The 72,089-nt window shown below is 38.1% G+C and overlaps 1 protein-coding gene across 1 annotated transcript; it reads right to left on the bottom strand.

Moving 5' to 3' along the window:
* Positions 1-10,851: 10,851 nt before the first annotated feature.
* On the bottom strand, positions 10,852-38,170 carry LOC104513244 (semaphorin-5A-like; the record flags this gene model as incomplete). Its single annotated transcript, XM_010156534.1, has 6 exons — positions 10,852-11,056; positions 14,358-14,493; positions 17,942-18,227; positions 30,416-30,629; positions 31,856-31,954; positions 38,108-38,170. Coding segments are annotated over 6 exons (1,003 nt in total), but the record flags the coding sequence as incomplete, so codon positions are not given.
* Positions 38,171-72,089: the final 33,919 nt, after the last annotated feature.

Below are 72,089 nucleotides of genomic sequence, written 5' to 3' on the forward strand. Positions count from 1 at the left end.
AAAGCAGTGTGGTTGGTAGGACAAAGAACATACAAATTAATGACACTGTCCAAGAATTATTGAAGATTTAACCCACCCCTCAAGAAGAAAGACATTCAGTTTCAGTTTTCAAATACAACAAATTTGGAATTTAACTATCAATGGAAATCAGTCCAACTATCATCTCAATTGCCTTTTTATTGATTTCCAGAGAAAGCTTTTAAAACATAATGTATTCTATAAAGCACTTCTATTTTCTGTAGACTTAATTCTCATGTATTACAAAGTCTCAAAAGCATCGAGTACATATTCAATTTGCAGTTAACTCAGCAAAGGCTTCTTCAAGTAATTACCATGCAAAGAGTTAAAAACCTGCTTTAATACAGAAAATATTTACTGCTCCTTGAAATAGAACAGATTGTAAGTTGGTACAACTGAGGTTTCCACTAGCAGTGTTACCTATGAATCAAAAATGTATTGTAGTTTAGAAAACAGTGTAATTTGTGTATCATTCCCCAGGGGCCATTTCATGCCCCCTATCTCAAACTGGAACTTAAAGCCAGCTCCAATGAGATTTATTCAAAAATCTTTCAAATAAATAGAGAATTCAAGTTATAAAGGGTAATTCAGATTTATTTGAGACTAAAATGCAAAGAAACTAACAGCTAAATCAAAGCAGCACGATTTTTTTTTTTTTTTAAGGACTATGTCTACAAACTAGAAACTGCTAACTCCTAAAAACGAAATCTCTTTCTTCTGCTTTCCCCTTGGTCTTTTCTATAAGTTTAAGCAAAACCCCATGCTAAACAACAAAACTCATGTTGAATTACATGTCTTAGCCTCCACACCAATTAGATCTGTTTTCTCCAAAAAACAAGAATATCAAACCAAATACCCCGTTTCCTCAATCTGTTAGACTGAAGCTCATATACACTCGTGGCAAATTTTAACCTACCTTGTATCTAAACCAGGTGTTTCTTCCTGACTGACAAACGAAACACTACTTTCTACAGTCTCAAAATGTATGCATTTTTCATGAACCACGGTCAGTGTTCACACCTTTATTAACTACTTCTCTTTCATTTTCAATATTGTAAGAGAATTTCAGCTTGCCAAAGATGTGACAGAGAGATAAGACACAAATTCATATTTTTTTCTTTTTTTTTTTTTTCTGATTTGGAGGAATTGAATATATCCATAACAGTTCATGCAGTCAAGTTACTCAGAAGTATAAAAAGAAAAAGCTATAGCAGCTACAGTTCCTTAACAGGCTATAGTCAATAAAACCCCATTTCTTAACGTTTCAAACTGTGGTACATTACTTTTATTTATATGACATAAAGCATTAGTTATTTTATGACTCTATGAAGTGGTATATTTTCATGATTTTTTATTTGCAATCTCATTTAATTATTTTTCAATGATAAAATATTTAATAAAGAAATCGGTCTTATGGATCAATTTGGAGACTTATGACACCTGGGCTTGATTGTCAGCGTTTTCTTTCTTAAGAATCTGTGTGTGAAACTGCTATTCAGAACAGTAATACCATCTAAGAGGAAAACATTCAAAACTTGAAATTTCACTTTTCGTAAAACTATTTTACGTAACTATAAGAATATGTTAGCATAGATACTTTAAAAGGTACCTTCTCCTACTGAAGATTTAAAACTTCTGCTGTTTTCTTGCACACTGCCCTGATTTGTTAAAGGGGCAGGAAGTTACCTTAGTCTACTTCAATGTATAGGAGACAGCTGAATTAAGGACAAAAAAGTCTTAGATGCGGTCAAGAAAAATCATTAAGTCTGTGAGAGTCGTGTTAATATACACCAGTGGGGAACAGTATCAAAGGTCTGGGAACAGGGAAGAGAGAGATAAGCATATATACTTAGCCTGTGAAAAACACATCTTCCTTACTCCCAGCAGCTTTTGATGTGGTTTTATGTCCTGCAAGCAATAGGTGCCTTCCATGTCCTTAAGGAATTTCAGGGAGCAGTTACTGCTTATTTAAAAAGGCATTGGAAAAACATTTTAACAGTCCTTGTGGCAGGGAGCAAGCCTTCATCTCTCTAGCCGAATTGTCTGCCTGCTTGGCTCATGAGCTGCTGTGCTCCTGCATCTGCAGGCCAGATGAACCGTGTGCTCTGCATGCAGATTAAACCACTGCCAGTGAGTAGATCCGGGAGGGCTCCTCCCCATCCACAGCAGCCCCTTCTCTCCTGGATCAAGCATTCTACAAGGAAGTACAAGAGCTGGCTTTGAACTTTGAAGCCCAAGAGAAATTAAACCTCAGCTCTACATATCCCACATGAGTGCTGCTACCATGCACATCACTCTGTGAACAGGCTGACCTTTCCCTCTCGTGTTGCTGTGTTCACTGCAGAGGATAATCCTATGGAAGCATATCAGGTTTGCTCAAGGCACAGCTACTTGATTATATCCCCATACAAAGTATACCCCACGCTCGTTCTCTTTTTCTTCATTGGGGAGGTATCAGGAAATCTCAGGTAGGCGATAGAACACAAAGGCATGATTCATAACACCATCAAACAGAAGTCCTTGATACTACCAAGCAATAAACTAATTTTGAATTTGTATATAACGTACCCAAGCTCTGTCTATGAAGTTACTCAGCAATAAAAATATTTACAAGGATCATGACAATTGAAGCCATCAACCTTAAAGAGGGCCAGCATAAGATTTTTTTTTTGTCTTGCATCATACTGAAATAACTTGGCATGTAAAAAGACACATTCTTCCAGCTCAGTAAAAGAATGCGCTTCAGTAAGGTTGGGTTCAAAATGAAATAGAGTATCGAGATCATGTCGGTGCATCAAACCTAAAGACCAAACAAAATGTACATATTTATTGCCTTTGGTCATAGTTACTCTATTTCAATAAACAGATCCTGCCAATATATACATTAATCTGTGACCATGAGCTATGAGACTACCTTTACCAAGAGTCCCATAGATGTTTTTAAAAGTGAGCCATCCAGTTTAAGCTTACAGACATAAATCAGGACAAATCAGGCTGCAGTTCAGACAAGGTGGTTGAGAAGAGTGTGAGTGGCAATGGTCTTTTGTTCCCAAACGTGAAAAAAATTTTATCCCTAAGGCCAGTTAGATGATAAACGAAATTCAACATCAAGAGCTACATGTGCGTAACACCTATTCTAGGCAATGCACATATTGTATTTACAGCCACTCTTGTTGGCAACATCCAGCTTTTACTGTACTTAAAATCACACATACATACACAAAACCTGAAGCCCTGAGGCAAAGCAGACACAAGAATTCTTATGGTTCTGAATGGGAAACATTACACCTGTCGAGAGATGCATAATTTCAAAATCCTGGATTCAGAAAAGAGAAAGAAACAAAACTCTAAGGTTGATATTGAGTAAGACAATTCACAATGAAACAAAAAACCTTTACATTAATTCCTCAGAAGCTTCTTCTCATTAAGAAAAAACATTCCAATTTTGGAGAGACCTGCTAAAATATTTAATCAATAGGTAGGACTGGACTTCTCCGATAGTGGAGAAGAGCATCTCTAAAGGAATGTGTAACCTGTAACTAAAGTAGTAGCGTAGGTGATAAACATAGATATTAATCGCAAGATGAAATGGTTCTTATGATTTAAGGCTTGCTATCTGACACACAGCAGCAGTGAAGAATGCCACATTATACAGAAAGGACAAAATTACTATCAAATACAGGCCCTGGATCACTGCCAGCCTTCCAAAGTTGAGATGTATTAACTCTGATTGGATCTGACTGGACGGGGAGTGCTTACTGCTCCTATTATTTTTTATTGCCTTCCTTCATGCCACCACAATAATAAATACCTTGTACTACCTAACGCATGCTATGAATATGTTAGTGTTTTCCCACTGAATAAATTTTCCAGTGCTCAGATCAAAGAAGCAGTTACATGCACAAGTGGAGAAAACTACTTCTCAGATAATAACCCACAATAAACCTTGCCTGATTTCTTAAACGAGTCATATGTGGCTATTTTCATTGGAAGTGTCAGACAGACAACTGACTACTCTATGGATCCAGAAGTACATCAACTTGGCTGACTAGAATGTTTCAGGGACTATCTTCTACTCAAACTCATCTGTTGTTTGCAATACATGCCCTTATGCCTCAGTCCCCAGATGAACAAAATCCGGTACATATATCCAGTCCAAATTCAGTATGATGTGCATGGGACTTCAGCAGAAATTCCATTACAAAGCAAAGCTTTTTTTTCAGAAATACAGAAGGAGAGAATGATTTTCTTTCTAACCTAATGTAAATTAGGAAGTAAATGGACAAGAGACAGAAGAAAAGTTGGGAAAACATGAACCTAAAAAAAAATCTCACCAGAAGATGTTCATCTCACTACTCTAGGACACTGAAGCAGTAGTAGCCATAGTATATAATATATATAATAGTTCTACATTATATTATTCATGTAATAGTCTAGAAATCAGGACATCTGGCAATAACCAGGAAATCTCACACATTTTATTATTTAAATATCAGCTCTTTTCTCCTCGGTAAGTGATTTAACCACTATGATAGTTGCAATCATGCCTATTCCTCCTGAAGGTGTGCAGCTGTAGAAACAAATTTCCAAGATCCATGAGATAAGAAAGAAAATAAAAATAAATAAAAAATAGAAGAATGAATCTGTACACAAGTGAGTCTCTGCTACAAATATTATGACTCACTCAGTGACTTGATATAGTAAAATGCATATGAAATGATCTTTTTTGTGAGTTTGCCTGCTGGTTACATGACTCTTCACAGAAAGGCCTCAAAAAGGTTATTTGTAATAACACATCTTCACATTTTGATGTCTCTGAGAAGTCACAGAACAAAGTAAATAAGGCAACTCTTTATTGAGAAATTCTTTAGCTTATGAAGATTTACCAAGTCTTATGACCAGAGCTAGGTAAACACAAGGAAAAAAAAAAAACACCCACAACCCACAAATACTATTGAAGAAAACCCCTGCTGATTACTGGTGGCATTGCTTGTATTTGCTTAGTTGTAATCATTTTTATTTATGGGGTTTTATTAGGAAAAATACTGCATAACTAAGAAACTCATGAACATTAACAAAAACAGTTCAGTAGAAAATTCTATGTAATGATTCCTTTACTGACAGCTCACACTCAATATCACACATATTATGTCATCATTCTTGTGATCCAACATCTCAGGGTTTCTTTAGAGTTAAAGATGAATTCCATGTATGCTTTGAACTCCCCCTCCCCCCCCCAGTAATTAACCATTCTAATTTCTTTTTGGTTGGCAAGGATTCATTGAGTCACTCATGCATGTCCACCTTAAATGAAAGGCTTTTTAAAAGGCCTTCTAGAATATTTTAAAGATGTTCACAATGCTCAGCAATTTGCCAAGTTGACTAATCTTTTCTGAAAAGTTCTGATACAGCCAAGTCTCTCCAAAGCGAAGGCTCCCTCCCATCACCTCTGTGGAGCAGTCCTGAACACTGTCTACTCATGCAAGAGTTACACAGTTGGTCCAAAGCTATAACTTTAACCCAAGATAAGGCTAATTTTAATAGCTGTTTTCAAAATTAGGACCGAGGCTGTTAACCAACACTGCACACTGCTGGGGCAAAGCAAGAGATGTGCTATAGGCTTAGATGCTAACAGATACCTTAGTTTCGTAGAGAGCAGAACAACACTGAGTACCTTTTATCATATCTCTTTCACTCACAGCTTCTCATTCTGTGCATTAGAATCATCTAATAACAAATGAATGTAGGGGTTATCAAGTCTATTTTCCCAGCCAGGAAGGAGAGGTGATAGTCCCAAAAAAAATTAAAAAGAAAAAAAGAAGGAAAGGCTAGTTGTGCATTCTAAGCTTATAAAGTAACCAAACAGGATTTGAAAGCTCAGCGTCACTGCGATAAAGAGGAGCTGGTCTCTTTTTAATGGAAGTTTGAGACTGTCTCCAGCTCTCTGCAATCTTTCCCTCCCTGGCCTATGCATTAGTCTCGCTCCCATGCAGAGCCAGCTGTTCTTTCAGCCAGTAGCTGCTTCTTGCAGCAATTCTGACTTCCAGTGGCGGCACAGAAGTGCACACACCATATGTTCTTTGGACATTTATTTATAGTCCTTATCAGATAGAGCTGGGCAATTATAAAGACATAATGATAATTTGTGATCAGAAAAAAAAAAAGGGCTTCTCATACTTAAATTTCTCCCAAGAGAGAACAGAATACAAATTCCATCTACTTGCAGCAGGCAATTCATGAACATGTTATCTAAAATATGAACAAACTGTATGAGCAAAGATCAGCAACAAACTAATCAAAATCATGACCTATTTATGGGTTGATTATAATAACAAAAAATGTCTACAAACAAGTGGTGGGTAATTTGTGAACCAAATAAAGAGCTACGGTTTTCACATATAAATTGCTGTTAATGAATAATTTAACCAGCTCTAGTTAGAGCCATCTATTTATTAAGAAACCTCTTTAGCACTCTCCAACTGGAGCTGGCAGAATGATTTATCTCTACACACAGTGATAAAGCCAAGGGAAATCAGTACTGCTGGACATTTAATATGCTGGGTTTGATTCTCTAGAGCCCTACAGTATCATTTATAACTCTGTAGCCTGGACTTCAGACGTGACCATTCTCATTTGGTAACATTTTAAAGCCACTTTGCCCAGTACAGATGACACAATACACAAGGCAGTGGCAAATCAACATTTTGGTGTTTAAATTACATAGTAAACCCACTATAGTTTACACCATCCTTCTTTGCCTTTAAAGACATTCTACATGGAAAACAACATAAATATTCTAGCAGGAATCTATAGCAAGCATTCTGAGTAACATTAGTATAAATCCCAGAGTGAACATTAGACTCTTGAAGACAAAGACATGCAATCTTTTAAATCTTTTTATTAAACTCTGCAGGAAAATGTTTCTTGGAAAGATTAATAATAAAGACAAAGTATTTATTCAGCCTTCGTTTTCCTTTATCAGAGCCAGTGGTCACTGCAAAAGGAGCATAGAATAAGGTTAATAAGTTAATAATCTTTTTATTTCTGCCTTTTTTTTTTTTTAACAAATATTAAGATCATCATGTTGCTGTTAGGACTAGTGTCTTCCAACAGGCACCAGTTTTAGACAGCAGAGTCACTGACGACTGTCCTTGCTTCAAGCCTCTTAAAATGACATTGCATAAGGCCAGCAGTGTAAGAAATTGCAGGGAAGTAGTTTTAAAACTATTGCAGGGGTGCTTTACAACTGTGTAAAAGCACACTATGCCTTTGTCAAGGAAAGGCATAAGAAACAAAGCAACCGTGTTTTCTGTTAGAACAGAAAAGACATAGTTTTAAAAGGTGATGACTGCCTGTCCCATTATCCATCTGCACTTTGATTCTAATGTTTCTTTGGTTTTGAACTAGAAAGTATTAATACATAAAAATAGACTACCTACCCCTTTCACACCTGATTTGTGACTCAAAATGACTACTTTAATTATTATTATGATTGCATTTATGCTGTAGTTTCTAGATTAAAAAGGTGCTTCTCAAAATGAGAGGGTAGGTATATAGCTCCTTTCTACAAAAATTATCTGCAGATTACTTCCAATAACCTCAACAAACTTGAGATAATACAACGCGCCAAATGTTACCAAATGAGAATGGTCATGTCTGAAGTCAACAGCAGCAGTCAAGTGCAACAAAACTAAGACATAAATAGCACCATTTTGCTTTGATTTTTTTCTAAGGAAGAAGGAAGTAAAGTCTTTTAAACATGAAAAGTTGTCAGAATATTGGGTTGTTCTCTAGCTTGCTCTACTTTTAACTTATTATTATAGATTATTTTTAGCTCAGAACTTCTGTGAATGCTTTCATTCACTTCCCTTTCTGAATCACTGAAAATTGTTCCAGGGATTTCTGCCTGTCTAAAGCCAGCAGCATTGCTAATCGTAAGCAAGACAAAATGTGCAGGAATTGATATATCCCTTCATTCTGTCTTAGAAGTTAGTGCAGTGAAAGATTAAGACATGTTTCCACAGTACTAAAGTATATTTTTGATACGAGCAGTAGCTGTTAAATCCCAGCACATCAGAGCCTCTTAGCAAAATGATGACTTGGCAAAGGTTTAGGAAATGAAGACTGTTGACACAGCAGATTAATGCATTTGTTTGCTTACTCCCAGTCTCTCCTCAAGTAATATTATCTCTATTTAAGGTTTAATGAAATTAGATTACACATTTATCCTGTCAGGGTTATTCTCCTCTGCAATATTTGTATTCTAATAACAGGTGGATACATAAGTGAATGTGGGGGAGGGGAAAAGAATTTTCTCTTAACTACTGCCCATCTGCTCAAAGAATGAGATTTTTGCTCTAAGTAACAAAGACAGAAGAGCATTCATTTGTATTCAATCCAATCTACATGTCTACCTTTCCACTGAATCAGTATTGTGCATTTTAAAAGACTATTTTTGTAAGAATATTTTAATGAATTATAACTACAAAAGTTATGCAGACTGCATCTCACCCAGTGTGGGTTGGATCCATCCTGCTTTACACCAGTAGGCGTAAATTGTTTACTACCAATACTACTATTAGAGTTGAATGCACGTCCCTTTTGGCAGCAGAAAGTACAGTGATATCTGTTATTATGGTGTTGACTAAAAACGTAATTTAGCCCAACCAATTCGCACATTGTACTGGCATACGACAGACAGAGGACAATTTAGGTTGGAAGGGACATCAGGAGGTCTCAAGTCCAACCATCTGCTGAAAAGGCAGCTAGCTATAACATATACTGGGTTGATGTCTGGTCTTGAAAACCTCCAGGGATGGAGACCGCACAACCTCTCCAGGAAATCCAATCCACTGCTTGACTGTCCTTGGAGTGAAAAAGTTTTTCTTTTGTTTTTTTCTGATAAGCCTGACTCCCTTCTTCATGTAAACTCCTTGTAGGTATTTCCAGGCTGTTACTGCCTCCCCCTGAAGCCTTCTCTCCTCCTGAAGGAAGACCAGTTCCCTCAGCTTCTTCTCCTAGGGCATGGAGCTCCAGCCTCCAACAAGAGGTGGCCCACCACAGGATTTCCTCTAGTTTATTGACGTCCTTCTTGTATTTTGGGCAGGCCAAAACTGGATGTGGTCTAAAGTGTGTTGAGTATAAGGGGATAACTTTTTCCCTTGATTTACTGGCTATGTTCCTGTTCATACTGCCCGAAACACTGTCGTCCTTCTTTGCCGTGAGGACAGAGTCTTGGCTCATGTTTACTTTTCTATGAACCATGTAACTTTAAGTTTTAGATCCTCACTTTCAGAATTAAACATAAAAGGAAACACAGTAAGGGAAATTGAAAACTGAAGACAATCAGAATTATGACAAATGACATCATGCTTGATGCCAACATTCTAATTTAAATATCCCACAATTCAGTGACAGTTTCTTCATATAAAACCATTACGTGTTGCTTTAATTCAGATTGTCAGGAGACTTCGACAACACAAACAGTATTTAGTGTTGGCATGATTTCACTTAAAATTCTATGATTTACCAACCAGTGGGCTGTTTTGACTTTAATTGGTCAAATCCAAGCACAGTTACAACCTATTAAAAGCTTCTGTATTACTGCGTATTTTTCAAGGAGCACAATGAGAAACGCACAAGGATAATATTGAAAGAAATACTGTTTCATTGAAATGCATCAAATTACTATAAAATTTCCTCCATCTCAACAGGCTTGCCTCAAAAGAGGCAATCTTTGAAAAATAGTACAATGTTTTCAAGGGAAAATGAAATCATATATTGAACCACAATACACATTTTTCTTGGGCTGTTGATAAATGATAAACTACAAAATATACAATTTTCTTTAGTAAATAATAATTTTAGTAATTAAAATGATTGTTCTTCTGAATCAATGACAATTTTGGAATTTACATCATTGATTGCAAGATCAAATAAATAGGAATAGGATTTTTTTCCTCTGGTTGATTGACAGATTCTTTTCCTAAATATATGGTATTTGGAGCCTACTCACTGTGAGGCAAACTATGCACATTAGCAAATCATTGCTTTGATGAACTATCCCTTACTAAACTGCATGGGAGTAAGTATTTGAGAATTGCCCTTAATTTTTATGCCATGAGGCTCTAAGCATGTTAGTCCAATCTAGTATTTCAGTCTCAGCTGGGGACATCCTTGTTCTGCAAAAACATTTCTCTGATACCCTCACTATTTTTATGAACTTAAAATTTTGAACCAAGAAAGCAATACTTCTAACCAAGACAATTTTAGGTGGAGGATTATTCTTCTTTCATTGCTAAGCTCACATATAAATGGAAAAATAATATGGCAGAGTGTAAAGCTGCATAATGAATGACTTTAAAATTAGACAAAATGAAAAGTAATAAAATGTGTGTGAGCAGAAGTCAGAAATAGCAATAGCAGTAATTGTATTTGCTATTTGCAGAGTTACTTCTATCTCAGAGGACCTTAAACCATCTTATCTTTGTTGAGATTGTCTCTGAACTACATAAAAAGACTAAAAGACAGAGAAACTTGTGAAGTCCTGATTGTAGAATTTCCAACTGTTCGCTCCTTCAGGAGCATGTAGCCTTCATACTTTTAAAGGAGAAGAGGAAACAGACACCAAAATCTGAGTTCACAATAAACCAAGACATTGCAAACTGCTGAATTCATCTACTCAGAAAAGGTAGAAGGTAGAGTTCATGCTGCCAAAGAGGAAAAGCTGTTGTTCAAGATGCACTGTACATATTCCATAACTGATATACAGAACATTAAAATTCATGCACCTCATAAACTTTTGCAGTTACCACTGTAATGAAGAGTTCATACCTGTGGCAAGATAGATGATATGGAAAAGCATGTCCTTCCCCTGCACAACATCCACAACCACATGGGAAAATCGGCTGTTGTCTTCCATGAAATAAGGAATTGGAATAACTGGTTGAACGACCTCATGCATTAAGAAGAATTTTTGAGCATCTTGAAGATTTCTCTCAGTCAGATTTACATACAACCCCTGGTCCATGGTGCCACACTGTGAACACATAAAAGTAACATTATGGTATGTGTCAATAAAAACAACAAATTTAGTCTCTGATTTAGCACAAGAAAATAAAACCAAAGAGTATATCTTGTAGTGATACTGTGGAATTTCACTTTCAGGACTCATTTTGGTGTTGACCTGACTGCCCACACAGTGATTTGAAGGAGCTCCATTTTCCCAAGGCAGTAATACAGGGGGTCCCTAACTCTAAACAATATGGAAGGGCCCCAGACTGACCACCATGAGTGGGCTATAGCAATATTTTGCTATATTCTATGTTCAAAGGGCAGGAAGGAAAAAACCTACCATTCAACAACACACAGAATTTTCTGACTGGTTTTCTTTGTGATTTACACAGACACAGTGTGACAAACAGAACAAATTTTCAAAGGAAATCCTGTGCCCCACCACAGCCAGGGTCTGACAGAGATCCCAGATCACACCACCATGCACAGTTCTATCAACTTCTTCAGACATGGCGTTTCCCAGCCACGAATGGACAGCGTGGAGCTCTAACTGTGAAGCGTTACCCTGAGCAAAGACATTTTTGCTTCGGAACTGACTGTATTTTATACCTAAAACTGTACTTTTTTTCTTACAGGAGGAAAGCATTCACTAATTGCAGGAACAAATTTCAAGCACAAATAACCAAAGCAAAATAATTGGCAGTTAATTTAGCATCTTTGTGTTTAAGTCTTCAACTAACCAAGGACACAAAAGAGAAAGCTGCTTAGCACAAGTGAATATGTAAACATCCACATGTTTACTCACGTGTAATTGCAGAGAAGCAAAGCAGTACTTCACAACATTTATCAAATGTCAGTTATGCAAAAGACATACCTAAGTCATACTTTTTTATTCTGTTCTACTGTGTCATAAACTGTGCTACAGATTATAGCATGAACAAAATAAAACAGTGTGCAAAACTCTACTAGTTATTTTTTCATTATTGCCATATTTTCAATCGGAAAGTAAGTGATCGCTCCAAATCCACAAATGTTAAGAAAAACTCAAATAAATAATTTCATAATGAGAGATCATATAATGATGCAAGACAGTTAACCAACTGGTAGGAAATAACTACTTGCTCTGTGAGCACCCTGCATGTCAGGACAGTGAAAAAAATACACCATGCCAAATAAGCATTTATCTGAATCTATCAAACAGGAAAGATTCCAGCTGGAATGCTCATATTACGCTGAAATCCACATGGTCCTCAGTCTTACAATGGAGATTGTCCTGTGCAAAGATAAAAGCAACAATCTCTGGAGAATAACAGTGTTCTTCAAAACTGGGACTCCAGTAGTATTCTAATTTGGAAAATATTTCATTAATATAATCCAGTCTTGGAAATATAATGTCCGACGTAACTATCACTACACAGCAGTAGTCTTCCTTGAAATGACATACTTCTGTCTGCTATTGCTGAGTAGGACAATTACTCTGAGGGTAAATCTACTTCTGAGGCTACACAAACAGAACTTCCGATATTTTATCATAAGCACTCTACAAAGGTCCTTCTTTCTGGGAAAATCAGTGACTCAGCCAATGAATATATCCCATCTATGTGCAGTATGTACTCTAAAGCACCATCAGGTCACAAAAAATGGTTACACCTAGCTCTAAGCGTTAGACTAGCTTCTGGCATACACCAGTGCTGCAGTTATGGAGCCAGAAATCTAACAGAAAGATCAACGGAATAAAAGATAGCACCTGCAAAAGAACGGAAGTTTGACATCACCAATGATACCTAGAGATCAGTTAATGTCAATTTGCTTTAATACTGTGCAGTAAAAGGCCATGTTACAGCTTTTAATATGAGCGCTGGTCTGCAAAGCTGTTGTTCAATGAGATATAACCATTGCCACTGTTCTTGTAAATTTGATGAAGTATCAGCTGCATTAAAATCAGCCACGCTATCCAAGCCACAAACTTCTTCCACACCTCAGTTTTGACTGGGATTTAGAGATGAGGACCAACAGTACAACAGAGACTTAAACCATCTATACACAGCTATCAAGCTGTCATCTTTGTCTGTAGGTACCATTCTTCAGACATGGGGTGCTCTCACAATAATTATCAACACATTAATACAAGGTTTAATAACTTTCATTGGACTTGCTCATCTAGTCAGAAAGAAGATAAGATTTTTATATAAAGGCCTTTCTTCAGGCTTTCTCCTTCAAATATTTAGACCCTCTTTCTATCACCATTTTGACAATACAAGTATTTCTGCAATATGTAAAAAGCTACATACAAATATAGCCTACTTCTGCAATACGGTTTACCTAAGTGGTGTCTTGTCACCTGGGGCTAATGCCAAACATACTATTTAGAACAGATAACGTGGCTCTGGCCTGTAAGTCACAGAAAATTCAGTGCCTTATTTTCCTTTGTTTGCATGAATCAGGAAGTAGAACTACCTACAATCACCAGCGGGTGATTCTGTTCCATACTTGCATAGGAAAGGCTGTTACAGGAACAGCACTGAACTCGTGAAGCTGCATTGAGATTAAGGGGGGGTGAAAGATAGCTAAAGATGAATACACTTAAGTATCTTGGTGAAAAGCCGTTGTTATTAATCACTAAGTTAATGATATTCTGCCTTCCATTTCCCTTGCCAGAATCACACTCACTAAAACAGTCTAGTAGAGTGGTGATTATGCAGAAGAAGAAAACAATGCATATATGCTTACCTGAAATACCCTTTTCTTTTTGGAGAAACTTCCTCTGAGTGACCCACCTTGGACTAATTAGTTTTATGCTGTCAGCCAACTGCAGATCGTTACACCCTCAAAGGCTGACAAGTTCAAACAAGGGACACACCATGTCACAAATTCTTTTAATAGGACTCTTTAGGGAGGGTTGTCTGCCTCACACAGGAAAATATACAAAATCCTGACCACTCCTCCTTTATGCCCCTTCCCAGTCCCCTTTCTTTTTCCTGTCAAACTATGTTCCTTTTTCATGTTCTAATACTACAAATACAACGCAAGAGAGAATTGCAGTTTGATCATACTTCAGTCAGGAATTAATATTACCACCGCAGGTAACTATAGTGTTTCTTTCTGACAGAAGATTGAATTTAAGGCTTTGTTCTCCTACCCTTCAAAGCACATCTGCTTTTCAACCCAAATTATTTTTTGGACTGATAAAAATATGTTGAAATAAGAGGACCTCTTAAGTTTTTAAGGTCTTGGGCTATGACAAACCTGGATTTATCAACTATGAACCATTCAGCACTTTGAAAACACCTCATGTAAACTATTTTCCCTCTCCCACACATCTGTACCTGAAAATTCGGGTTAGGATTGGGATATGGAAGCCAAGCAGAGCGAGAGTTTTCCTGGTATTTGAAGGGTCCATTAAAAGCCTGAGTTATGGCACTCAGGTTGAAAACACAAACTGCTGAGGCTGCTATGCTGTTCCTGCAAAAGAAATATAAACATTAACCTAAGTAACAACATTAAGAAGTCCATTTGCTGAAAAATAAATTAAAAAGGCAGTAACTCTCCAATCCTTCAAATAACAAAGCAGATATGATCAGCTAGGAGATGATATCTCAAGATTATGACATATGATGTGCGGATTTGTGCACAGACTTTTTTTTTAATTTTTTTTGTCAGCCTTGCCAAGTAGCTGGTGTGGGAGAAACTCAGAACTTCTTACCTTCTCCTGCTGCTATAATACCACAAGGCCATACTTCTGCACATAATCAGGTGCATCAGGGACACCTTTCTTCTAGTTAAAAAATCCAGGATAAGATTATTCTCAGGGTTCATTAATGTTTCTTCTATACAACAAATGGCATCACGATAAAAGTAAGGATTTTCGACATATGCTGTGTTTCTAGACCCTATAGAAGCCCTGGGTAAAACATCTCCACAAAAATCCTGTCATCCGAGAGATGTTTTACAACAATAAGAATGTAAGTTCCAGAAACATGTCAAGAGAAAACAACTTGGATGGCATATTTTACAGGGTAGCCCGTTAGAAGAATAAACAGGAATAAACAGCACCCAGGCGATACACAGAATTTCCTCTTCTTGTCTTGAATATGTAATATACATGACAATAAAGTAATTCTGCACAGTGTAAACAGTATAACCCAGTCACTATGAGAGCTCGTAATACAGAAAACTGCCTTGTTCTTTTCCACAATTTGAGATAAAGGGAATAGATAATGAAGGTGGCAGTTGCACGAATTTCCATTGTAGGTTAAACTGCTGAAAATGGATCCACACAGCATTCTTTTTTCTTTCCTTTTTTTTTTTTAAACAGCCTGTAATTTACACAAAGCTTAAGAAAGTCTACTATAGAAACTCCAGAATGATGGAAACAAAAAATAACCCTAGAAGATCAACTCTACGAACAACTGAAAAAAAGAGTTAGGATGTATGGATTTATTAGCAGGACAGAAAAGCAATTTGCTTTCTTATTCTTGACACTCTTATTTCAAAGAAACCCCAAAACTTGAAGTTTCATGTAAACAATTTCTGCAGAATCAATTATCACTGGATTTGATAATTTCTTGCCCATATAAACTATTACTAAATGCAGCTCACTAATATTATTAACCAAGGCAACATCTTCTTGAATTCCTTGAAGTCATTAAAGGACATTAGATTCATGCTTATAGATTTTCAGATGGCCTGAAAGAAACAAAATCAGCTTCATTATGAAGCAGTGGCTATTGTGGATTTAACAGTCAACAACACAAAGTGTGCAGGTTTTGTGATTACTCAATCTTTGTTGACTGAAATGCTTCAGGTTTTTCCCCACAAAAAGATTCACAGTATATTAGAAAAAGCAATTCTGTAGATATTGAGACCGAAAATGCTGAATGTGGTTTAGTGATATCTGATTCTTTTACACCAACAGAAAGGAATATGTTGCTCGCCATCATGGGAAACCCTGGTGCTTCTCCACAGTCAGGTTGCAGGGCTGAAAGGTGGCATCATATGGGTTGTGCAGGTATCTATGAACAGGTATTCCACATGGGGAAGTAATCCTAAGTCTAGACCACTTCAGCAACATCCAAAAATTTAGTTGCAATATTTGTTGGAAGGAAAAAATATTATTTCAATGGAGGTTTCAAAAAACCCCACCCCCAAAGCATTGTAATTAATTCCTCTTTCAATGGTCCATCTCTGCTGGACAAGGCAGAATGCTGAGCTACTGAGGAAGAGGGAAGCAGCAGCAAGGTTTCAAATACTGCCTACTTTCATGTGGCATTTTCAGAAGAGCCCAGGTATGCTGATGGCAGCCCTGGTATCCTTACACAACCTCAGAAGCTGTGGAATTGTTAGCACAGGAAGCTCCATTATTGCCCAGATTGTCAGGACAGCTCCTCTGAGAATAGAATATCATTCCCCTTCCATAGTCAAAGCCCTGTGGAATTTATGGAGAATTCCTGCAATTGGGCTTTCTGTGGCAGAAGCATGTCACAGCTATTTTGACTTCTCATGAAGGATCATGTTGAACAGTGTGTGAGTGTGCCACCTGACAAACATCTGTCTTCTAAGACTCAAACTAGCTAGTAAAGCAGATCAATGAAATTGAAATTACTGTTGAAAACAGCATCAAATTTTCTTATCTCCAGTAGCCCCAAAGTCTCTACTATTCTCTTTAAAAAAATCAGCATTCAGATTCACTGAATTACTCCATTGCATGAACAGGGTTAAGCTCACCATCCATTGTCACAAGTCAGGAATCTCACAGCCCGGTGCAAGCAACCCCTCACTAGTCATGCTCACAGCCAGAGCTGTCAGCCCAGGAGCAAGCCTGAGTCTGGAAGATGACTAGATGTGTCAATAAAGGGCTGTACCAAAAGCATGAGAAACTAGCTTAAGCTCAAATTCATGCTCACTGCCTAAAGTACTTAGAGATCATAATTTATTGGCATTAATTTGTGACTGTTTCCACCCGGTTAATGGATGCTGACAGGTATCCAGATGTTTAAGCAGTACTATGGGGCACTGAACTACCTTTCAGGTGCCAAATACCTTGAAAATTCTCGTCAAAACAGGCTTACTAGAGCAAGACACTACAAGCAGAAAAGAGAACCAGAACCCAAAATCTGAAGCTCTGTTCCAGTGGACTGACTGCTGGGCTGCACAGCCATAACGAATGGGCTGCTCCCACCCAGCAACATATGAGCTCCAGTTATCACGTTTAGAGAAAGAAAGGACATTTCTGAGATCAATGTCTCTTTTTTCCTAAGAATTAAGCAACTCTTGGTATCAAGCTCAGAGTCTATGGGGTTTTTATGTCCATCCAATATTTAACAATATTTGACAAATTTGAATTTTTAAGACCAAACTGTAAATTTTTTAATTACACCTTGTTGATATAATAGGTTCAGTTTTAGAATAAATTCTTGGCTTGACCCTCAAACTCACATGAGTATATGTCCGGACTAACAGAAAATATGTAAGAACACCTCTTGTGATCTTTTGGGTAAAGGGAGCCCTTCCTGACATGGTCAAATTACATCATGTCAAATTCATGATCATGTCACACTACAAATATAAAATGTTTACTTCATAAATACATAATGCATTTATGTATTACAACAGTGTGCAAAAAAGGAAATAATAGTTTTATAAAAATGTCTGAAAAAGATGACTGCATAGTCATAAACACAAGTGATTCCCTTCTGTAAGGAAATATTAAGAATTCTTCCTTCTTTCATATTCCTTCAACAATTCATGTGGGAAGCATTTGGAACAGACACTTGTTCAAAGGAGATTGGGCAAAACACAGTTTTAATTTATGATGTTTACTTGGGATATGCAGAAGAGAGCCATTCAGAAGCTTTTATTTTTTACTGACACAAACAGCACTAAAATAAAATATATAATGGAATTTACTTACACATTAGTGGTAAAAATCCCATAGATCAAGTCCAGTTCTGGCAGGAAGAAAGTGCTCTGTAGTTCATTATAGTAAAACGGAATTTCTCCAGGGCGAGAGCAGTTGAGCCGAGCCTTCATGAAGGTAGTCCAGGTATCCTCCAGCACAAACTTGCCACCAATGTCATTCTTGCACACCCGAGCAGCACGAGAGAAGACTGTTTTCCCACAGTCATGTTCCACCGCATTCTCCCGGAAGAAGAAGTAGGTAAAGTTCCCGATGTCATAAGATGATACAAAATTTGGCTCTGAAAATAACAGAAGAAAAGATTGTTTATCACTTTCTTGTGATAGATGCACTCATATTAACATGGAAGTCGGATTTATCTTCAAGCATTAGGTTTAGAAAAACACACCTTTTACTATCCTTGCAGGGCATTGGGCCCATGACATCTGAGGAGGCCAGCTCACGTCCAGCAGGGATTATGAGCTGCATGAACATGACTAGCCAGACAGGCTCTGCTCTGGGTGTCCAGCGCTCATGACTGTGCCGGGCAGCCCCGGTCCAGCTCGCTGTATTCTACCATCAAAAGCATCACGGAGTTTTTCTTCTCCGCATATGGGCACAGTGTACTCTTACAAGGTCATTGCTTTATCCTTTGTGTTAACTCTGTTTGTGCTTTGCCACGGTGCCATTACTACAGATTAGCAGAATAAGGGCTGGTAACCGAGTGTGACTAAATGTGTGCTCAGAGGCTGTTACAAAAAGAAAGAGGACTCTACAAAAGAGCATTTGATGGCAAGATAACTGCCTTTCAGCCCTGTCTCATTCAAAGTTTTTGATAGTATTACAGGGTTTTTTGTTTGGTTTTGATTGTTTGTTTGATTGTTTGTCATTTGGGTTTTTTATGACTAAAAACTGATCAAAGGAACAGACAGTGATGCAGGAGAAATTACAGAATATATCTTTTAAAAAATACACAACAGATGGCAATATTTCTTAAAAGAAGGAAAAAAAAGAGGAAACAGTGGATGCCAAAGACAATAAACATGTGACCCACTTCCCACAAGGATTACTAAAACTGAGGAGAGTCCATGACCATAAGAGAGATTGACAGCCTGATGAGTTCTTAAAGGAAAGACGAATTTGAATCACAGATTTGTGGAGAAGAGCCGCCCTGGTGTTTGGAACCGTTATTGATCACTAGTACCCCTGAGAAACAAGCAAGAACTTTCTTTTCATTCACAAATTTTATTCTAAAGTGGGGAAACAAAGAAACAAACGAAACTGGTTTAAAAACATCCATTGTGAGGAAACACTCTGGAGAAATTTAATAGGTAAACATTTACTGACAGCACTATTGTATTGAAAAAAGCTGCTGCAATTGAATCTAAGCCTTTTGCAGGAACATCTCAAACCTCTCAAAACTTTTGGGGGGAACTAGAAAAGCAGGCAAGCTGGCATTTGTATGCAGCAGTCCAAACTCGTCAGATAGTTCTTCTCAAAGGCAGCTCAGGTCCCAGTTTACACGGCCTCTCACGCTGCTTCCCTTTCTATCTGCTGTGCTGAGAGTCTCCAGGGCTGGTATTTTGGCAGCAATGATCATCAGCTGCCTAGGATATTTGAAGCTGAGCAGATATGATAGCTCTCACTCCTCCCTGTAACTTTCACTATCGTTTTAAGCACTTCCTTGAGATTAGTCTGTAACACACCACATTTTCCTCACACTCAGATCTGCACAGGTGTTTCACTGGAAGATGGCAACCAAACACTCGAGGAGAACTTACTGGTACCCTGAGCTCTCACATATGACACAGTACCAGTGTCAAAAAAAAAAAAAAAAAAAAAAAAAAAAAAAAAGAAAAAGAAAAATAAAGTAGTTTGACAGGACTTGTGATAGCAATAAATGTAAAATTGAATTGACAATATACAAAGAGATAAATTATTAGTAATTCCCTATCAGAACCTCATATCTTCATTTCAGATGTGTGTAAAATGTCCATTACAATAGGGGTTTTGCTCCAAAGGTTTCAAAATCCTTTAAACATCGTTACTAGATTTTACAGATTTGCAGAAATAATTCTTAGTTGCTCATGAGCTCTCACTCTTAAAATGACCTGTAATACTGTTAAACATTTACACATTAAACACTGAACTTGGAGAAAGCTGAAAAAAAAACCCCACCCTTACTTTTTAAATTTGTTAACCTACTTTTGTCTAAAAAAAATGTGCACATTTGCTAAATAGGTAACAGGGTAGAGTGAAATATAAGATTTAATTACAAGTATTAAAGCTAAGATCACAAAGAAGTGTGGCTAAGAATCACAACATTTTATGCTATCGCAATCTAGAGAGGTTAGACAGTTTTGGCAGACATCAGATGTTAAACATATATCCAAAGATACTTGAATGCAAAGGGGTTGTTTTCTTAATATAAAGCCCAATTATGTTGCATTCATGCTCAGTATACATCAATGTTTTCAACTGTATGGAACAAACATATTTATTTAACTAAAGCATACTAGAAAACAAGTTTATAGGAATACCAGGCTAATTAAAAACAGAAGAACCCACTGTCCCTTATTACCCAGCTTTAATTTATATCCATGCCACACACACAGTATCCTTTCAGATTGTTCTTATAGAAGAAACTACCATCTGTGAAGAAAATAAAAGCTTTCACTAGTCTGGAGTGTACCTTGGGCTACTTGCCCACTGTACAAAGGTGAAGTCTTAAAGCAATATCCACTAAAGGCAGATATTAAGAAAACCAATCCACTGAAACAGCATGAAAGTAAAATTTTCCAACTATGCATTTGACTTTTTGTAGCCTATAACCCTACTTGTTCTTTGAACTTATCTCAAAAATATCTCAACTGATGTAAAAAGATACTGGTGTGCAAATACTCAACATCAATTTGATACAGCCACAAAAACATCCTGTACAACCATTAAACACGGAGTCCTTTGCAATAAGGCCTGATGATGCTTTTTCTCACTGGAGGCCCACTGACCTAAAAAGGTACCTACACCAGCACAACAGGATCACACTGCAGAGCCAAAACCACCACTGGAAGTACTCCAAGTGTGGAGAATAATGAATTACAAATACAATCTTCACAAACTAAGAATAAAGAATAAAATACATATGAAATGCATTCAGAATGCTTTTAGGGTTCTTGAAAAATCCATGTCAGTCTTTCAAGAGGCAATATTTTAAAGTTGCACTGATAATCATAATAAATGTATAAATAAAAACTAGTACTCTCATGTCATGGATTCAAAACTGAGAAACAGTATATACATCTGCAAACACCTATGCATACACTTTACTGATTATGAACTGATGAAAATGTGACCTGCTGTTGAAACTTGTGAATATTGTTTTCATTTGCACAAAAAGCAATAATCTCAGAGCTACCTTGAGGAATTCTGTGGACATGGATGGATTATCATGTCAGACTTTATTTCATTTTTTCTTTAGGAAAACTGAACTGAATCACTTCAAAGCTTCAAAGCAAAAAGGAGATTCCTGTCTAGGAAAAATTGCTTCATGTGTTTCCAAATATTGAGCCGTGAACTGCTATTTGTTGACATGGAGGCCTTCCCACACAAGTTTTTAATGCAGCAAATGAACTGACTCTCTTGCTGGCTGAATCTGCAAATAGTTCTGGAAGGGTAAATGCACCTCATTTGTGAACGATTAGATCACCACCACAAGCACAAGCATTCTGGTATGTGACAGGATACAGCTCGTATGGATTAACATCAGAATGTCAACCTTTAATAATGTCACGAGTATTATATATGACCTTTTTTATATATTCAATTTATGGATGTGTCAGGCTGACTAGACTTCCCCAAATCAATAGAATCAGGAAAGCAAGAAAATGAGTTTGTCAACGTGACACGACAAAGGTCTCAGCGTACAACATGGAGGAGTGCTGCCCACATACACAAGCCCATGCACTGAAAGCACTAGGTGGTTAGTTAGTGCTGCCTCTGAGCAAGGGGATGGGGCACTTCGGAGGGAAGAAGGAGCCAAGTGGTGCAGCCTGCTCTGTACTGCCTCTTGCTAAGGGGGTATAAAGCAAACTTCTCCGAGTCACACACAGGTTTTCAGTGGGAAAGCAGTAGCTGTAGTGGTCCAAAGCAAGACTGGGAAGTTAGTCAACAATCAGGCAATACAATGACCAAGGATGTCACGCGTTAAGCTTATTTCCTGGACCTTTTTTATTTCGTGGTGTATGTAGACTGAGTGGGTAAAAGGGTGAGAGGAACTGTACAGAAACTTTGTCTGGGAAGAGCAATGGGAAACAGGAGCCTAAGAGAGCTCTGTAAGAGCATCTGAAGCAGTCCTGGCCTCCTCTTACCTCTCGCTTTCGAACAGGAATGTGGGATTGTGCTCTTTACTCTTTAGAACTCCACATCCTCTTAAGAAGACTAATATGGCTTAATTTTCCTAGTTAGTGAATAATACTGTTTCCAGATGAAACCAAATGACAGGAAATGATCTGCCTTTCTTTCTGGAGGTGGAAGCAATTAACCTTAAGGATTATAAGATCCAAAGCCTACTCTGAGCAAGTAAGAGTGTGATTTCCACTGACTGTCCCTGTGAGAAGTGACCACTCATATCTCGTGTGATGCACTCAAGAGACCCAGTCAAAAGTGAAATTTGCTCCAGAAACATGAAAAGGAAGCTAAAATTATATTTTTCAGATCTAGACACAGATCAAATTTTTATATATATATATATATATACACACAATAAGGCACATGGATATATGCATTTATAATACATTCAAAATCTTATAAGTCTACATACTGGTCTAAAGCTGAACGACATCTGTCTGGAGCTTGTTCATTGACCTCACTAGATAAATGAAACACACCCTCATACTGCTGGCCTCTAAAGACCCATTTCTTCCAAATATTTGCATTCAGCCAAACACTTAATGGCATCAAATTATAGGAAGATGCATTTGATGTTTTTTTAATAATGTTCAACCTCCAGTGAGAAAAGCTCTCCAAAATGGGAAGCTTAAAATAATGGAAAGAATTTAAGCTCCAAATATGCTAGCCTATTTTATTTTCTCTCACCCTAGTGATATAATTTGTGAAGTCCATTTCCTATTTGCATTTTGCCATCCCCATATATTCATTAAGTATATTAATTTAGTGTAGCCCTCTGCATCTGCTGGAAAGCAGTGCAGTTCTTGCATTAGGCTGACCAAGGCATCACTGCTCATGAATGTTTAAGGAAAAATCTCAATCATAGACTAAATTTTTCCTATAGCATTAGACACCTTAAAAGTAATATATAACTTCTAGCCATTGTAGTTATATCCATCCTCAGGAGCTGAACTTTAAAATGTTAAGTACTGGTATAAAACTGTTGAAAATCGTTGCTTATTAATAGCTTTTTCCTCTGTCTTTTATAATTATCTAGGACACATGTTTAAAATGCTAGTATGTCATAGCATAGCTGGCTACCAGTACATTTTGACTACTGTTTCTTCTGCAATGCCTCAGTTCTCCGTGATTTCTTTTATATTCTTTTCCTTTTGCTAAATTGAAGATTTTATGGGTATGGAAGAGGAAGGACTGAAAAATACACTAAAACTGTGCATGCCAAACATTTTTTCTAATCTTCTTTTATATTGCTGATAGATTTTATAATACAGTTCAGTGTAATCATAAAAGTGGATGCACACATTAGACATTACATTTTACGGATGTACTCTAATAAATTCTGAAATGGAATTATTTCTTTTCTGAAAAATAGTTTCCAAATGTAGTATTACAAAATTCCTTGGTTTTTTATTTCAAATAAATCTCCTTCATTTTCAAGGTATAATGGCATAATATTTTGCAATTTATTATATCAACTTGTTGATGCAAATTTACCAGTGACAAACTTAGTGACAGAAACCATTCTCTACTCTTGTCTAATAGCTACTCGAGTTCTTGAGAGTCCCACCTGGAGTTTGCATCACCCATATTCACTGGAGAGACACCTTGCACAGCAGTATATTGGAGTTAGAGAATCAAAAATATAGAAGACTACCTTAATTCACTGAGAACCTCTACAGGTTTGGGCTATACGGATCTATCAAAAGATGCAGTTTGTATACACAGGAACAAAAATAAACCTAGCTTGCTTTCAGCAGATTTTGCCAACCAGCAGGTATGGTATGAAAAGAAAAGCCAATTACGATGACCTATCCATTTACCTCCAAACATTTGGACTGCCCTTTTTTTTTTTTTCCCTCTGACCTGGTTTTGCAGGGAAGGACACAATCAAAAGGCTTTCCCAGCAGACCTGGCCCTTTTTTCCCCATCCCTCCCATAGCAGAAAGGAAACCAGAGTTAATTTTCATAATCATGCCCTTTCCCTTTCACCTTAAGGCTTGGTATGTCTGCTACTGAAATTCTATCTCTGCCTCCAATATTTCTGTCCTCCTTCTTTCTTTGGTGAATGCTGCTTTTCATGTGTTCACGTTCCCTAAAATTTGTCCCTTTGTCCACCGTCCCCTGGTTGAGATGTATTTCAGTTCTAAGCTCTTTCATTCTCTCTGCCCAAGTGTGTTACAGTTTTCTGCAGCATTAATGAGGCTGATGCTCCTGTCCTCTCCAGCCTCTCCCCAGCTGGGCAAAGATGACATGCCTGCAGGAGTGCCTTTCTTCCTTTCTCTTTTCAGCCTCTCCGATCGGCACCTGACATGAGTAGGCTAGATGGGATATAAAAAACCAGGCTCTGTCCTCAGCGGCCTCCTAGTCTTTTCATAAATGGAAGGTGGAGCTTGCTGTTTTACCTAGCGTAGATACGAAATAAAAAAATCCCACCTTCATGGGAAGTGCTGCCTGTCTACTGTTTGAGATGGGCGAGGAAATGTGATGAAGGTGTTTTGTAATAAATTAGTCTGGCATTGGAGAAAGGAGGTCAGGGGAGGCACTTCCATCCTGCTCAACTTTGTGCCCTACTACTCTGTCACTGCCATCTAGGAAAAGACTTACAACTTTGAAAGCATAAAGACAGCACAACTGCTTCAACTTTTCCTCTGGTAGCAGTTCCAGTGAAGAAGCTTAAGGATGGGTTTCAAAACCAGCAGGCATTTCCCCCTCATTTTAGGATACTGGTGAAAATGATGATATACACAAACCAACAGAACCAACTCAATGGGTGGCACAACCAAAGGAAAGTAATTATTTATCTTCTTGGAAAATAAGCATCAACTGGCAGCATATGCTTTGCGTGTTTTCAGTCAGGTCTCCTATCTGAAAGCCAAAGACCAAATTTCATATCTCAAGAACACACTGATTTTGTGTTATATAAAATATTACATAATAAGAAAAGTTTGCACTAGGTAATCACAAGGCTTTTCATTAAAAAAACCCAGAAAATTGAAAGGATAACTCTGAATTATTACAGCCATTTCCATTAATCCTTAAAAGCAAAAGGATTAATTTTTATTCTTAGGTCATAATTTCTCTCCACATATCCTACTAGCAGCAAGAGTTATAATAAAAGTCCACTAACAAACAATAACAGGAATATATTCAAAGCTGCATGAAACCACACAAACCAAATCACCTTTGTAGGAATTTTACTGCTACTTGTGAAGACTAAAAGTAACTGCTCTAGATTAATAAGCTTTTTGTTAAACATTTTTAAGAAAGTGATCTCCAAAGAACTATTTTAAGAGTATCTAATAACTAAATGCTTTAGGCAGCAAGAGCAAAAAGTGGTAATATTATGTCTATCAGCAGGGCATCTATCATCAGCATCTATCATTGAATGTCTAGGATGAAGAAAACAACCACAATGACCTGAGAAATGGTAAGTTAAGGCATCTGGTCAACTATGAAACCAAATGTCCAGTGCTTCTTCAGGTGATGAAACAGAAAGGGATTGATTGGGTTCTCAATTTTTTCTTTAATCTGTTTTGCCATTTTATTGGCTAAGTGAAGCAAATAGACTTTATAGACTAAGGGAAATTTTCATACAGAGGCATCAGATCAAACCTTTACTGATTGGAGGACGTGAACTGAAAGGAGAAATACTTTTACTGACTGTAAGTGTTGGACTAGAGAAGTAGTTTCTAAGTCTAAGCAGTGGAGGCTTTTTCTCGGCAATCTGGATCCACTGCAGCTTGCGGACTACAAATACAACTATTTACCTCTTTCCTCTAGAGCAAACGATGATGAATTCTGCCCCTGCTGCACTTTGCAGATCAACTCCAAAGCAAAGTCTAATTAGAAGCACACTTTAACAGTCAACTCTGGATATGATTTAAACTCTGTGTTACATTGAGAGCTTAGAAACTCAAATAAACAGCATGCCAGCTGTAAATCAAGGTGTACTTTCTCTCTTAATGAAAGATTTAATTTATTAATGCCCAAAGCAGACCACTAAGACAGACTATTCTGTTTATGAAATACCACAAAGACAATTTTAAAACATTATAGCTACATGCTGCCCTTTACTGACCCGAGCAGTTGGCTGAAGCTCAAGGTCTTGCTGATTACTTTGGTCGGGAGAAGAAATCAATGGAAGAGCTGTCTCCTTTAGCCATAAACCTCAATGTCCACTATATCACCTAAAATCGTTTCCCTCAAGCACAGAAGTACTTGAACATAGACTCGGAGAGAAAGAGAAAGGAGTGTAAGTACCAGAAAAACATGCCTTAAACAGTAAGTTACTGGTAAGGGGTTTTTCCACTGTCTTCATTTGTTTGTGCACATATACATATATTCACGTGAGTAACTTCAAGCATTACTTTTTTCTCTGCATGGGAAAAGAGAAGGCCAAAATGTGACATCATGAGAGGGAGAGGTGGATTCTCTGTTTCACGTTTTCAGGATTAAAAAAAAGTTATTCTATGATAACTATATCGCAGCCACCTGGGCTGTTGGATGCGGAGCATGCTGGTTTGCAGCAGTTGTTAACTTGTCTGGGTGACTTGATTCAGGATAGTGACAGTTACAGAGTACTGACAGGTTGAGCAAGTAAGGTGAGGATAACACGTGGTACGCCTCTTCACTGTCAGCTGATGAATTCTTCCTGTACAGCTCCCAACTTGTAGAGCTCTTGAACTATAGGAAATGCTCAGGTCATAGCACCAAGATAGTCTGGTCCTTCAATGGCATCTCCTCACGGAGACATGCAGAATGTCTGCATGGTGATGAATGTGGTCAAAAACCTGCTCACTTCGTTTGGGCCAGCTGCGTTCAGTGTTGTCTATAGGGGCACCAGCAAGACGGAAACAGTGTCCATAAGCAGAGTATTAATTTCTTTTTGTAGAAGAGGAGGGAAGTTCTGAGGTAAAAAACCCCATAACTGGTGATTGTATTCAGAGATACTCAAGAGCTGAATAGATTACTGCTCTTAATGTTAAAAGAGATTGTTTGATAACTGCCTCCAGATGCTTCTTCCATCACTGAAGAAGGCATGACTGTTTACATTCTAAAATTTTCCAAAATAGGAAAAACTTTTAGGAAGTGGGCAGATATTGGTATCTGTAACATTTGGCCAACTGTTCTTTCTACCATTAAAAATTGTCAAAACAGACAAAATTCTGGGGACCCAAAGCTCAGATACTATCAGCAGATTGTCTAGTGAGTGAACAAACAGCATATTCAGAGACCCTCTAAGATGGATCCACAGTAACTAGCTCCAGTCAACAACAGGATTTCTGTGCTGGCAGTGTTGCTGTCTTGTCCATCTACCTCTTTGGATCAGTGTTTGCTCAAGATCTTTGTGCTTCACATATTGTCGGGTGATGGAACTGTCTTTTTCATTTCAGTTATACTCTCACAGTATCTTCTTGTAGCTTACTTTTACACATAACTTGAATAATTTATATTTTTAACCAAGCTATCCCAACCCTTGATCACCCCAGATAGTTGAGTGTTGAGGGCATCAATAAAATTATAATACAGAAATGAAAGTACACTGACTTCTCCATACTCTACTAAGGATAACCAGCTGATCACTACCATATTCTGAAAATAACTACTAACTTACCTATTCAGCTGATGTGGATTGCTTCCAGGCCTACCAAGCCCTGAGTAGAAGACAAGAATTGATAATAAATATGACTCTGGCTGAACCAGAATGAATGGGGGAGCTCAGACAGGCCATCAACTTAATTTTATCTGTGATATCTCCGATTCCAGAAGCTGAAATCACAGCATGGTATATGGGATCTCACCCCAGCCACATGACACATCAGTTCTATTTCCTCCTCCAACACTGTGTCATGGTTCCTGTGATTACTGACTTTCTAACAATTAAGATTTGGAGCAAGGTTTCTTCTTTGACGAAGATTCAGAGCTTCCCATGTCAACATCATGCACTGCAAGTTACACTGAACACTGACAGCAGACTGCCTAAGCATATGCGCACGTCCCTTTGGCCTGACCGATGGCACTGAAAACCCCTGAATGCACTGAGAAATGTGCTAGCCATTAAAATCAACAGTGTCTTTATTGTGTAGCAATAACACATGGAACAAGATAATCATCTGTGTTCTAGAGGAGTGCCATCACTCCCAGAGATGGTTTGAATTGGTCCAACTTGCAGAGTAGAAAATCTGTGAGAAAAAACATCGCACCTCTGAGGGAAACACGGATGTGAAAGGAAAACTTACTTTAAATTGGGAACATTCACAGACATATGTACATGCACACCTAAACCAAGGCTGAATTACAGTAGCTGTCAGCTACTGCTGCCGAACAGAGACTGACTAGGATGCTTCAATTCCAGTTGATGCCTTACTTTTTTGCAGGATTATCTGTGTTACTTCCTTCCTGAAAGCAGCAAAATCTTCACTTCCATCCAAGCACTGAAAAACTAATGCAGTTTCTTGGCACTGAGTCACATATGAGCAGGCAAACTGACATAAAGGCAGATGAATCTCCAACTCTTAGCTGCTCCAGAAGACGTTCCCCTTCTCTTTCACAAAGGGCTGCTTCCAGCCTTTTATTGGATTTGCTTGAACTGGCTCCAATTACAAAAGTCATCTTGTTCTTCCTCCCCAATAATAAAAGCCACACTTCCCTGGCAACTTAAGTGTAAACAGTTTTGAGGCAGAAGAATGAGCTCTAACGCAGAATGTCTTGCAGCTGAAGCTTCAAATAGACAAATTGTAAATACGGTGAATCTGATTAATTAGGAGTCCAGGGGTGGGTGGGAGGAATTTTAGTGTGCCCTTTGGCATAAAACATATCCTCTTAAACTGAAAATTCAGTCAGAAGATTCTTTTTCCCTTTGATAGAAGCACCCAGGTGTAGCACAGCAATTAGTCCCAATACCACGGCTGTGCAGACGAAAGGTGTCTGAACAGGGTTATCCATACAATGAGTTCATTTTTCCTCTCACATTTCTACTGCACTGCTGTAATTCTGTTCAGTTCCATGCAGTCTGGTTTTGCTTTGTTAATTAATATTCTAAAATCAGCTGACCTTCAGAGAAGGTCACAAATTTCTCCAAGCTACCTCTGATGGCTTCTTTGTACAAGGAAAATACACCAAGCAAATACGCACAATTCAGCATTCAGATGGCATGAGAACTGAAACATTCAAAATCAAGTTTGTCACTTGCAGCTGACCTAATGTTCTGAAGCTGGAAGGATTTATATTGGTACTTAATTTCAAACATGAGAATAATCCCCTCAAAACATGAAATGTACTGTGGGAATAGGGACTGATGGTTACTGTTGTGTCACATAGCATGCCTTATGAAAATGCGGGGGATGTTTCTGCGGGGACCACCATTGGCAAATGATAATCTACGTGATTTCAAATTTTATGTTAAATAATAATTTTCATTTTAGAAGAATCTGCTTCTTTTTTTGTAAAACATAAAAAGGCAACTGGCTGCATTACATCTCAGGAACGCCTACCTGTTTACAGCTTCTGCCAACTGGAAATCCTCAATCAGGTGATTAATATCCATGACACAGAAGTCATTGCTACTACATGATTTTATTATATGATTTGCAGACCCGTCCCTACCCTCTGACTATAATAAGCATCAAAACCAACAGTCTGCCACCTAAGCAGCTTGAAAGCATAACTTTTTTCTGCTTGCCAAGTCTGGGACCTGCAGGGAAAGCCAGCAGAATTCAGTCCATTCTAAACTCCTTATTTCTTCTTAGGTTTTTGAAGGATTCAGCAAAAGAATGCTGAAGGCAAGACACTGCTCTTGGCTGATCCAGCTTTACCATGTAAACGCACCTGAGAGATACAGTACAGCTCATCCCTATGGCTGCAAACATGACTTTAAATGCACATCTACAAACTGCACCAATATTAATTAAATGCCATAATACTTATACTACTAAAATAAAAACAGTGTTATGTAAAATAACTTTAAAGTAAGATAAATAATACTCTAAAACCATTCAAATTTTCATAATGGAATTTCAAGGCTGTGAATATGCAGAACACAGGTTAAAACAAATATGAGTCTCATGGTCCATCAGCACTCACCATTCAGCCACTTGGAGTTGTACTGGGCAGTGCGGAGAGGAGGAAGGGCCCCCAGGCTGCGATAAATGGCAGGATCTCTTCCTGGAAAATCCATAGCTGTAGCAGCATATAACTCCCCACTGGAAGTGAGAAGAGCAGTGGAGTTGTGCTGAGGACTGTAAGGACAACGAGCCATGCCACTGATTTGATCATGTATCTCTGTCAAGTTATTTAACTGTAAAAGAGTGAGAAAAAAGGGATTAAAATGATCCAAAAATAATCATTTCAGGCAAGATGCATCAATGTGAGCAAAATCCTATCATAACCACCACTTATCTGATTTGCTATTGCACAACAGTAATGAGCTGACCTTTATATCAATCTGAAACAGTTTCATGTAGAAAGTTTTATTGTAATGTTGTCTGATCTTGTTTTTGCCACTTTGATATGTAAAACGTGCAAGTTACTCAATACCTATCATGCCTAAAATATTTTACATTAGAAGCGACTCAAAAATTCATTATCTCTAAACAGTTTGTTATTATGAAAAAAAAGATCTGTTCACCAGAATCACCTAAGGTATTCACCGCAGGAAATGGTCAGACAATGAAAAATGAAAAAAAAACCCCACTATTATTTGTTTTGTTGGCGTGTTCTAGGAAGGAATATCACATGAAAAATGAAATTAAGAAAATGGAGGTTTCCAGTTCAGCAGAACTATCCATCTGATTTAGTAGTCCTAATGCTTCCTGCCATAAACCACAGTATGATGTGAATATGTTATTTGAAAATAAAGGAAAAATAGGTTTAAATAACGTATTGTTATTATTGTTATTAACCTAAATAACCATTTAAATAACAAATGTGCCAAGGAGTTTTTTGGTGATACAGCTATCCTTTGTTACTTAAAGAACTTCCCCCTCTTGAAATACATTGCCAGCTTAGTTCAAACAGTGAGATTTTGATTTTTATTACAACTATTACTGGTCCTTAATGGACTCTCTTTCTCTGACACACGTAAATTACAACTAGGATTTTTTTTTCAGAAACAGAATGACAGATTTTCTCAACCAAGATTTCTCATTCTTGCCAGTCAGAAATCATTAATACAGGTACTCTCATCTTCCCCAGAACTACACATATGCAGTATGCAGCTACCCAACTACATCATATAACTAAACCAAACTTGGCAGAGAAGTAGTCTTACAAATACCTAAGGATCATGAAAATTGGCATGTGGGTGGACCCGAGCTGCTCGTAGCTGTGCTCTCTCCCACAGCTGAGGAAAAGACTGCATGAAGAGATCATCAGTTAACTCTCCTCTTTGGCCTGCCACTAGCCAAATACGCCTTTTACACACCAGCTCACCCATCGCAAATAGCCTGGACTGAACCGCAGCACGCCCTGCCTTTGATTCTGCTGGCTCAGAACAGCTTGTGGGATGAAACATTTAACTCATACCGTCCGATTGGTGCAGATCGGAGTGAACGCGTTGGTTCCACAGGTAAAGAGATGGTTGCCTCCAACGAGAAGTACTCGAATGTAGTTCTGGCATTCCTCCTGCCATGCAGAAAAAAAGGCTGTATTCAGTGATACTTCAAAGGACAGGGGAGACTAGGGTTTGATTCCATGGTTCTGTGTCCACACATAAAAATTTAGGGGAACAAGGTTTAGGCATATCTGATGTGCTAGGAATCATGATATACACAGATTTCCTATCTACAACACATGCACCCATCAATCTTTGTGAGAATTTCTTAATAGGATAACGATAAACCTCTTCAGTACTGAAGATTTCTTCTAAGAGTATGTTTCAAAGGTTTAGCTAAACTCAGAAGTGAGAGGTGCTGGCTTAAGTAATACAATCCTGTCTCAAGAGATCAGATGCTGGTTTTGAAGACAGATCAGGCCAAGGTAGAAATTTGGGAGGAAAACAGGAGAAAGAACAGGTTGTCAGTAACAGGACTATGTTGAAACTAGTACAAATAAAATTCTTGAGACATTCAGATGCAGATTTGTCACTACTAGTTCCATAAATTGTAACGTATTTTTTATTAGAAGCACCTACATTTCTGTTAATTTGAATTTCTCAAGAAATTTTGTTACCACGATACATAACTGGTCACCTCTGAGGAATAACTTTGCATGTTTTTCACCACATTAGGATGTGTGAAGGCTTTATGATGTTCATTTCTCTCATTTCAGAAGATAGAAACCAACAGTAATTTCTACTGTTTATTCAGACAGAAAGCCTTTTCTGTGAAACTAAATATCTTCCAGAACTGTGTGTAGGAAAGATCCAACTCCTCTGTAAAATCAATGTACCTATGTAATAAAATGAACAAAATCAACAACATAGATGAAATAATGTTTCCTGGAACCTTCCATTTAAGCACTCCCTAGCATCCATTCACAAGATATTTTCATGTAAAACATTAAAAACACTTGTGAAAATACTGCAATGCAATTCTAACAGATAGTAAGTAGAATCACACAAGTAAATCCATGTAATAGTAATGGTGCAGAAGTCCCATTATCTGGCCCTACAGTTATACCGAATGTATTGCTTGTTTATCTTCAAAATAGAGTTTCATCCTCGAAAACAAGAAATAAATTGAACAGGCACATAATATACTGCAAAGCAAGATGGGAAAAATACTTTAAAGATCTCTGAGAAAACTCGTTATTTATTATCTATACCTTTTCGGACACAAAATAAAATAATAAATTAAAAAAAAAAATCCCAAAACCACACACAAACACACCCCTCATCTTCCCCACCATCATGCCCCTACCCTGAACCGTAAAATCTCAGAAAAAAAACACTCTCTGAAAAAATAACCCACAAATCTACATTTGCATTAGTTTCTCATGAAAACATAGCTTTTAACACTTCTCTTTGACCTTTAAAGGTAAGCATCGGATGTCTCAGAATTAAGATTTGATTCCCATTGGGTAAAAATACATCTTTATCTTCAACTCATTAAAACTGTCATTTTAATATTCTTTCAACAAATCAGAAGGTAATATGCAACCATATAACAGTTGGGCAGTGCAAAAAGCCTTTTAAAAAGTAATTATTTTACTTCTGGACCATTTCCCTGTTGCAGGTTGTTTTAACTACACCAAAAAAATGGTAATTCCTCCTTATTATTTTGTGGGATGGGTGCACAGGGAGGTTCATAGAATATAACACTAATTTATTCTTTGGGTTGTTTCCATCCTGCCCTTTGCAGCAAGCCACGGAATGTAAGTGTAGGAAAAATAAGTGGGTACTGACATTACAACCCATCCAACCTCTCCTCTTCATATTCCGGAGCTCCCTGAAATAGTGCCATTGTAAAATGACTTGCATGCTGATCACCCACTCTTTCTGTTCAAAAATAATGTTAATTTTTTTAACTCTGACATTCTGGGGATTCACAAGATTCTTCTCTTTAATGTTCCCAAGTCCTGTGCCCACTTCACAACAATCCTTACTGCAAAATATCTCATAAAAATTTTTTGTTGGGTGCATAGTACGACAAAATCAAAACTGAAAGAACAGCTTGTACAATTGGCTATTTTTTTTATATGAGACGTCCACAACAATACAAAAAGAAAAAAAAATTAAAAACTATAGTCATCAATAAAGTAATTACCTCTCAAGCACACAGAAAAAGGACTCCATTATTTAGTCATTTGAATTGTTCAGAATTACTTTTCTCGCTCTGGAGTCAAGCTCAGATGGTTCACCTCTTAGATGGGCAAGAGAGATGTGTGTTTTAGAAGTGGCATTGGTAAATGCAAAGGATTTCAAAACGAAAGGGTTTTTTTTTAGTTTGGAAGGTGGTGGTAGGTTTGGTGGTCATCTTTTACGTAGTCTTATTCTCCATTTCATCTTGACATCTATGCTATATAGTTTCCTATTCTCCTATAAAAATATCTCTGAAACCAAGAAATTAATTTAGCAAGTACTTTCTACTTTTATATTATCATACCTGAAACAAAATACAACTATAGAAAAAACTCAACAGCCAAGCAGGCTAGGTTGCTACTTAAGTTTAAAATCAACTTGACAATTCAAGGACAATCTAGCTGCATATGGTTACCCATTAACAGTAATTTTTATTGGACAGACTAACGTTTTAAACACAGCTGTGTTTAATTTTTTAATAATTTTATTGAAAGTTTAGATGCTAACAAACACAGCCATTAGAATCTTAAATAAACAAGCAATAAGAGCATTAACTTGTTTTGGTTTTGTTCCCCAATCTCTCTTTGGTTTCTTGTATTTTTACTCTGTGTACTTATATCTTTCCTTTATAGCAGTTCCTACCAAAAGTGCCAGTCTGAATGGCCAAATTTATTCTCTTAACCATGTGTGGTGGTTTAGACTTCTAAATGCTAAAGCATGCTGGCCACAAGGACATAATTTTGTCTGGCCTGCTCCTAGAGTCACTAGTTATTTTAAGCAAAAGCTTAAATTGGTGGATAAATGTCTGAAGTCTCAAGAACAAACATCAGCCTTCAAAAGTCAAGTATGCATTACACTGTCAAATGTGACAGATGTCCTTATATACTTTTCCCCTCAGCTCTTTTCCCTCGTTGGCTCCTAAAGCATAAACCTCAGAACAACTACTGCTAACAGCCAGAGGCAAAAATTCTGTGCAGCTTCTTTCTCAAGAATGGAAAAAAAAAAAGGGTTGTGTTTAACTGACCATTATCTCAAAACTACTACAGTTGCTTCAGGGTTCAAAGCTAGCTTATGGTTTCAGGGCACTCCACCAGCAAACTGACTTGTAGATTGTCTGGCTGAACTCATTGCCCCCATGCTACACTGTGGGTAGCAGAGCTTCCAGAGAAACCAGAATTTGAATGAGTAACTCACCCACAGCCTGCTTTGTAATCCTCATCTCTCCTTCGCCACAGTCTGAGCTGGCCTTGTGTATTTTGTCTCCAATCTTTCCTGTCCCTTCCCTACAATCACACGTGTCTGACCTGAAATCTGAAGTCATCCTGAGAAACATTACAGAACTAGAACTCCCAGCAACTCTCAAATACAACAAGAATCAAACAAGCAGTCCTGATGTCAGTAAGTGGAATTGTGTCTTCCCAGGGATTTCCTTGGAAAAGGGACAATTCACTGTAGCACTGGAGTGCTTTCCTCATCTGCATGCATAAGCGCTCCTTACACAGAAAGTATAGTGACCTTCTTTTAGCCTTGGACATAAGGCAAGAAAAGATAAACATCATTAGGCTACCCTTTCTCTGGCCTTAAGTTTATCCTTTGATTTTAACCTCAATCACACGAGTGAAGGCAAAAGAGGCATGAAAAGGTCAAAAAGCCAGCTGTCATTCCAGCTGGGTAGGTTGCCTCAGTCAATATCTCTGCATTCTCCAGGAATTCTTACATAAAGCTCTCAGGCCACAAAAGCTGCACTCCAAAACGAAAAAAAAAAAAAAGCGCCCTATGGTAGCAATAAGAAAAGAACTATTTCCTCCCAGGATCAACTTTCGATGTAATGAAATATAAGGATTGCACTTCTTTTCCAGCTTGTGAATGAGGAACAAGGCTATAGATACAAACAAAACACTTAATCTTTATCCAACCAGCAACAGTACTAAGAAATAATCTCAGAGGTCATTATTAGAATAGTGTATATACTATTTTACAGTGACAGAATAACTTCCAACCGCCAGGATTCTTCAAATGGGTATGATGAGTATGAATGAAAATCTGCACCTATGTACTACACGAAGGTCCATTCTTAAATGCATTTCACCAGTGTTATTCCTCTTAGCAAAATTATTTAATAGTGACGTAAGCTTCTGCATTGTTGAATTCACTGTGGATTATACTCCACAAACAGTATTGTAAACATAATATTCAAAAGTACACTACTAGAGTCTCAAATTTACCATTACTTTCATCCATGCTGATAGATCACAGTCAGTGCACTGTGACTTTCAGACAAGTTGAGTGCTATTTTCACAGTTTTAAACTTGGAAAATCACTGTAAAAGAGAGGCATAAACTTTTAGTTATGCGTTGCATTCCTACCATGATAGTTTCTACTGCATATGCACCTTGATCAATGAAACCTGTCATATTCTATTGTCAGTTGGGCATGTTCTCTTACTTCGGAGTACTGTCATCTCAAAACTAAGGCTTAAGGCTCAAGGGATATATTACAGGAAGAAGCATAAAACTTCTAGGGAGAAATTGCAAGCTACAAAACGAAACATTTGCTTAAATATGAGGTCCCAGAAGCTCTTTCTTTTCTCTCCATAAACTGACAAGTAAGATTGTAGATCAGAACACTTACCAGATGCCATTTCTGCCATAAAGCCTTCACACACAACTTGAGTCACCACTTTGTCTACCCAAGTTAGAAACCTTTAGGTAAAATCTAACCCATTTCTTTTATCTAGCTATTAATACATGTTGTATTCCTAGGAAATCCTGAAACTTAATAGCTAGCGAACAGCAAGTCTTAAATACAGTTTCCCACACTGGGATGGAAAGAAAGGCAAAAGAGAAGGACAAAGAAGGCAACATCATTCTTAATGTTTTCCCAGTACTCATATCTGCAGTGAAACATGTTCCTCCATGAAGACAATCATCTTCCATGCACTAAGTTTTACAATGCACATTCCCTAGGCTTTTTTTTTTCCCCAAGTAATTCTGTGTTTTTCTCCCCTCAAAGTACAACATGGCCCTGCTTCTAAGTGAGGCCCTTCTTCCTCTTTAATCTCGAACAGAAATGGATGGGCCAAGGCTACACTGCAACATTATTTTCCAACACTTAGTAAAAAAAACCTGGAAATGAACTGCTTAATGGGAGAAGTTAAAAAGTGATAAGAAGACTAAGCAGAAGAAACACCTCTAATAGACAGTAGAAGCATTTGGAATACGTTTCTGAAGATTGGGGCTTTTTTTACATTTTGCACATCAATAACATATGTTGACATGTTCTACTGAATGTGGGTCCTGAAAGCAAGCATACTCTTCTGTAGTTATCGCTCTTGACGTGTTTTCCCTTTATGTTTTAACCCAATTAACTTTAATCATAAAACAGTTTAATAATTACAGACACAGTATAAATGCATTTCTAAGTGCTTTTAGAATTAATTTGATAACTACCTTCAGCTTAGGACAGCCACTAAAGAACAGAGCATCCATACATGTTCCACCTTAGCACTGCACTTACCTGTGCTGAATGAAAGAAATTATAGTTGGCCAGATAAGGAAGTGGTTCTGAACACTAAAAACACATCAAGTCCCATGTCTAAAAAATTAGTGAATTTCATATTATTTTCTCTATTGTGCCAGCAGATATGAAAGATGAATGTTCTTACAATTGCCTCTAATACACAGAGAAATAAATTGTGGATTTTATGAAGTAATTACACAGTTATTTGGGATTTACAGCACTGAAAATGAAGTGAGAATACAGCCCATTACGTATGACATGTTGTAGAGTCAAAACAGTAAATTGTTGGTAACAAGTTATTGATCATTTCAGAAAATAATCACATGACTGTACCACTCAATCCACACTCCCTGTGTTGTTTTTTATTCCTTTGCTTATACATCAGTGTCAGACTCCTTTCCTACAACTCTTCGGAAAGGGAGACAGTAAAAATGCATAGGGTAGGCATTTATACACTGAATTACACCTGCTATTAACATATAAATTGTATTAAAACGAAACAGCTATCTCAGGCTTACCTTTGATTTGCCTTTACTGTAACAGGATCTTTTAGTAGCTTCATCACATTGCCATTCCACTGCCTGCAACCAACAGGAATTAGTTAGAAATGCAGGGAACACAGAAATATAAACCTCAGAGCTATCTAAACCCATGATTGAGAGATGCGCTTCAGGCATACTGATGATTAGCTGTGGGTGATTCTACCCATAATCGCCTTACAAGCTTTTTCTCCTTAGAAATGTAGTTTTGCTGCTGATGGGTTTTCACTGTCTTAATCCAAAGTAAAGCTGGTCATCCCTGTGATTCGCCGTACCTACCGCTACAGGAGAAATAACCGCAATCACCTTTGATGCTAGTTAGCCACTTTTGTATGAGTCTTATTAAGGTAAGCAGTTAGGAAGACGGGGAAAGGACGACCCTCTCTCCGCAGCACAAGTTGGTCTGCATCAACACCGCAGATGTTGATGTTGGTCAGCTCTGCTGAGAGATCTTGCGCCACAGGAAAATGTGCCCCATTGCTGGTTTTGCAGTATTTATCTCAAGCATCAAATGGAGATTTTAGTTTCTCCCAACACCGCTTCTGAGGTCAGCTCTGCTGAGAGATTTTGCGCCATAGGAAAATGTGCCCCATTGCTGGTTTTGCAGTATTTATCTCAAGCATCAAATGGAGATTTTAGTTTCTCCAGGTATATCTGCAGCACCAATCAGAAGGACTAAATCATCCAGAGAAAGGAGCAATGGGTAGACACAAACAAGACAACAGTGAAATGGAACACTGTGAAGCAAAAGCAATTTATCCTCATTTTTGAGCTGTCTCTCTGCTTCAACAGATTTATGCCAGGACTGTAACGCCTAGTCTGCACTACTACATTTTCACTGCATGAGTTAACTCCAATTATTTCCATATTTAACATTCAACAGCTATGACTTACAAACTTTATTGTTCAGTGGAGCAGGTTGTGTGCTTGGTGGTTATGTCCCAGTACACGTCCCTGTTTGAACGCCTGCATATGCTGCGTAGTCAGAGTCCATTTTAAATAGTTCTGCATTCTTTCCCCTCAACAGTGCACATCTGTGAGTTCTTTAGATAAAAAATGCCACAAGGCACTATAACATTTTATCAGGAAGAATTGAGATTTCTAAACTAATCACTGCTGCTTAATTATTGAAACCACAGCTTCTTCATTTTCATTTACCAGGTAATAATGAAAGACCATTCATTCAGATTTAATACAGGCAATTTTTTGTACCTGTCTTTTAATGGAGACTATATTAATAGCAAGTAGACTCTATAATTAATAAAAATAATAGGGTGAAAGCGTATTCAAACTAAAGGGGAAAATGCTATACCATGCAGTACTCCTTGATTTGTGTTTCAACAAGCCCAAGAATGAGCTTTTTCATTTCAGAGGAACAAAGACTAATAAAAACTAATGCCATTATTTCTCTTTCTTCACCCCAAACCTTTTCATTTACAGTGTTTGCTTTTGCAGATACATGTGCATAGCCTATTGGGGAATATATTGAAAACTTCTGGAAGAATCTAGTTTGAGTGACCCTAGCATTTATATCAAACTGTATCCAGCAGCACAAAAGAAATCTTGTAGTGAATTACATAAAAAAGCAGCAGTTTGTTAGACAAAGAAGCAGCAATGACTTAACTCTGTTGACTGTGTAATGCAAAAAGCAATTTACATCCATAACAGAGATCACAGTAGAAAAGACTGCTCTTGGACGATCAGTGTAAGTTCCTAATCAATCCGTTAGGACAACCTGAACCTATAGGTTGTATGGAACCAGATACAAATATCTGATACTGAATGTATTATCTTTAAACAGCACAAAATATTACAAATACCTGGAGAAACCAGTTACCAGAAACAAGAGTTACCAGTAGGCGATCATAGTAAAAAGATTTAGTGGAATGTTGGTGCTTAAAAGGAAGGGTTGAAGGAAAGTTCTTGCCAAAACTGAACTGAGAAGAAAATGCCAAGCATCAATAGCAGGAAGTAATAAGACAGAAAGATTGGGTTAAAGATAAAAAGTTTATCAATACATCAATTTTCAGTGACAAAATACCCAGCACTCGATTGGCTGTAATTCCACAGTAAAAGAGGAATTTGAAGGAGAAGAATGTGAAATGCAAAAAATTACACAATATCACAAGTCAAGGAAATTAAGTACGTTTCTCAGCCACGTTTTGGAAAAGAAAATCAACAGACTTTGGAGATGGGAAATTCAGGAGCCAAAAGTGACAGTTCTTCAAGCTTTCCATGAAACCTGAGAAAAGCATAGAATGCATCCCTGCAAGCAGATCATGGTTGGAGAATCTGGCGCATAATAAAATTTAGGGCAAGTCAGGTAGAAACTTTATTAACTCTGGTCATAGTGAGGGAATTTGGGACAGCTCCCTCTGCTCCCCTGTTCTCTGCCAAGTGGTCTCTGTCAGGAGACCTAGCCTATACACTGTTGCAGAAAGAAAGGAAGAGGTGAAGAAAAACAGTAATTTCAGTATTAGCAAAGCCAGGTATTCAACCCTGGGAGGGATGGACTCCTTAAGGAGCTTGCTAACTGCCACACTTCTACAAAGGAATCAAACAGAAAATAACATGACGGTATAGAGAAATGGCTCTTTGTGGAGCCTGTAGGAGCAGCACATCCCCTGCTACCATAGTTCAAAATTGTTGAGTTGGAAAAAGATCACAGTTTTCCTTTAGTCAAATGTTCTTTTAGTTAGGATAAACTTCTTAGCTAGACCTCTCAAATCTTAAATATTAACAATTTTACCACCACATCATAAAATCACTAATACCACTATTAGCATAACTGAAAATAAACTTTCTTGTCTGTCTGTGACATCCACAAAATGCATAGTTTTAAATAACAATATTATATATTAAACCATAACCTAAGATTTCTGGATACCAGAGTTAACAACACATACAAGAACCTAAATAAACTACTGTAACTGTATATAAATACATATGCTTGCAAACTAACCACATGGCAAACTCTGTGGGAAAACCCTGTTCATGACCACATATGCCAAAGGAGTAATATTGTCTAGACAAGAAGTAGGTGCAGACACAATGGTGACAAAGCTGAGTGCCACCTTTGAAATGAAGTGTACTTCCAGTCCTACAGCCCTGGGTTCCACTGCTGGAGGAGACAATAAGACAGCAGGCTGCAAATTAAGTATATTACAAAGGCTTCTGAAGAGCACTGAATAGTTCAGGCTGTTGTGATTTGGTCCCTAAGGCTCCTGCATAGTTCAGTAATGAATACATATGTACTAGTGCTGATTAAATGAAAAAAGCAGCTATAGACAAACATTTCTACATGTAGCTAATCTTTTTTTTCTTCTAATCTTCAGGTTATTTGGGGGAGTTTCCCACAGAATGGAAATGTAGATATTCAGCACAGCCTACCGGAAATATAGAGAGGGAAGACATGTGGAAAACTCCTCAAGTTAAATGTCATTTCAATATGGAAAAAAGAGTAGAAAAATGTGTCCTGAATCGTCAGAACATAAATGCAAAACAGAATCATAATAATATGTTTTTTTGACAGTAAAGATTAAGACTTTAAAGTTTTAATTCTGAAAGACCAGGACACATACAAATTGTCTTATTTTAAAAAGCAAGAACAAACCCAGGTTTACTTAAAGATGTTACTGTTACCCACTGCTTGTGTTAAATTGACATACTCTCCTGCTTGATGCCATTTGTTAATACTTCCCTAAAGTTCAGATGAGCAGTGCAAATATGATATGCACACCTGTTGGATATTTGATTCACGATGAAGGGCTACAGGGCTAAATTTGATCCTGTTAGCATCTTTGCTTTCCCACATTTCTTAAAAAGAAACCTCAATTTTCACACAGCAAAATACAACCTTCAGCATGACGTGTATTTCTTTTAATTAATACTATACTTCTACTTAAGCTGGCAACAAAAATTATTGAACCAAATTATAGACACTCAAGTTTGTTTACTCTGGGGAAAGAGGAAACAGGGATTTGAACGTTATTGCTACAGAAAACAACGACATGTAGTACATCAGCTACTGCTATGCATCTCCACAAAGAACCCAGCTGCACAGGTTAAGGTTTAAGTAGGGTTTAAGGTAGCACATTAATTTGCTGCTGATAGGAAGCTGACACTACAGTGGCATGGTTTTTACAAATCCTGCTGTCAATCTAGTCCTTCAAGCACCTCTACAAATTTAGTGCCTTGGCTTAGTTTTTTTTCTAATTTTACTATCTTCAGCATAACTACATTGTAGTAGACATAAATAAACCTTAATTATGGCACAGTCACCAGTAGAGCAGTGCAAAATATATGCAGTGGCGTTTTTAGCTCTGTGAAAGTCGGTGTGGCCAACTACAAAGACTGAACTGACAGGTACAACTTGAACTTGACCCGGTGTACTCTGATGAGGAAGTCACAGTTCACTTCTGAATGTGTATTGGTTTTTTCAATTAAGGAAAATACACAGACCACAAAGCTCCATCAGATCTGACATAAAATCAGACTGAATAGAAAGAAGGCTGTGGTGCACACTTGACTTCTAAGTTTGAACTCAAGTTTCAAACCGATGGCAGGCATCTTTTTGGAAAAGCTCAACTGTAAGTCAGTGTTTTACACATTACATCACTGATGTTTATAAAGTGAGACAAAAACTTCACAAGAAATTTCTCCTGGCATTTTCAAGGAGGTAGTGGGAGGAGAGAAATTCCAGCCAGAGAAGAAACAAATTCCAACTCAACCTATATAATGAAACTATTATCTTCAAAATGAAGAAAAATATACATTCAACACTCATTTATGTTACATAAAATATTACGGTATTAAAATGAATCATATTCTTTGGAACAACAAATATATTTCATTAATTTCTCTGGATGAATGATAAAGATAATATTCTTGTTTAAAAGATAAATTATTGTGTCTTCATCAGGCAAATTAAATTAATATGAATATATTAATTCCAACGGAAAATCCCCAATCTAAACTGATTTATCCAAATACCTTAGAAGGACACTAAAAGAATCACGGCAAGTATAGAAGCCATGAATAATGTTCACGTGTCCCTCCCATTTAAGAAATAACTGTCAAGGAGTTCTCTTTCATGCCCAACATGCAGCATCAAGACAAGTCCCCAGGCAAGACATCTGGAGGTCCCTTCCAACCTAAATCATTCTATGGTTTTCCAGAAAAATTATGAAATACAAAAGGGAAAAGAAAAATAAAAACCCTAAGTAATTAACTTTAATATATCCCTTTTCTACAATTATAACTTTAATCAGTAAATGCAGACAGGAAATTTGAAATTTGAACACAGTCAAGAAAGGACTGGTCAATTAGTATGTGCTAAGTGAGATATGTATTAATTGTACTTACAGGAAAAACACGTGGCTTTTACCTACAGTGGAAGCTGCACACACAACTGAGTACAATCAGACCTCCCAGAAGAACTATGCTCCCATAGCTATACAGACACTCAAAACATACACATGTAGACAGGTATTTTTATATATGAACTTCTTTGAGGTGTAGCAACAGAATGTACTATTACATTTCATAAAGAAAGAAGTTAATTAGTCAAGAACCAAAAAATGAACAGAACAGTATTCCAGACAGATGGTCCAGCACTTCTTAGGCAGATGGCTCTGCTAATTAGATACTGGCAAAAATAACAGTAAAGAAGATGGTTTAATTACACAATGCCAAAAATTAACAACCACAAGATATTTCCTTTTTTCTTTTTCATTATCTGCTTGCTTTCATCTCTTATATCACGTAGTTAAACAATACTCTGGGGAGCTGAGTTATAATGGTAATAACCATAATAATATATGTCAACAAACATGAATAATATCGCCTTACTGTTCACATCAGTCCAGCAATGGAACAGCTTCAAAAAGTTATGACTTGTTTGGCGACGGTGTCTTGCAGCCTGACTAATTAGCTCTCAATGAACATGGATGCTGGAGTCCGAAAGCTGAGTTTAAAGAGGCCATCAAGAAAGTGTAAGGATGGTAAGTACGAAGAAAGAATGTAGCCAGAGAGAAGTATACCAGCAAGACATTAGCAGCAAATTAGCAGCCGCAGAGTTAGTGATGGTTTTGATGGTTACCAGAAATTTTAAGGCGTGCTTTGGTGTAATGACATTCTTGCTTCCAGCAAATATGTAAAGCCACTTAAGAAAGATTTATACCTCCCTATACTTTAGAGGAACCATTTTTCTTCTTTCCACAGAGTCATGACCCCTCGTCCTTGCAGCCATTACTGCTGGAGCTGTCTATCACGCCAATAGGCTCCTGACAAACAGTCAGCTTTGGAGAGTGTTCCTCCTCTGTTGAAAAACTAGAGTAAAATATTAAAAAGGGACTTCCCTTTAGCACAGCTTTCTCTTTTGGCTCACCCAAAAATAAAATTTGGTTTCTGGGGACTAACGGCATCCTGGTTAGACTTTCAGACGAGGTGATAGGCCAGCAGCTCATACAAGAAGTCCAACACCGTATGGAGAACTTTAGTAATTGGCTACAGTCACTGCAGGATCTTGCCTCCAATTACCGCATGTAACAGCCAATTCTCCTCGGAATAACATTATGTGTGTTTTCATTTGTTCAGAACCAGCTTTCACTGTTCATCTGCAGTTAGAAAATTACAGTTTCTTATAAAGTAAGCAGTGTGAAATATATGAAAATAAACATCAAATCAAGCTGAAATTTTCCAGGGTTTGGAATTCAATAAGAACCAAGATCCCCTGATAGAGATATAATTTCATACTTAAAACCACGTAATATATGTAGCTTTATATGGTTTCAAGTAGCTGATGTAAATTTTATTTCAAATATACTGGCCTGAAGTACATAAAAGAATGAGAAGTACATACCCTGCCAACTCATGAAGTAGCCAAAGTTTTAATTAGCTTATTTTATTGACACTGCAAGTAAGTAATTGTTGAAAATTATCAGAATTAATATGATAAAATTCAAATAAAAAGTTAAGCATATTAGTGAAGAATTTAGACTCACCGAGTCTCAGTGAAAGCCTCAACCCTCAGTGTTGGGCTACTCCACTGACTTTAGTGACACAAGACTCTGCCCAAGACTGAACTTTCACAAATGTCACCTACCCATCCACCTGTTCATTCCTCTTCGTCTTCTCCAAAGATTTCTAAATGTCTCAAAACATCCATTTGGTTTGTCTTTCACAGACAAAAGAAAATGCAGTTTCAAACCTGGAAGTTAGCAACTAAAAACTTGAGTATGTTTGGAACCTTTTTTTTAGTACTGCTCCCAGAGAGTTATTCAAAAAATCAAAACTGTTGCACTGTGACTTTCATAGTTTTGAATGTTCCAATCTGGCATTTTGAGGCTTTCACAGGTTTTATGGACATTCAAAAACTGAGTGCAGTATTGTGCTGAAGGGGTAGAACAACAAAATGTTCTGACATTACCAAACTTGGCAGTCATTCAGCAGGTAGGAATGAGATTTCATAACATATTTTTAATGTACATTCTGAAATTATACTACATATAGTAAATTTAATGTATTGAATAAATTATATGTGAATCCTTTAAGATTTAACATCTGTGTTAGTGCACTGAGTTTTAAAGCGTTTCCTGCTTTTTGGCAAATAACATTGACTTTAGTAGTCTCCAAGACCTTATGAAAGCAACATTTCATTTTATTTTTTTACAAATAGTGTTGTAAACTTCTAGGTGCTGATGAGGAATGTCAGGATTCTCTTCATTTCAAGGAAAGGATAGGTACTTCAATGTAATTTCATACTACTCAACCCCCTAGATTATATAACAGAGTAAGTAGAAAAAAAAAGAGTTCCCTGGCACCAGAGTGTGACAAAATGTTGGTTTGGTTCTTGAGCACAGGCAGGCAGAAGTTTACTTTCTTGTACACCTGCTCACTGCTGCTAAAAAACGTGGAAATGGGAAAGGAGGTGTGCCATCTTGTCCCATGTTAACTTGCTGTTCAAGACAGCAATGCTGGCGTGGGATGCGGAATTAAAGAAGCAGCCTAGTAATCAGTGCTCCTAACCTTTCAGCCACAGATAGTCAAAGAGAGTACGATACTTCAGAAGACTGTGCGTATAAAAAACCTTCCTGAAATAATTTTTGAGAGACACAGTCAACATACTGTATCTTGCCCCTGAGATGTCAAAACCAGCTGTATTACAGCTTCCAGATACAAGCTCGGAAAACCAGATGAACCTGAGAGATAGGGTGGAGGATGAAATTTATAACATCTTCTAAGTCATACTGAATAACTGAGACTAAAAAAAAGAAATCTCTGTATTTCTATATGTATGCAAATAATTTTGTACATAATGTGTCATTAGAAAATGAATAAAAATTTTATCATAATTTTCTTTTTACTTTACTTATTTTCTCAAATAGTTTTGCCGTTAAGCTTTAGTAACAGCAGATTTGATTCTGATCATAGCAATCACATCTATAGTTCTTGAGAAAATATTGCAGTGACTTTAGAGTAATTGTTATTTACAATAATAAAAACACTTTTAAAAGTTAGACTAAAAATGGCATCTCACAAGATGCCAGAGACAAAAATGGTTGAAAGAACTTTAACACATATGTCCATTAAATATGCAACCAAATCAAGGTAAAAAGATTTTAGATAAATGAAAACAGAGAGAATGCAGAATGCTAACAACTGAAAAAATGTAAGATTCACCAATTTGTACAGCTTGTACAGTGAAATGCCAGTGAAGAAATAAATCATTCAAGAGCAGAGAGATACAAACACTTTTTACATCCTTCCAGTTAAATTAATTCACCTTGTAGGTGATTTTAGAAAATCAAGATTATTTTTTTCTTCTTGCCATTCAAGTAATACATAGATATATAAGACACTTAGATAGTGGATGAGGCAAAATGGAACACAGTAAAAAAACACAACCAAATTTCCAAAGAGTTGGCAACAGCGTTGATGGCAGCACAACTGCCAGTTCACTCAGGGGAAGAAGAAACAAAGTAATATCTATTTTGGTTATGTTTACTTTAAAACAATTGGATTTAATTTTAAAACACTAAGATAATCTGAAACACAAAACAGCAAGAATATGGTAAAGAATAAAAAGTAAAAGAGGCACATAAATGAGTGTCAATAACATACAGATAATATTGTAAGCTGTGGAGAAATGGATAAAAATAGTACACAGAAAAATTCTCATTAAATACAAAGAGCAAAAAATGCCTATTAAAACAGGAAAGCTTGAACCTATAGCTACTAGGAAAATCACTAGAGTATAGCTGCACTGTTAAACTACACAGAAATAAAGGGTGAGAAAGACAAACAGGAGAATCAGGACTAAGAAGAATATCTGCTCAGAATATGAAAGTCTTCAAGAGACCATTATGTACTCCAGTTTCCATGGAAGGAGCAGAGGGAACAAGGAGGCCCATAATGCAACTTTAAATCACAATTTCATTGTGAAGATTTGAGATAAGGATGACACTACGAAAAAGCCTGAATGTAAGTTCATTTTGCTCTTTTTTGACACAAGTGTCTAGAGTAATGTCAGTGACACATGGAGCTTTTCACCTCCAGGTTATGTGTTAAACATAACTCAGGTTATTAATTACTGGAGGTCAGTGACATCTGGCAACCTAGTATTAGCTACGTGCAGTGAGTGGGTCATTTTGATCCAATTTCTAAATGACAAACATTCAGGTCCAAAAGAATCATAATTGGCTGTTTTTGCGGAGAAAACAGAACAGCTGCTTAGAGGCAAAGAAATACCCGTGCTGTACATAAAGGTTTTTAACTCATTCCATGTTGACAAGGAATCTTGGAAAAGCAGACACTGAAATAATCATCATCATACCATAACAATTCATTTACAACATTTTCACTTGTATTTCCCTCCCCACTGACCTCATAATTCAGTAAACATAGGACAGTTGTAGGAAGCTCTGCTTAATCTCTAGACTTGGCCTAAGGATTCCAGCTAATGTGCTCCAAAGAAAACATGATGTGATAAAGGGGGCTAAGATTTGTGTCCTTTGCACACTTGCAGCTAGAGGGCATGTTGCACACTAGAGCCAGGGGAATTTTATTTGACTTAGTTTATTGTCAAACCTCAGTCCATCAGTATTTCCCTGGTAAGGAAGTTAAATCACTGAGTATTCTCTCAGTTTCTTCAGTGGACGATCTCCACTACCAGACAATGAAAGAATAATCATTTCTTTCTAAGAGTGTTTAAAAGATTAAATTGACAATTCATATTTAGACTCAGATTAAATTTTCATAGATTTGATAAATTATTAACAGTTTTTTTAAAACCTGAGAAATGTTATTTATGATCATGATCACATTTCTAGAAAACTACTGATGGACCTATGTATCATAGAATGGTTAGGGTTGGAAGGGACTCAAAGATCATCTAGCCCCACCCCCCCTGCCATGGGCAGGGACCCCTTCCACTGGACCAGGTTGCTCAAAGCCTCATCCAGCCTGGCCTTGAAGACATCCAGGGATGGGGCATCCACAGCTTCCCTGGGCAACCTGTTCCAGTGCCTCACCACCCTCTCCGTGAAGAATTTCTTCCTGATGTCCAATCTAAACCTCCCCACTTTCAATTCAAACCCGTTACCCCTTGTCCTGTCACTACAGGCCCTTGTAAAAAGCCCCCCAGCAGCTTCTTCATAGGCCCCCTCAGGCATTGGAAGATACTATAATGTAGTCCCAGGGCTTTTTCTTCTCCAGGCTGAACAAGCCCAGCTCTCCCAGCTTTTCCCCACAGGAGAGATGTTCCAGCCCTCTGAGCTGAGGCCTTGTGGCCTCCTCTGGACTCGCTCCAACCAGTCTACATCCTTCTGATATTGAGGGCTCCACAGCTGGATGCAGCACTCCAGGTGGGGTCTCACGAGAGCAGAGTAGAGGGGCAGAATCCCCTCCCTCGACCTGCTGGCCACACTTCTCTGGATACAGCCCAGGATATGGTTGGCTTTCTGGGCTGCCAGCGCACACTGCTGGCTCATGTTCAGCTTTTCATCCACCAGTACCCCCAAGTCCTCCTCCTCAGGGCTGCTTTCGATCCATTTTCTGCCCAGCCTGTACTTGTGCTTGGGATGTAATCTAATGTAACCTATTGTCTGACAGACTGAGTAATCACTTATAACAACAGGTTGACTGTGTAACACAGTCTATTAATCATTAGACTGCTAAAAAGTATGCAATGAAACTTCACAGATAACTAATAGCCATTCGGTATATGCCCTTGTTGCTCAGTGACCATTTGATGTGCACCCAAGCCCACACTGTGTGACAGGTGAATACAGGTGAGCCTCTGATGCTTTTTTTCAAAACAGCTTTTGTTTTAAAATCAAAACGGAGGGGGAAAATTAACAATCACAATCTGTGTGATGTGATGCCTGGTGTATAGAATGGGAATTCTGTATTTTTTATTACTGCATGATCCATTAGCATTAGAGATTCATGAACCAAGAAAGAGAAAATAGTTCATAAAACACCGATGTCTAGCTAAATGTATCAGATGCTTTGTGAAGAGCTTTAATCATCAACTCCTGGATCACTCTACAGTGATAACAATTTGTCAAGTTTCTAACTGCATTCTTTCTTTGCAGTTTTTCAAGCGTAGGAATCCCAAAGATTTGTATAAAAACATCACACTTCCCCAAAAACTCATGTCTGCCATTCTAAATAACACCGTTGTCTTTGCTGGCACTTTTCTGGAAACTGTACAGAAGGTAGACAGAGGAGAACTCACCGAGCAAGGAAAAACACTCGTGAGACAGAATCATGAACAGCAACACCCATATCCCTGAAATAAACTGGAAGAGTGATAGGCCCTGAAAACTAATGACAAAAAGCTCAATTCTCAATTTATATACGAAAGTCCAAATAAAGGAGCCCTTAAGCATTGAGAAAGTATCTCCTAAATTTCAGTGACAAACACAAATTTTGCAACAATCTCACACAGGGAGCCTAATTGAAAATATTTATTTCTGGATCTGCTGTGTGATATTCTCCTCCTACTCCTCCTGTAGCCTCTTTTCAATTTCTTTTTTTGGCTTAGAAACCTTTTGATTGCTACACTGGAAGAACAATATTGTACTTTGGTATTTTTCTCCAAGAAGCTGAAAGCTCAGTGGAGATAGCTATAAAAACATGATAAATAAAGCTCATCCAACAGGATGCCCAGTGCAACTGTTAATAAGGCACTCCTATGCAGCCATGGGGCTCTTATTTCTTTCTGCAGATGCCATCATCTTTCCACCATCAAATTATACCTTATTAACAATTTGTTCCCTGATGGGTAGGTTATAGCTCTTAGCTTTTTAAGAGTAGTTTATATTGGATACTGGTTTAGCATTATAAAAGGAAAGTAAAAAGAACGTTTTTATTACTAGGAATTATTTTTTAAAATTCTCCTGTGCTTTTTTTTGCTGCAGTGAATCCTTTGAAGTCAGTGTTCTAAATCCCAGAGTTTTTACAATAGCAAAACACTCCAAAATCAAAGGAAGCTTTGTCTAAAAAGAACAGCAGACTAGAAATTGTAAACATTCTCCATATTCACTATAGAAAATTGACTGCTTCTGCACAGTAGCTTGTAATAAGAAAACCCCTTAGAATATACCTGAAGTACTGAAGAACTTTAGAATTAGACCACACCCCATTCTTTTATAGCTCTTATTTTCCTTTGAATAGTGAAATGGTTTTGAAACTCAGACCAGGCTATTCTGAGTGTACCTCTACACAATTGCCAAGGCAGAAAGCTCTGAAAGCTTGAAATCAATTTTCTATTTTATGTGTAATGTATACCAAAATAAAGATTTCTCATTATTTTTGAGGTAAAAAATAAAGTATAATCTTTATTAAACAAGAAACAAAACAAAACAAACCACTTATAGAAAAAACACCACTGGATTTCTATCTGCCCTAAAGTGCAGAGAAAAATATGTATTATTTTAAAGCAACACAATGGCACAAACATTTTCTTAGCATTTCTCCACAACATTCAGTGTGATGCACACTGAAGAAGCTTGAGGTATTAATATCAGCTAAATCAAAATTCACAGAGTTCCAGAAATAAGACTTGTGTTCTTGAAAGATAATGTGAGATTTTAATGGTGACATTCAGAATACTCTGTCAGTCTCCCTGCAGATTCTATAACCTCTTCTTGCACTGGAGGTTTTTGCAAATGGAAAACACCTGCTGAAATTTTTCAATGCCTACTGAAAGTACCCAGTTCTTTTATCTAAATTCAAGGAACACATAAAAACTCAGGAGTCCAAGATTCATGATAAAGCATGCATCTATAGACATGTTTCTCTCACTCTGAAAACCGAATGGTTACAAATCAAAAAGGGTTGGGGGAAAAAAATTAAAAAGATTTAAAGAACTTAAAGATTTAAAGAGGGAACCATATTTTAAATTAATCTGCAATGCAAGCAAGGCTATTGGCTCCTCAGGGAAGATATATGAGGCTTAAACCTGGACACAACCAAACCAGACTTTCCTGTAATAACTTTTCTTGAAGTACACTTCAGCCCTGAATTTTCAACTGTTTTTCAGCGCACAAACTCTTAAACTTCGGACTAAGATCTGAGCCTACGTTAAAGGAAAGAGCTGAATACCCACACTTCACCTGTACAATACACAAACTGTCCTACAAGAAGGACCAAGCACATCAGTGAATCCTGCTTGCTCTGTGTGGCAGAGGAAACAATGATTCTAACTTTTAAAACCAGAGTAGAGACATCTTTTTGGCCTGCATGTTAACTGTGACTATGAATCTACGTAACTAATTCCTCCAGCAGAAGAGTAACTTCATATATGAAACATGAGACAGACCCTATCCCACTGACAGATCTTTTCAAGGACAATGCCCGCGTAACTTTTCAAATGGATTAAAACAATGCATTCTGCCCTAGCCACATTCTTAAAAACAGCAGTAGACAATGCCTGGCAACATTCATCCAGGTTATCAGTATTCTGTGTTAATCGTGGTGCTTTGAATTCAGCTACTTTAAATATTAATTATAATCTATGAATTAATGGAGAAAGCAGAAGGAAGGCAGGAGAAAGAGAAGAGCGTGTGCATATTTAAAAACCATGCTAGGAAGTAGGCTGCTTGGCTGGCTGCCAGATGCCCACCCAGCTGCTTTTTCATAAATTCATTTTGTTTCCAATTAAAAGTAGAGTAGAATGGTGAGAAACAAAGTCAAATCTAAAACACTTCCCCACCACCACCTTTTCACAGGACCAACTTCATCCTTTCACTTTGAACTCCTCTACCTCCTCCTGGCAAGTTACACAGGGTGATGGGGAATGGGGGCCCACGGTCAGCCCGTAACAGCTCCTCTCTGCTGTTTCTTCCTCCTCGCACTTTTCCCTGCTCTAAAACACATTCATAGCAAGAGACTCTTTCTTTAAATCAAAAATTATTTTGAAAGTTGCAGGTCTGCAAGAAAGCACTTCCAGTTAATCCCACAAAACCCATGCTGTAGCAAAATGTGGCAGATAGATTTCAATGTGAGTTGCATGCAAGCAAGGACTAGCCACTCCACTGAGAAACAGAGGAAAAAAAAACCTCTGAAACTTGAATGAGATTTAGAATTACGGAATTATTACATGGGTGTATATATTACAGAGACATATGATATAAATTTAATTATGTAGAATTCATGTGTTTTTATTATGGAATTATTATATGTGTGTTTGGCAATTTTTAGCTTCGATTCTGCACTTTTTTTGGTAATAGTTTGCATGTTACCCTCTTCAAATCACCTGAACATTAATGTGACTATGTTAATTCATAATACTCTCCATTTGCCAGAAAACAGCTGAAGGGGAAGAAGAGAGTTCTTTTCACAGACACTTTAGCTCTTAAAAGTATTGATTCTGATACATACCTTCATACCTTCTTTGGTTTTTAATCACTCTTCCAAAAATATATGCTATATGCATATTTCTGTTCTTACACAATAGATTGGATTACACTGAAAATGATGAAGATCCATTAACACACATCGTATTTTCATGAACAATCAATAGGGCTAACCAGACCTTTAGTATAATAACCTGCTTTTAACACTTCTTGGTACTTCACATCTTCCTGAAACCTCCAAACCACTGCCATTTAGACTGAAATTTTCCCCTTCTGGAGAGGAAAATATGAGCAAAAGAAGTTATTTGTAAAAATGAGAGTAGAAGAAAATAAACTTTTTCAATTGTTCTATTTGTAAAACTCTTTTCTGCCTCTTTATTCTTCCACAAACACAATCACAAAGCAATTGAGGTGAAAATAAGGTAACATATTAGGCAGCTTTTTGAATTCTATTCTGTGTTTCACCAGAAAAAACTTCTGATTTTACAAAGTTATGAGGGTAGGAAAACTTCAGAACAGAATGAGGATCATGAATGCACGAGATAGATTGTGCATTTTTTTTTCCTCATTTGTCTGGAACAATTAAATAACATGTCAATAACTTCATAACAATGGCTGATATCCTCAGGCAAGAAAACTCAATTGTTCAAAATAAACTCTTCTGCACCAAAAAAAACAATGCCCTTGGCAAGAACATCATGAATTCCCTAAAAGATGAACTGCCACTGCAAGTACTATAACAACAGTAACAGTAACACCAATAATAGCAGTATTAAAGCAAACAAGTAAACTATGCAAGGAAAAAGGGGTACCCCAAAAATGAGATTGCTGTTTACTTCATTTTAGAGCACTGACTGCCCCACCTGCAGTTCGAACTAACTCCAAGAACACTAAAAGTGGAGCTGTACTAATAGAATATGAAAACACCTTAACTAAAACTGATGTAAAATAAAAGCCATCGTGCCAGTAAGCAAAAACAGAAAGAGTTTAAAGGAAGACATAAGGCTTCAGTCTTTGCTAGTTTTCATCTTCTCTTACTCCACTATCCCCAATCCACTGCCAACAAACTGCTGCACTGGATTAATGATACTTAGGAATTACTTGCCTACTCATCTGAATTCCTTCCTTCCAAACATACCTGTGAACGTCTCTATAGTGGAATGAACTCACTAAATGTGCTGACAAAATTGGCACATTTTAACTAACCAGTCCACTAACCTACCAAATGCCTCCTAATGCTCACGTGAGCAACTTCCAGTACACAGTAGTCACAGCATCAGTAAATACAAACTTGTCTCAATAAATGGATAGAATAATGCATGTGTAATAGATATTTTTAAATCTCAATCCAAATTACAGACAAAATCAAGTTTGATGTTTTGCGAGCTGAAAGTTATTTTCTGACATCCATTATTTTTCTAGTATAGATGTAGCTTGTCATGTCTTACTGTTGAAAGAATGCTAGCTTTCCAGATGTGATAAGCCAAGCAAGAATCTTATAGTTCTTCTAATCTCAATCACTTGGCTACTGTTCTTGTTTTCATGAACAGAGACTGGTATCTCAAGAATCCTGGGGGGATAATATAGATGTGATGCAAGGCAGAGCACAGATAACAATTCTGACTTGGTAACAGTCTGAACATACTTAAAATGCATGCTTTCAAATCCCTCCCACTGTCCCCACCACAATAACATCTCTTATCAAATTTTCATCTATTTTAGGAGGGAGGTTCTCCACAAATGCTAATCTGTTCAGATTCAATTTCAAACTGAAACATGCGCTTGTATAAATTAAAACAGTGAAACAAGCCAAACATTTCAATGGGTTGGCTACTTTCTGCTCACAAGGGGCAGATGTATTGTGCTGCATGGGGAGTACAGAGGGAATTTCATTCGTATCTTAGCACAAGTCAAGACAATTTCACTTCCCACACTACATGCTTCATGCATGCTCCTCAACCTAAACACTGCAAGTGGTAGGAGGACTGCAAGAAGAGAAGGCACTAGCTAATATTGCTAGTAGTCACACAGAGTAAACATGCCATATCTCTGAAAAGGCAGAGTATCTCACCATCACACATGATCATGAGCCCCAGTGAGCAGACAGGGCAAGTGCCGTTTGGCCTTTTCTGAGGAAATTACATACTGTAGTTAGAAAGAATCTTCAAACGGAGTAAAATGGAAAAGTTCACTAAACTCCGACACATGGACAGCAAACACCCTGACAGTGTTGAAGAATTAGATTAAGAGATATATACAGGCATTTGTTGAGAAGACCTTCAGGAACACGGCAGGACAGTACTATGAGCAGGAGAGAAGTCCCAGTGATGTGGTAGCAGGCGATTGAACAGGACTGGGAAATGATCTAGTGTTGGGTTCTCTTTCCCTGTTCTAATGTATGGGAGCAGAGAAGCCAACAAAAAAGAAGTGAGATATGGTGGTGATTTGATCAGCAGGTGTTTCACAAAGAAAGCTGAAACAAGTTCAGTGGGATCCATAGCTCATGCCACACATCATCTTCAAAGAGACTGATGGAAACAAAACAAGGATAAAAAAAGGAGAAAAAGGAAAACTTCTCTCCAGCAGCCAGCTAGGAAGAGAAGAAAGTGAGATACATAGATGAGCATCCTCTCCAGCTCAACAGGTCGTCTTACCAAGTGCATATTCTGAGAGATGCTAGGAGGTCGGAAACTGCAGTAGCAATGGCAGGTTTCAGCTACCCTCAGAAAGTCTGGAATGCATTACATTGAGGCCTGGCAGCAAGAGTCAAGTTTTAAACACAAATCAAGGTTTTCATGAAGCAACACAACATGAGGCCCAAGAGTGAAGAATCAGTTCTTGACTTCGTCCTGAGAGCAGGCAGGAATAGCACTGTAATAGCAACCACAGTGTACTCAGATTCAGCATGACTTCAGGAGCAACTGAATACCCAAATCCACTACCAAATATTCTGCTTCCTAATAGGGAACTTCATTAGGTAGGGGCTTGATAAAAAAGACCTAAATGAGACAGCTGAATGTTAAAGTTTTGCAGGCAGCATCGAGGCATACCTAGCTGGAGACACAGGACAGATGAACACAACCTACCAAAAATAAGAAACAAGGGAAAAGGCAAAAGTAAACTTGGCATGGATTAACAGCAGGGCAGAAGTAGCTAATAAAAAGAAGAAAGTATCTTTCAGAAAACTAAAGCAGTGTCAAAATGAAGAAAACAACAGACCAAAACTCTGGCAGGTTGAAGCTAAAAAGTTAACAGTGTAGACCATAAAGAGCTTGAAGAACAATTTGCAAAAGCCATAAATGTTACTAATAAATCCTTCTTAAAACACATTAAAAGCAGGAAGCTTCACAGTTCACAGAAGCAGTAAATGATCAAGGAAGTGAACAAGAAAATAAAGCCACAATATGTTTTCACCCCTGCCCAACTTCACCATGGAAAACCTCAAGGAAGTTCTTATCCCAGAATGGGGGGAGGGGAGTTACTCATCAAAAACTGTCACAAACCACATTGCTATTAGAAGGGTTCTTATCCCAGAATGGGGGGAGGGGAGTTACTCATCAAAAACTGTCGCAAACCACATTGCTATTAGAAGGGGTTACAGCACACAGAAAAAATGAAAAGCATCAGATTTTCAGGATGGTTATTTATGCAAGAATATTAAAGGAATTCAGAGATGAAAGTGCTGAACTACTAATAGGTGTAAGACCTTTAGCCTACATCCCTTCGGTACCTGAGGACTAGAAGATAGCAAATACAATATCTTTCTAAAATGGGCTCGAGGAAGATGCATGAAACCAGCAGCACTGATGTCTATAACAAGCAAATAATGAAAAACTGTATAATAAATAATAAAGACTGAACAAAGATGCAAGCCCTGGTATGCAAATTCAACCACCCCAACTGTTGGGAGGCAGTCCAGGAGATTTTTGAAATATATGGATGACAATGCCTTCATAAAGGTGTGTGACAGTCCAACCAGGGAAGATGATCTCCTGGACTCATTTTTTACAGAACAGGCATGTGAAAGGTGAGGTCTGTCCCGGCTGCAGTGATCAGAGGAGGGTTGACAATTTTCAGAAGAGTCAGCAAAACAAATAGTAGAACTACAGCCATGGACTTCAGAATAGCAGATTTCAGTTTAGGAATCTTCTTGGCGTGATCCCATGAAAATCTTCTTGGTGTGACTGCCCTGAAAGGCACCACGCCTCAGGATGGCTGGTTGATTCTCACATCATCAGAATGGAACATTCCGACACGTAGATATCTAAGCATGAACAGCAGAGGGCCAGCACACGTGAAAAAGGAATTACTGATGGAGATGAAGCACAAAGAAGAAATACAAAGAGGGTGAAGAGGGTATGAACTCTCCATGAAAAACCTAGAGACACTGCCTGAATATACAGGAACAGAGCTGGGAAAGGTAAAGCGCAGCCAGGTTTGAAACCAGGATGAAAAGTGAATGGCATCAGAAAGACATCTGTAAGTACACCAGCTTGTGGCTCAATGGGTAGGGGAGCTAATGACAAGCGACACAAAAAACCATCTGAGGTACTCAGTGCTGCCTTTGGTAAGACCAGCCCACAGGTCTTGCCATGTCCCTGAGCCTATCAGCAGAGTCTGTGGAAATGAAGCATTACCAAATGCAGAGGAAGATCGGAGTTAGGGGGCATCTAAATTAACGGGGTGTATACAAGTTTGTGGCAGCAGATCGGAAGCATCTAAGTGTACTGACAAGAGTTGGCCTAAGTCACTGCAAGGCCATTCTCTATCAATTTTGCAAGATCATGGCACTCGAGGGAAGTTCCTGACAATTAGAAAATTATATTTGCCTACCAATCTTCAAGAAGACCAAGTAATGCCTGGAGAACTACAGCCTCTCAGCCTCACCTCAGTCTCCAACCAGGTTATGGACCAAGTCATCTTAGAAGCCATTTCTAGGGACGTGAAAAACAAGAAGGTGAATGAGAACAGCCAGCACAGATCTGCCAAGGGCAAATCACACCTTACCAACCCAATTGCCTTTTTTGATGAGCACAGTGCACAGTGCTTTACCTTACCTTTAGCAATATATTTGTCACTGTCCTATAGCCCAGCTACTGAGATACTGCCTGGACTAACAGATGAGTACATGACTGAAAAACTGTCTGAATCATCAGGCTTAAAGGGTTGCATTCAGTAGCACAAAATCCATCTTGTAACCATTTATCAGTCAGTCAAAGACTGATATTTGGGCCAAAACTGTTTAATGTCTTTATTAACAACCTAGACTATGGGACAGAGTGCACTCTCAGCAGTTTGTAAATTACAGAAGAATCAGAGGGAATGGGAGATCAATATGTTGGAGAGCTGGGCTGTTTTTCAGAGGCATGTCAACAGACTGGAGAAATAAGCTGACAGGAACTTCAAAGTTCAACAAAGGCCAAGTCCTGCATCTGGAATGGAACAATCTCCAATAACAACACTGTCTAGAAAGATAGATATAGATAGGGCCAAAGTATGTTGGATTTCCAATAGGCACTGGACAAGTACTCTTACCAAAGGACCTTTAAGGACCTCTTCAAGAAAGTATGTAACCAGAGCGTAAGAGAGAAGACTCTTCCATGGATAAAGAAGAGGTTAAAAAGTTGGTGGGGTAGGTATATGGTCAATTTTCAGAGGGGAGTTGTCAGCAGTTAAGACCCATAGAAAACTACAGCAGAACTCATACATGCTGAACATATCCTTAGATGATGCAGAAAAGAAAATGAACAGTGAAATGACAATACTTGCTAAAGACACTGAGCTATTCAGGTTATCAGCGAGTTGATTGCATTGAGTTCCGGGGACCCCTTATAAATCTGAATAGCTAATTATGTATATTTAATTTAATTTGAAGTTTTAATAAATGCAGTGTTGCACACCAAGAAAAAGAATCTTAAGTAGGGAAATTATTTAATTCCATCTATTCAGTGATAGGCTTCAAACTGAACATTACTATTCAAGAATGAGATCTTGAATTACAATAATGAAAAAATGAATTAAGAATAAATTGTGAGAAATATGGAACACTAGAAAAAAATCATTGTACCATGGAAAAAATCCATTTACTGCCTTGTTTTGAATAGTTTGTGCATTTCTGATCCAACCCCCAATATAAAATTTTAAAGTAGAACTAGGAAAGATGCATGGAAAGGGGACAAAAGATCTCCAGCTTTTTGTGTTTTCTCTACAAGGTAGGATTAAATAGACTGATTCCTCAACTAGAAAAAGAGACATCTGAAGAGAGAGATAATAGACAGCTATACAATCATTAGAAAGGTGCCCAAGGAATATTGTTCACTGATTTTTAACAGTGAATTAAAAGTGTATTCACTGTTCTTTGAATAGTAAAGAATATTTAATGATGTAAAACCCCGAAGTTCTTCATTTACATGATGAGCTGCAGAACTCTCTTCCACAGGACAATGAAGATACAAAAAGCAGATGTGAGTTAAATGTCACAGGGTGAAGCCAACACGAAAATGTCACTCAGGTAAGTGAGCTCTTGATTAAATCTGACCTGCTCTCATTACATGATTCTATTTTGTGCTACAAAATGCAATCAAACACAGATAATTTTTTAATTATTATTAAAATTTCTGCCACTAAGTGATGTGGTTCTGTTCCTGAGGTTACCCCGCTTTGCAAATCCCCTGTGACACCTGAAAAGCTGACTGGGTAAAAATTCATCCAAGCCACTACCTTCATCTGAGGAAGCTCATGGGTTTCAAATGGTTAGGAAACTTTTCTGAGGAAACATCATTACCTGTCTAGGCTTTTCCTAGGCCCCTGCTGTGGGCTGAAGACAAGACAGTATGCTAGGCATGATCTGACCCAGTACCAGCATCAATATAACCTTCTAATTGTAACTCCAAATAGAGTTACATCATCCATTATCAGCCTTATCTTAATTTTCTTCAAATGATCAATAAAATTCCATCAAGATGATATATTTGAATGCTTAAAAGTAATTTCAGTAAACATGAAAGAATTTAGAATTAACATCACAATTTATTCTTCAAAGCAAGGGAAATAACATTATATGCTTTTCAAATGTGGACTGAGTCTTGGTTTTTTTTGTTTTGGTTTGGTTTTGGTTTTTAATTATTAATTAAGAGAATAAAATCAAATATTTAAAACCTGTCTAAAGTGTCGATTACACTCAAAATGCATTCTGTTTTTTATTATAACACTCAGGTTCAGGCAGCACACACTCTCCCCTCTTCCCCCCTATGTTGCTTATTTTACACAGGATGCACTTTTCCAGTGACTTCTAGGCAGGTTACAAGGCAAAGCTAATAATCATGTTACCTGAATCTGAATTTGTCTTTCGGCCTGTGTCCCCTGCATTTCTGGTTTGTTCTTGCTACCGAAATTTCCCTTGTGCAAAGTTTTGCATGTTCTGCACATTTCCCTTTCCAAATTGCTTTCCCTGATTCAAAGCAGAGGGAAGAATGTCTAGAGACCGTTCTGTGTCCTGCCTGATAAATGAAGGTCCTGTTTTCTTGTTGCCTGGCTATGCTCTGTGTCCACCCTGGTGCCATGCAATAAACACATCCATGCTATCTGCCCTGACTTTTTGTAGTTTGCCACTCCTGCTGGGAGAAGTCAGGGAAATGTAATAACGCATCCACTGCTGACATTCAGATCTGGTTGGAGTAAGCTGATGTTTACAACAGGGTGGGGGAAAAGACTGAGGGTGAGATGTCTTGGATGCTGCCCCACAATGACAGTAAGAAATGACAGCACCTAAAGAATAAAGAAGACTTTCCCATAGGTCTCAGGGATTCCTGAAGACTGTTCTTACTGGCAAAACCGGAGGTACAGGCAGCACTGAGTTCCTTGGCCTTTTCCATGTCATTTGTCACCAGTTCCCCTGGCCCATATTTGCCTCAGTCTCACTTTTGCTGCTGAGGTACTTGCAGAATCCGTTGTTGCTCTTCACACCCCTTCCCACATTCAACACAAGGTCAAGCTTGGCTTTCCTAAGCTTTTCCCTGCAAGATCACACAGCTACTCTGCTCTGCTCCTGGGTCAGCTGCGCCTTCATTCACCTTTTGTAGAATTCATTTTTATTTTTCTGTCTTCTGAGTTCAGTTAGGAGCTTCTTGCTCATTCATGCACATCCATTCCTACTTGCCATACACATTTTTATTTGATCTGCAATAAAAATCCAGGTACATCACTTTCAAAAATTTAAAAAAAAAAAGCGCTATTTCAGATTAGTAACTGAGACTTCAGGTTTTGGTATTCACGTTCTGGTGCTCAAGTACCTTGGCACTGCATTGATTGCACTGAAGTGCTAGCCACCTGCTTCCACTTGCATGGCACCAGTCCAGGAATCACATTGCTGTGTTGTTGCTGTTTAAGCCTTTGCTGTGCCTTGTCCTCGTTCCATATTATAAATAGGTTCACTGTCTCATGGAACTAGCTATGGGCCTGCCAGGCAGAAGCACCATTATCCCTGCAGCAGGGACTCTGTGTGACAGATGCCAAAGTCAGAGCTTTGAATGGCGCACAAGGAATAATGCAAACAACGTCCCACCTTTCAAAGCACCCACCAAAAAAAAGAAGGAAAGGATTTGGGTCTGAGGTACATTTTGAAGATGAAAACATCATCAAATCATGATGCTGGCAAATCCAAGCTCAGAAAGAAAAGGGAATAAATGCCAAAAAAGTCTCACAGAGAAATAGGAGTTAGCATTTGGAACTCCAAACAGAATTATAAATTCAACTCTTGAATCGTTTCAGAGCTTTTATATCCAGCTGAGATTAATAAGCCAATCCAGCTGCAGTTGTGCATACCAATTTTTACTTGAAAGTTTACATCTATCTAAGTCCATCAATATCTATCTAAAGCCTATCAGTGACCTCCCTTCTGCTCTCCCTGTCCCAATCGAACCACTTCTACTTGCCAGCACAACACTGTAATGGCCAGGAGGACAAGGACCCAGACAGAGCTGTTTAAACAACAGATATTTCAGTTTGTCTGCCAAAGCAAATACAGCAAATTTTCTTATTCATTCTTCTAAATAATTCAATTTCAACTAAACGTTTGATTTAATCCAAAATGTTTAGACTGTTCTTTGCTTGGGTTTCTAAAACTGTTTTCCCTCTTAGTATAAACCAAAGATTACATAAAATTAAAAAAAAAAAAAAAAGCTTAATTCAGGCAACATTAAAATATGCTGAGATTTTGTAAAACAATCCCAGATTGCCTTACTTCGGCTACAACAGCTCACTAAGATTTTTTTTCATCATCCAAATTCTCATCTATCCTCAAAAATTACCAGATTATAGTCTTCACCTAGTTCTGAACCTTTCCATCACTGCCTGTCAACTATTTTGCTCTGGCTTCTAATAGTCCTTTCCCTACCCTGAAGGGTCCTGTGACCATCATGTTTCAGTTTAAACTGAACTCCACAATTTTCAAAAAGCTTCTTTGATGAATGTAGCATGTAGGCCCAAGTGTTTGCCTATGACAAAAGAACTGAAAAAAAAGAGAACAAACAAGGAGTAAAAAGCCTTGGAGACAGACTCCAGATTGAAAATGAAGGGGATGTTTATTGGAAAATATCCCTTATCAATTTCCTGTCAGGCAGAGAATGATTTATCATTTTCATGGCGAAGCCATGGATTCGAGAACCCTACAGAAAATATTGAAGACCACCTAGTCTAAAACAAGGCAGACAAGTGGGAAAGTAGAGACAGCTCAGAGCCAGCAAAAACTAAAAGGCAAGAAAGGAAGCATACAGATTAAGAGACCACACAGGAATCCAGACAATCTGCAACTGGAAATGAGCTGGAGCAAAGGGAACAAACAAATAGTTACAGAGAAAGACTAAGGTTATGATTAAAACTGATGCATAAATAAATGCCATTTTACTCTTTTTGTCTTTCACTCTGCTTTGTATGTTTAGGAATGGAGTTTAACAAACATTTTACTCCGGAGATTTTTCTGAATAGCTTTGGTCATTTTACTAGTCTTCCATTCAAGACAAAAGCTTACACAATGCCAAACACAGGTGCCACACTCTTTAGCCCAATTAAGAAACACAAACAGTTGGTTTATATGGCTCCAGTAAGAAATGCTATGCCTGTCACTGAGAGAAAGCCTCAGGGAGACTGGAAGAGGTATAAAGCACAATTTTGTCCCGTGGTTATAAAACTGGTTAGGATGAGCTTACTGGAAGGCCTAAGTAGGTCTTCCCCATTCCTTTCCTTTAGCATTACCCCAAATCACATTATGGGACACTGTTAATAATGTCAGTGTAAAATGAGACAATTAAAATTACATGAAATTGGATGAATGACTACAAATAAGTATCAAATAAACAGGACATGGCTTCAGCTTTGAATTTAACTATCTCACTACACTTGATGAGTTTTTCCCACACAAATAGGCATAAACGTAAATTAAAAAACCTGTCTTTCTTACTCTGCTCATCAGTAGCTCTACACTTCTGACGCAGTGATGCATTACTGAAGTGCTCTGTCTGAGTCTCAGGGGTGTACTGGTTTTTACTGCAACAGTTCCAGACTTCCAGCTGAGATGCTCAAGAAGCAGACTCAGTTTTGAAATATAGGCAAGTTATTCAGGTTTAGTTTAGACAGAAACTATGTAGCATGGCATTTTGGTTTTTATTTTTTTATTTATTTCCTTTATTTTGATGGTGGCTTTTGGCATCAGGACACTTGTTTAAGCCAAGTTACTATTTGCTTGCCACTGGAGATGTTACGATTTAAATAGAGAAACATGATGCCATGATCAAGACAGTGTGTGGTTGGTTGACCCTGGGTGGAGCTCGGGTGTCCACAAAAGCTGCTCTGTCACCACCCTTCTCAGCTGGAGGGGGGAGAGAAAATACAACAAAAGGCTCATGGGTCAGGATAAGGCCAGGGACAAATCATTCACCAATTACTGTCACAGGCAAAACAGGCTTGACTTTGGTAAAAACTATTTTAATTTATTGCCAATCAAATTAGAGTAGGATAATGAGAAATAAAACCAAAATCTTAAAACACCTTACCCCCACCCCTCCCTTCTTCCCAGGTTCAACTTCACTCCCAATTTCTCTACATCCTCCCACTGAGCAGCACAAAGGGACAAGGAATGGGGGTTTCAGTCAGTTTATCACACGTTGTCTCTGCTGCTCCTTCCTCCTCAGGGGGCCGGATCCTCACACTCTGCCCCTGCTCCAGCGTGGGGTCTCTCCCATGGGATGCAGTTCTCCATGAACTTCTCCAACATGAGTCCTTCCCATGGGTTGCAGTTCTTCATGAACTGCTCCAGTGTGGGTCCCTCCCACACAGTGCAGTCCTTCAGGAGCAGCCTGCTCCAGCATGGGTCACCCATGGGGTCACAAGTCCTGCCAGCAAACCTGCTCCAGCCTGGGCTCCTCTCTTCACGGGGCCACAGGTTCCACCAGGATCCTGCTCCAGCGTGGGCTTCCCAGGGGGTCACAGCCTCCTTCAAGTCACCCTGCTCCAGCGTGGGGTCCTCCCCAGGCTGCAGGGGCACAGCCTGCTCTCTCACCATGGGCTGCACCACGGGCTGCCGGGGAATCTCTGCTCCAGCGCTTGGAGCACCTCCTCTCCCTCCTTCTCCACTGATCTGGGTGCCTGCAGAGCTGTTCGTCTCACATATTCTCATTCCTCTTGCTGCTGTTGTGCAGGGTTTTTTTCCCCACCCTCCTTAAATATGCTGTCACAGAGGCGCTAGCACCACTGATGATTGCCTCTGACTTGGCCCAGTGGTGGGTACGTCTCGGAGCCAACTGGCATTGGCTCTGTGAGACATAGGGGAAGCTTCTAGCAGCTTCTCCCGGACCCCAACCACGTAGCTCCCCCTGCTACCAGAACTTTGCCATGCAAACCCAATAGACATTGTTTCTCACAAGGATCACACTGGACCCAACTTATTAGCAGACAAAAGTCTGCCAGGCAGGTCCTTGAAATAAAAGTAGTAGGGCTGAACTGAGGTTAGCGACAGCCAAAGCTCCACTCAACTTCCTAGCACAGGACAAAGACCCACGTAGCTACAAATTCTGCCAATAAAAATTACAGAAGAGTTTGCCAAGGACTAGCTACAACTGCTTTTTTACTCATAAAAACTATTTTCCTAGGTGTCTATCCAGCCTCTGTGCTAGCCATTCAACATAAAATATTGAGGCATAGTGCAAATTCAAACAAAAGACAGCACATTACCTTACCATTAGTGTACTTTAAATAAATTTTGGACAGCCTAAGAGGCACGGTTTAAACATTGTAGTGTGGGGAGCAGATAGGAATCAATCCCAAAAATGAAGGAGAGTGGGGAGAAATTACATATTTATTTTGAAAATAAGTGCGCTCTCTGCATACAGTGACTTTCCTCATTCATTTTTCTTAAACGCTTTCAAAAACATGACTTGAGTCATTGTTCCACAGTTGTATGTTTATAAAACTCCTAACTATCGATGTATTTTTCACTAGCTTATTGGGCACACAGTATTTTGAGAATCTACATGCAGCACCACAGCATACCACTCACGTGATGAGAAGTGCCATCTATGGTACAGAAAATATTAGTTTAAGGGGAGTTTTGGGACACTCAGATTACAGCCCAGTGTTGATATCATTGCAAAACTGCCCAAAATCATCAACAAAGAGAGGCTTTTCCTCTACTGTGTCTAGGAGCTTTATTTAGAGTTGGTCCTGCTTTCTGATTATTTTTTATTTCCTTATCCCTCTTCTAAATTCTTTGGAGAGCAAGATACTGCAAAGTAATTAAATTCTGAAACTTCTAAGGGTAGTTTACCAACTTCAGTTTGAAGGAAGACAAGAGAAAACAGAGATTTATAAACCAGCAGAATAGATTTTCAACAGAAGTAACTCTGTTTGAAAAGGAACTATCTATTTCAATACGATTTTTCAGCCCAGTTACATCCAGAGACATGGATTATACAAAATGGCAGAGGAAAAAAAAAAAAAAAAAAAAAATCTGCCTTTAAGGAGATAACTGTTAAAGAGGAAAAGTGATAGTAGGGGTTTGGAATCTTAAAAGTAAAGAAAAAAACAATGCTATTTGTTCTTCCCTCAAGCTCTAAACTGCCCAAGCCTTTGGCCTTTTCGGGCTGTAATCTCTGGCAGCAGCACCTGAAAATCAGGGGAGTTCTGCCATACTACTACGTTCCAGGCAGATGCACCCATCCTTACAAGTCACAGCTCACAAATTCAGATTTTTTTTTTCCATTTAAATTTAAATTTAAAGGAGTTCTTAAGAGGTTTCAGATCCTTCTGGGGAGATTGTTTGTTTGGTTTTCTTTAACAGCAGGTAGATTCATGATCACTGTATTTATACTTACCAGGCATAAATGAACCACATCTCACCCCACTTCCTCTTTTCAATAAATATAAATAAACAGACAGAAAGGATAGTCAAAACAAATAACAGGTGGGGTTTGGTGGTTGTTTTTTTTAAGAGAGTGAGTTCATGTCTGGTAATAAGCTGATGACTGAAGAGTGCGCTTCCCTCCCCATTCCCAGTTCTGCCCTGGGATGAGAGCGCTGTGATCCATGATCCCTTCAGGCAATCCTGGTGAGGCCTTTCAGTGCTCCCCCTCATCCCAAACTGATCTTGCTCCTGCTCACAAATTCCTGCTCTATCCTCCTCTGTGCCATCACGTTTGCATGGTCCTACAGTGAGCTTGTTACATCAAGAAAAATGGCCTAAAAACTTTCACTTTTTCCTTACAGACCAGAAAAGTGAGAGTGCCAAGGGGGAGACGGTGGTGACACTCAGACCCAAACAGAGTAAGAGAGGATGGGTAGGAATGCTGACATCCCCAATTATATCAGATTGCGTTGTCAACCTGAGCATCGTGGCTATTTGAGGATTTGTCAGAGTGACACTATCATCAGTCTCATCACCCACGAGGAGTTTCAATTACTTATTCCTTTGAAATCATTTGGTGGTCCTTTAAAGAAATGTATTAGCTCTGAGGAAACCATGAGGCTCAGACACTCAAAATAAAGGAACTACTATTTGGATGGATGCAACTTCAGATTGCAGATAAGAGGTACGGAGATAAAGAAAAGCCACCTCAAACATTCTTTCTCTCTGCTGGTTTCCACAGCAAATCTACCCCTGAGCAAGCAGGCGTTGAATTTAAATATTTAAATTGACTTTAAAAATACATCATGCCTTGCAACGTCTATTGCACTAAGTACTCAGCATTTTGAGTGCTACTTCTTCAGTGTGTAACAATGTATTTAGCATTTTGCCTATGAATCCAGAAATGCCAAATGACATAGCGAAGACATCCAACATAAGCCTGTTCTTTTTATGTCCCTCTGGCAGCAGAGTAGCCAGACTTCTTGATACAGCAGATGTAAAGCCTCTTTTGACATAAATGTGAATTTTGCCCAAGTCAGGATTACATACCCAAACCTTCAGTATATCGTGAAAGACTGAAGTCTGTAAAAAAGATCAGTACACTTTTAGGTCGTCAGTTAACCTTTCGTATGTTGAAAATTATTTCAGTAGCAGTGGAAAGAAGAGAATACCGTGACATGCAACAAGCTCCTACAAGGCTATGCAGCTGTTGAACAAGAAGTTTAACATTTGAGTACTATCATCACCACTCTTCTAATCTTTACCGTCCATGCTGTCAGGGTATTATAGTTTTCAAATAGGGGAAGGGAGAATTTGTCTCTGGACTTTAGCTAACATTCAGGGAGCCATAAATTCCCCATTTATAGAACTTAAGAAGTATATGGGACATAACATTTTGTGATTCAAACCTTCAGAATTTAAACTTGAAACCAAGCTGTCGGAACACTACTGTAAAGAGCGTGTTATAAGAGGTGCAGCTGATATTGCAAGTTGATGTACTCATGAGCCATCATTCCATAAAACAAATGGTCCAGAACTTGAGCAGAAGGATTTCATAGGCAACCTGGAAACAATGATGAGTGCCCCTTTACAGCCATCCTACACACATGGAAAGTTGAGCAAGTGACAAGGACAGACGCATAGAAAAGAGTGTCTCATAAATCTATGGATACCTATGAAAAGCTTGCTGATATTAGTATACACTGCAGAGCACTCATTACACTCATTTCATAGATCTTGTTAAAGATTTTAACTTGGAGCTCTCACTGCATAGTCTCCTCACTGGAGGTTTCAGCTTCTCCAGAGTCACAAAAACTGGAAAGATCTTACTGTAATGCAAGAAATGAAACATTCAGCTCAGGTATATGGATATACACTGGATATTCTTAAACCAATGAAAGAGAGTTTCTCAAATGGAATTTTCTTTAACATTAGTAATGTTGAATACTGAACAGAAGTAATCATTCTTCATCTATACAAAGAAGAATGCTAGAAACAGATAAAAATTGCCGAACTACATTGGTTCCTTTGCTGCTAAACTTAGATGTGAATCTGTGCTGAGAAGCTCTACAAAATTACTTTTACCATTTAATGTGGCCTCTTTGTAAAAAACAGGTTTTAAATGTCAAGTTTGTGTTTTGTTTTATTTTTAAATTGCTAGACTTGATGAATTACTAAATTAGAATATAAATCAAGTCATATGTATTGTATACAAATTAGGTACTGGTACCCTCTATTTCTCTGTTTTCCCTAGGAGTGAAACATAAGCAAAGGTTCACAAATGTAATGCAGTTTCTGGTATCTGCTGTTCCATCTTCTGCTTAGGGTCCCTGCCACTTATGTCTGCTATAGTTCCACAATGAATTCACAGGAGGTACAGGCATATATAGAAGTTACAATAAGTCACTTTTTTCCATGGTGTATGGACTTCTGACATTATCACCTCATCAGTACAATCATTATTCTAAAAAACTCTCTTCTCCATCCTTATCATGCTTGCACTGATATCTGAAAGATCTGTAAACAGACCAAAATTTTATTTTCACACCTTGTTTTTAACGCATCTAAATCCATGAAAAGCTATAGTCTTGCTTACGTTTGACGTGTTCTTTCATAGCAGTTTCTGGCCAACTACTTTTAACATATCTTATTTGCTCTACTCTTTCTTAATGGCTTTTAACACTCTCCTCTGTCATGTATAAAATATGCTCGCTGCTCTGCTCTGGTGGATGCTGTGACATCTGTTCATAAAAACATGACTCTTCATCTCCTAAAAAACATAAGTTCTCCCACAGAGTCTTGTCTACAACCAGTATGGTAAGTAGTAGATAAGCTTTTTCTCAGTATTACATTTTCCCTTGACTACTTAAGAGTTAAATTTCAGAGATCTGTTTGGGTCTTAAGCCCAGAACATGGGTCCCTGTGCTTGTCTGAAGCCCTGACTACGGTCTCAAAGTTTAAAATGGCAAGAATAGAGCTGGATGAAGAACTCAGTCTTCTAGCATAAGAACATGTGGAAGTCAATAATTGTTCTGGAGAGAACTTCAAGAAGAGGGATTGTAGCTCTTTTTTTTTTTTTTTTATAATAGCGATAGGTTTTATTATTTTAAACTTGTGGTGGAGCAAGGAAAGCAATATTGTTGAAATTCCTTGTATAAAACTACATCAAATTGACCGTGTTATCAAAGAGGCCTGTACTTGCAAGGGTGATAAGCATTTCAGAAATGGCATTAGAGCTCTCACACCTTCTACCTGGAAAAAGTAATAACTTACAAGAGACACAGAATTTGTACAGACTGTAAACATTTAGGCTTGCCATTGACTTATGTATGTAGGATGCTCTTATATGAACAATGTTAAATACCTTCTCTTTGGAAAGGTAATAGCTATCCAGGGGGAGAGTTGAAAAGCTTCCGTTCATATAAGCATTGATCCCCAAGTCCTGTAAAATAATGCTAAAAGCCTCTTGAAAGTAGAGAAAGTGCTGAAAATTTCTTCTAGTCATTAGGTAGATACTAAAGCATGTCAAGACATAACTAGCTATGCCTATTAAAAGCAACAACCTAACCCCAGCATTACTCTGTTCATAAATCAATTGCTCATGTGTATTCAGATCCCCATCTGTTCTCCAAAACGAATACGTTTTCACTCTTCTTACACCAGACAGTCCTGCAGAGTTGACACCCCCATGAAAAAGCAACCTCAGCTCTGCTTTCTCTTTGCCTACCAACAGGATTATTCATCAGATTTCCAGTCAGTCAGCTCATTTTATAAGCTATTTGCAGGATTCTCTGAGTATTACCAAGTATGCAATTCAACCTGATAGACCGTTGCTGCTAGCAATAAGGCATGGGAAGAGAAGAATTTATCCTAGATGGAATCTGTAAGGGTGGCATTTTTGTTTGCTTTTCTTTACAAGAACTTTGCAGAGTGGTTGCACTGCATAATGCATACAAGGGAGACAAACAGGCGCACATTGCCACTGTCCAGGTAATTTCAAGGAGCTTATTTTTGCCTCCAGTTGTCCAAGCAGCGATGACAGCAGCAGCAGAACTTATATGAGAAACCAAACATTCCTCCTGTGAGGGCCTTGCTTTCCAGTGTCCTGAAGACCTAAACACTTCCTGGTCTCAGGAACATCAGAGAGGTCTGTGCTAATCAAGCAGATGACAAATACAAAAGAAGTCACTTCTCTAAAATTTGCTGTAGGAACATGTAACGGTCTATTTACTTCAAGACAAAAAAAAGTAGATTCCGAATTTTTTTTTGGATGTGGCATACCAAACATGGTCTCACTGCTCTAAAGCCTATGTTGCAGAATTCACCTTTGTCCTCCTCTTCTGTAAACAAAACAGGAGAGAAAACAAATTCCAGTAGGAAAAAGGACTCAACCAATCTTCTCATGCCTATCATAACAGGGCATTAACATCAGAATCAGTAATTACAATATTTATAAACTTCTACACAGTAATTACACTCTGTTAAACAGGCATTTTAAAGCGATGTCTATATCAGACAGGTGAGATATCCTTTATCTCAACATGTTTCAATTAACACAAACATCTGCTACTCCAGTCCCATGACATTAGGAAGCCCGGTGCACAGTCTGTGTAGAAGTCCATGCTTCCACAGCTAATGCCACCATCAATCCACACACCAGCCAGATAAATGCACCGCCACAACAGTGCTTCTAGCAAGTTCCACACCGTACTGTGAGGGTAGCAGAGCAGCGTTACCCAAATCCACTCACCCATTCAGCTATCAGTTAATCAAAATAGAGATAAACTGAGAGACCTGAAGAGTTATAAGAGTTCAGCTATGTCACATGAATGTCAGTGTAACAAACACTGGCCAGCACTAACAGCACACCAACCTGTGGTCCTAGAAGCGTGCCACAGGCACGCCTGAGAAGTCCTGCTGGCTTCCCCTCTCTTAAAGCCATGATCTTATACCACACCAACACAGTATATCTGCCCAGGATTTTTCCAACAATAGTAACAGAGATGCCCATGGAAAGTGTTAATTTCACACACACACACACAAATATTAAAAGAAAAATAAATCCATCCATCACCACCATTTCCAAAACCTTTTCCAAGTTTTGCTCCAAGTTTACTAGAAAACATTCCTGGAGCTTGAATTAAATACCTGCAAAGTGAGAAAAACCAGAGTCTTCTCAATCCTACTGTTTAGGAAACACAATTAAGCTACAAAATTAAGCTACAAAAGACAGGTCCAAATCCATGGTGTGAATCAGATGACAAATAAAGACAGGAGCCAGTCTCTTACACTTGAAGTCTAACAGCTAGCATACAGCCTATTAGCTCTGTTTCACTTTCCAGCTCTCACTTGCCTTTGAGATGTTCCACTTCACATAGGCAATCAAAAATGTTTATCAGGGATATGACAAATTACCTCTGAATGAGAGAGGAAAGTAGCTAAGCTCTTCTAGCATTCAAATCCATTCTATATTTTCACTGGCCAGCCCTATCCTGTTTTATCTCAGAAGCAAGGGCATTTCTGGGAATCACAGAACCACAGAATGGTTTGGGTTGGAAGGGACCTTAAAGACCATCTAGTTCCAACACCCTGCCATGGGCAGGGGCACCCTCCACTAGACCAGGTGAATAAGACCATTTGATACAGTGCAGTCTTCCAGTAAATTTCCCTTCATTTTACTTTATTTTAGTTTCATTTTTCCACT

Source organism: Eurypyga helias, unplaced genomic scaffold, assembly GCF_000690775.1.
Source record: "Eurypyga helias isolate BGI_N326 unplaced genomic scaffold, ASM69077v1 scaffold7768, whole genome shotgun sequence".
NCBI classification, from domain to species: Eukaryota; Metazoa; Chordata; class Aves; order Eurypygiformes; family Eurypygidae; genus Eurypyga; species Eurypyga helias.